We start from the raw sequence: 72089 nt of genomic DNA on the forward strand, positions 1-72089 counted from the left end.
AAGTGTAGGGGAATGCCAGGACAGGAGGACAGATGTGGGTGGTGGGAGATTGTATAGGGGGTTTCTGAAGGGGAGACCTGGAATGGGGAAACATTTGAAATATAAAGAAAGAAAATATCCAATAAATAAATAGGGGATTTGTCTTTCCATATTTTTCTCTCATTTGATGTTCAAAATAACCCTTAGAGTACTTTGAAATCACATAGCAAATTTGTACTAAAACTCATGAGCTAGAAGAATTTGCACTAAAGTGTAAAATTACTATGTACTGGATTGGGGACTAAGCCTGATATTCCAGAAAGTTCTCCAATGTATTGTGAGATTGTATTAGGCAGAGGTAGATAAAATTACATACTCTTTTTTATATTTCCTCCACAATCTTTGTAAATTTCTATAAACTTATACTTATTTTAAACTTATAATCATAAACAGAGTTCTAACTTCTTTAAGCCACATATCTGAGTATTTCTCCATGGTGTCTGTAACAATTTCAAGTTGTGATCTTGACTGCTGAGCACGTATTCATATTTTTATTTTTTATGACTTGAGGATTTCATACATGAATAGTTAAACTGTTTCTACACACAACCATATTCTCTACCCACTTCAACCTTTCAAAGCTAGGATCCATGGATAAGAAAGAATTTGTGGCATTTGGTTTTGGGGGGAATCTGGGTTGCTTACCCAGTATAATATTTCCAGTTTCCACCCATTACATAGAAATTTCATGTTTCTTACACTGGAAAGTAATTCCATTTTTTATATGTTTTCTAAACATTTCATTGCTTATTCAGTGGTTGATTGATATCTAGGAAGTTTTTATTCTATAACTATGTAAATAAAGTGGCAATGAGTGTAATTGAGCAAGTATTTCTGTAGTAGAATATTGAGTCCTTTGCATATATAACAAGGAGGGGTATGGGTGGGTCATAGTATACATTTTTAGCATTTAGGAGATTCTCAACATTAATCTGTAACATAATCACTTCAGTTTGCAATCCTACCAATAGAGAATAAAGGTTCCCTTTTCATACATACTCTTCAAGATTTGTTGTGAGTTATGTTTTTAAGCTTAGGCATTGTGACTGAAATAAGGTGAAAACTGTAAAGTTAATTTCATTTTTCTTACTGTCACTGCTTATATTTTCTTTTTTTTTATTATTCGATATAATTTATTTACATTTCCAATGATTTCCCCTTTTCTAGCCCCCCCACTCCCCGAAAGTCCCGCAAACCCCCTTCTCTTCCCCTGTCCTCCCACCCACCCCTTCCCACTTCCCCGTTCTGGTTTTGCTGAAAACTGTTTCACTGAGTCTTTCCAGAACCAGGGGCCACTCCTCCTTTCTTCTTGTACCTCATTTGATGTGTGGATTATGTTTTGGGTATTCCAGTTTTCTAGGTTAATATCCACTTATTAGTGAGTGCATACCATGATTCACCTTTTGAGTCTGAGTTACCTCACTTAGTATGATATTCTCTAGCTCCATCCATTTGCCTAAGAATTTCATGAATTCATTGTTTCTAATGGCTGAATAGTACTCCATTGTGTAGATATACCACATTTTTTGCATCCACTCTTCTGTTGAGGGATACCTGGGTTCTTTCCAGCATCTGGCAATTACAAATAGGGCTGCTATGAACATAGTAGAACATGTATCCTTATTACATGGTGGGGAGTCTTCTGGGTATATGCCCAGGAGTGGTATAGCAGGATCTTCTGGAAGTGAGGTGCCCAGTTTTCGGAGGAACCGCCAGACTGATTTCCAGAGTGGTTGTACCAATTTGCAACCCCACCAGCAGTGGAGGAGTGTTCCTCTTTCTCCACACCCTCTCCAACACCTGCTGTCTCCTGAATTTTTAATCTTAGCCATTCTGACTGGTGTAAGATGAAATCTCAGGGTTGTTTTGATTTGCATTTCCCTAATGACTAATGAAGTTGAGCATTTTTTAAGATGCTTCTCCGCCATCCGAAGTTCTTCAGGTGAGAATTCTTTGTTTAACTCTGTACCCCATTTTTTAATAGGGTTGTTTGGTTTTCTGGAGTCTAACTTCTTGAGTTCTTTATATATATTGGATATTAGCCCTCTATCTGATGTAGGATTGGTGAAGATCTTTTCCCAATTTGTTGGTTGCCGATTTGTCCTCTTGATGGTGTCCTTTGCCTTACAGAAACTCTGTAACCTTATGAGGTCCCATTTGTCAATTCTTGCTCTTAGAGCATACGCCATTGGTGTTCTGTTCAGAAACTTTCTCCCTGTACCGATGTCCTCAAGGGTCTTCCCCAGTTTCTTTTCTATTAGCTTCAGAGTGTCTGGCTTTATGTGGAGGTCCTTGATCCATTTGGATTTGAGCTTAGTACAAGGAGACAAGGATGGATCAATTCGCATTCTTCTGCATGCTGACCTCCAGTTGAACCAGCACCATTTGTTGAAAAGGCTATCTTTTTTCCATTGGATGTTTTCAGCCTCTTTGTCGAGGATCAAGTGGCCATAGGTGTGTGGGTTCATTTCTGGATCTTCAATCCTGTTCCATTGATCCTCCTGCCTGTCCCTGTACCAATACCATGCAGTTTTTAACACTATTGCTCTGTAGTATTGCTTGAGGTCAGGGATACTGATTCCCCCAGATTTCCTTTTGTTGCTGAGAATAGTTTTAGCTATCCTGGGTTTTTTGTTGTTCCAGATGAATTTGATAATTGCTCTTTCTAACTCTGTGAAGAATTGAGTTGGGATTTTTATGGGTATTGCATTGAATCTGTATAGTGCTTTAGGCAAAATGGCCATTTTAACTATATTGATTCTACTGATCCATGAGCATGGGAGGTTTTCCCATTTTTTGAGGTCTTCTTCCATTTCCTTCTTCAGAGTCTTGAAGTTCTTGTCATACAGATCTTTCACATGTTTGGTAAGAGTCGCCCCAAGATACTTTATACTGTTTGTGGCTATTGTGAAGGGGGTCATTTCCCTAATTTCTTTCTCAGCCTGCTTATCCTTTGAGTATAGGAAGGCCACTGATTTGCTGATGGCCCTTCAGCTGGAGCAGCCACTGCTGCCCGCTTATATTTTCATATCTCACTCATTTACATGTATTAGCTCATTAAAATATATTTGTAGTAAATGATTGTCTAGAGTCCTTGGCTAGGCTGCTCAGTAATCCTTTATTCTTACTTTCAAAGTGCTCAGAATCAAGAAACACTTGCAAACACTAAAGAGTTAGGACATTGTTAGAAGTAGCCACTGAGTGCTCTGGAAAGGAGGACAGAGTTGGCTCCTAGAAGAACAGGAGAACTCAGTCATTGTATGAAGAATAAGCAGGAAACAAGCAAATGAGATTAAAGAAAAATGATTAATGTCTACAAATACTATTTAAAACTGTTTGTAACCATAAAAAAAGAAGCGTAAATCTGAAAACCAATGCTCATTTAAATCTTCCTCAAATGAGAAAACTGTACACTGGTCTGAAGGTGGGTGGAACAGCACATCCAGGCATCCTAGAGAGGATACACACAGTAATGGAAAGTTTGAATCCCAAACTAAAGACTGAGTTTTCCTTAGGCTTTCAGGAAACAAATGGCAAGAAATACCACAATTGTACAGGGAGGAATGAGAACTTCATATCTCTTTTAGAGGGACAAATTCCCCACACAACCCCATGGGTATATTGAGAAGAAACAACTCATCAGGGAGAAGAAGGTTATTATCTTCATCCCCAAATAAAACATGTATGTAGCATCCCTCCTCCCAAGGTTCAGGGAGCATTGATTGGACAGAGGCAGTAAGACTGTAAGTGTCCCATGTGATGAATGAGAGAACTGTGAGGAAACAGTGTTTTCTGGATACAACAGAGTAGATGATCATATAAACACACAGTAACTATGATAGCACATGCAAGGTCTGCAGAAACACATGTCAGACAAAATCACAATATGTAAAGTATAGGCAAGCATGGAGTACTTCCCTATCTAAAGAGCTCTTGGTGACTGAAAGCTACTGGGAGAGAAGAGTCAAAGTTTTAAGGGTATACCTCCAGTGGAAGGCCATATACCCAGGAATATATGAGCAGCACAGTATACGGACTTTGGTCTTTCAAAAAACAGATATAGTGTTGGGTGGGTAGGGAGTGGGGAATAGATCTGAAAAGAGATCGTAGTATGGGCATGACAATGATCAAAATCCATTGTACAAAATTCCTAGAGAACTCTCAAAAATTGAGAGTCTAACATTGGAAGAGCATCATTGGGAATGACTATTGTGTTCAGAAACAACAAATCATTGTGTGTTCCACTGAGACACCATGAACACGATGGCATCCTAGATACCAAGACCATGATGGCATAGTCTGTACTTGATTGATAATATTCTAACATCAAGGCAAGGCACATGAAGATGTCATATCATGTCTTGAAGGGTGATGGGATACTTTCAAAAATAGATAACAAATAGCCTAAGTTTTAAATCAGCAATGGACTATTCAAAGGTGAGAGAAAGTAGGGAGAAGAGTCAACAAGGACAGAGACAGTGAAGGATGTGAACGCCTTTGGGAGAATTGAGCATGGTTTAAGAACAGAGGCAGTATATGGAAGAAAAGCTAGACAGTTTAGTGTCGGGAACATAAAAGCAGGCACAATTTGCCTTCTTACTTTCTTCTTATTGTACTATAACTGTCCTTTCTCAGCTTCTTTTCATTGTAACTTGATGCAGAAAACCATATACTGCATGAAACTCTGGCTTGATTTCTAGGAATACTTAAACTGGGCATGGAGGTACCAAATCTCAGAAGTCAGGTAGTAGAAGCAAGATCAGAATTTCAGGGATATGGAGAAAATTTCAGGCCAACCTGGTCTATATGAGACGCTGACTACAAACTATAAAACTAAATTAAAAACGAAAGGGGAGCTAAAAGAAGAAAAATCCATGCAGTGTAGCTTTCAGTCATTATGATCGCTTGGGGTGGCACACACCACACTGAAGAACAGCCAGCGGATGTGCAAGGTCAGAACATAACCTTCTGTCAACAGGCATCCCTACTCAGGGTTCCCAGCCCCCACAACATTAACAAGAAAATAAGAACGCCTGCCCAGCTGTCTTGCTGGCTGTCACTGGGTAAATTATCTTTTATTAAGGATCTGTAATTGTTCTCCACTGAGCTGTGACCTAAATTTAGTAGTTCTGAGGAGTGAGACCCAGCCAACAGGATTTCCCTGAGAACACGATGAAGTTCCTGTATCAATTCAATTCATTAGCTAGAAAAAGAACAAGCATCCAGTTCTTTTTTTTTTTCTCTTTCCCATTCTTCAGTGAGCCGTTTGTTTGTTTAGTTTGACCACATTTTTTTTTCTTCTTCTTGGATACATTCTGAACCTCTGTAAGGACAGCATAGCTCATTCAAACACTTCCTGTCACATTAACTCCCAAGGCAGAAACCAAGTAACACTATGTAAATCTTGCTGTTAAGACTTACTTTTTGGGGATTTTCAGCATAAGGAGAAGAAATGTCCTCATGTGGTCAGGATGACATGTGGTGACAGGAAGAAGAATAAACTCGGCTTACAAAAAGCACTAAAGCAGCAGAAGAATGGAGAGAGTAAAAGGAGGAAAGTCAACATTGGGTAAAAGCTCTCATGAAAACTTTTGTGTAGAAAAGGTCATGAGCGGCATAGCCTCTACTAGAGACATTACTTCCAAAACCTGTTTTTATCCTGACAATATAATGAAGACCAGAAAAAGAAAGTCACCCATTTTGGACCCAGTTTCTAAAGACTTGTGCAAAATTTAGAACCACATCTTCTTCCTCCAACCCTAGAGTTCCGTCACCTCATCATTAATTTTTTGCCCTGACAGTCTGGACTTCTGATCTGTCATGGATGTGCAGCCTGTAAAGTCTCACGTATGGATACCCACACAAGAAAGAAAAAGAAGATTCAATGTTAACAACACTCTTAATTATTTTTTTCTCAACAACTCTTTAACACAACCAATTTCCTTCTTCTCTCACCCTATCTGAAACTTCCTGGCGATCAATATGTTATCATAAAGATACACTTCTGCATGAATAGAGAAAAACACCCCAAGACATACTTAGAAAACTTAATTTTACTAGATATGTAACATAGTCTATAGAATTTTTGCATAACATGTATGAAGCCATGGGTTCCATACCTAACACCACATAAAATCAGACACACTAGTGTGCATCAATAATCCCAGCATTCAAGAAGTGGAGATAGAATGATCAGAAGTAGAGGCCATCCTCACCTGTGTAATGAGTTTGAAGCCAGCCTGAAAGACATGAGACCCTTTATTTAAAAAGGAATGAGATTTAGTGTTTATAGTTGTCTAATTAAGAGATTAAGATACACATACCCTGACAGTAACTTAGTGACATTGTGCTATCTCTGATTTCTCAGGAGTTTCATGGAAATGTAGTGAAGTAGGATGATCAGGTAACTTCATCTCTATTGTAAGAGTAAAGAAATTGAGACTTTAAGCTGGAATCAATGACAGAAGATTTTGTATATCCAGAGACTGTGGTTCATTCCATAGAGTCTAACTGAGTCTACTGTTATGATGTTCACATTTCCTTTTGAGATTCTGAAAGCCCCAAATCAAATTATGACTCAGGAGAGAACTTTAACATCTGTAGCTGAAACTACTTAGAACAAAACATCACAATGTCTTGGAAGAAAAATCTACCCAAGGTGATTAAGATTTAGAGTCTCATAGTAAGTCTGAAGATACATGGTTGGGCAACAGTAGATAAGTTATTAACTTTGATAAAAGTTTCCATTTTATAGAAAGCAATGGTCTGTGGCGAGTATACAGCCCACACTGTGTACCACCACTGGCAGCTTTTCTGAGCAGTTAATAAAGCATTATATGTAAATGCAATTTTGAAACATGTTTTACAAAAAACCAAGTATTTTACAAACTATCATCATTTGATTGTCAAGAGTTAAGAGTGGCCTTTTGCATTCAAGGTCACCAAACAACTTACCTTAACATGGCTAAGAGCAGCCATAGACAAGAGAGGCACTCTTTCAACCAAATACATAGACAAATTAGCTATAATGTTAATCCCTTTATTTGTGGTGTGTGTGTGTATGTGTGTGTGTGGTGTGTATATGTATGTATGTGTGTGCACACACACACATGCATGCTCATAGTTGTACGTGTTCCTGTGGACATATACAAAGACTAGGGAAGGTTGGTGAGTGTCCCATTATAGAATCACTCTTTGCCTTATCCATTGAGACAGATTGTGTCTTTGAATTCTGAGCTGAAACATATTTTTTAGCTAGAATAGCTGGCCAGTGAGCTCCAATGACCCTATCTCTGTGTCCTACCCTGAACTCTGGGATTCCAGAAATTTGTGACCATTTCTTGACAGTATGCGTGTTCTAGCACCTAAACTCAGGTCTTTACTCTTGCCCTCTTACCCAAGGGGCCATCACCCCACAACATCTACTCAATTAGTTTTCATAGAAGGAATTTTGAGCTTTGACATATTTGGGGATTTTTGCCCAAAGATAGTATAGAACAGCTTCACTATGGACTAAAAGCCAAGGTCATCTCACTACAAAGCAAGACTTACAAACTCACAAACCTTTCTATATGTTTTCAGGTGTTGAAGTAAGTGACTTAGATTAGGAGGAACACAAAGCCAACTGATTCACTGGGAGGAGGGAATAAAGTGGGATGAAACTAGATGCCAACTAAAGACAGCAAGGTTCAGTGATAAGAATGTCGCTTTGACTTGCCTTCAAGCAGCTGTTGCTTTGCAATGCCAGGTATAGATTTTCCCAGACCTCCTCAAAAATAAATGAAAATGTGATGCAATTCTATGCAAATTGCCACACTTTTAAAATGTTAGTAATGAATTGAAACATGTTTTACAAAAAACAAGTATTTAACAAACTATCATCATTTGATTGTCAAGAGTTAAGAGTGGCCTTTTGCATTCAAGGTCACCAAACAACTTACCTTAACATGGCTAACAGTAGCCATAGACAAGAGAGGCACTCTTTCAACCAAATACGTAGACAAATTAGCTATAATGTTAATCCCCATTCAAATTTTCTTCTGTTTTCTTTGCATCCTGCCTCTATTAGTAGTCTTCTTTGGCCACAATTTACTTCCTTGCCAGTTCAAACTGAATTAGAGTTACTTGCATATCCAAGTCCTATGGGACAAGAGTGGATCTGCAATAAAATGGGGGAAGGAGATGTGCCAATGGGTGAAGGTGAAAGAGACCAAGTTTGGATTCTAGTGCAGACAGTGTCTGATTCAATAACCTTGAGCTACTTGGTTGGCCATTATATACATTAGCTTCAGTATCTTTGAAATGGGAGCTTTTTGGGGGCCATGAATACAAAAGGGATTGGACCCATGTAAAATACCTACAGAAGCTCCAGACAATAACAGTTTCCCAAATATTTATGCTTGCTATAATGATTATCTTTCCACTCAGGTAGTAACTCAGTCACACTGACTCTCCAGTTAATGTTCTTGTTTATCTCGGTGCTTTTGCTTGGAGTACCCTGTGATTATTTGGTTCATCCTGACCTTGGGAAAGACAAAGCAGCTGGAAATTTTATCTCCCGGGACCTATAGTCTTAACCAGGAATGACCATCACTCAGCTTCCTCCAGACTGGAGCCAGCACCCCTATTCACAGATGTGCTGAAGAACTTCCTTCCTGGCTTGTGTCTCCTAAAAGGGGAAACTGCTGCAAGGTCTCCAAAAGGAAGGAAAGGGGACCTTTTTAATTAGCTTTCTCTTTTGAATGACGTCACCGCAGATCTGATTCATTTCCATGAATTGAAAAAAAAAGAGGCAGGGTAGGTGGTACACACTCCACAAGAAATGAATGAAAGCTGTCAGGAGACAGAACAGGTTAGAAGAAGGCTAAACTGGAGAAAACAGGCATTCAGTGCTGGCCACCCATTATACGCATGGACCAGTTTGAAGATTATATGGACATCTGAATTGAAATTAAAGGAGGGAAAGGGACTACTTCTAAGTTTGACTGCCAGAGAAGGATGATGTGTAATTCCTATCTTCAGTTGCTTTGAATGTTCTCACTAGTGTTCCTGGACATTTTTTATGAGCATGTCTCCTCACGGTTCTGCTTTAATTTGGATTGATTTTTATATATAGAGTGAAACCTGAAGTAGCCAAGGTGGCTTCAAAATCATGCGGTAGCAGAGGCTGGTCTTAGACTTCTGATTTTCCTGCCTCTTACTCCTAAGTGATCAGATTATAACCAGACCCATGTAGTTCTCCAAGTTATGTCTAACTCAGTTACTATGTAGAAAGATGGTATGGATGTCTGGTATGAGAGTTGGAGGTGTGCAACATGTGTGAATGACCTAAGAGGCCAGAAGATGTTATTAGGTCACTGAAGCTAGTGATTTACAAGTGATTTTAAAGCACTAGGCATGGATGCTGGGAATGAAACTTAGGTCCTCTATAAAAGCAACAAAGGCTGCTAAACTGCTAAACTAGCTGTACAGCCTCATTTCTGGTATCTTAAAAGCTTCTGCCCTTTCTTTGTCACATGATTCCTCCAAAAGAATTTTATGATTGACAAGCATTTTTGGTTTTATAGTCTCTAGATAAAAATGTCTACTTCCCAAATGGCTTCTTATCTACCAGGTCTTGCTTCTTTAATCCATCCTCACATCATGGCCAGGATGTTTTCCCACTGACATGTATTTGTCCTTGATCATGTTTTAGATGAAAGCTCACTTATCTTAGACCTTGTGTTTGCACTGTTGTGCAGAAGTCCAATCCTCCACCCTCTATCACACAAGCACAGGAGCTACAGGCTCGTGCCACCTGCACAGTCTATGTAGTTCTGGAGACAAGACTCACAGATTCGTACACATTCTCCAAGCACTCTAGCAAAATAAGTTTACCCTCAGCCCAAGTTTGTTCTTGAATACTTAATTGTTAATAAACAAAAATCTCAATAACCCCCCCATTGCCCCTAATATAAATATTCCTTAGAAATCTTCTTCTGGATATGTTACCAACCTACCAATCATTTACTAAACCCAGAATGCAGCTAGAAACAAAGATATGTAAAGTCTCACCTTTTTAAAAAAAATAAAACATTCACTTTGTTGAGTTTATACACATCTACTAGAAAATTTCTACTGACCTTTCAAAAGTTTATTAAAAGATCTAGTCTTTACTGAGAATATCATTGACATACCACTGTCTCTACCAATTCTCCAGTCAGAAACCATTGTATCTTCTCCCATGATACCCTAACAAACTCTTTATGGATTAGTTGAGTCAGTGAGTAAGCTAAACAACTCACAGAAATGACTCTGAACATTGATGGATTTTTCCAGATCTAGGCAACATTTTACTCATTACTAATACCCAGTCCAGTGCCTAAGTTTTAACTTGTATGTTAAAAAATCTTTGTGGTGTATGTTTGTGTGTATGTGTGTGCACGTGTGTACGTGTGTGCATGCGCACACGTGCAAGGAATGAAAGATGGCAAGAATAGAAGAAAAGAAGGGTAGGAGGCAGATTTCCATAATGATCCTATTTTCATAAGTAAAAGAAAATTAAGAGACATTACCTTGAAGGGATGAGTCACTGGATTTTGATCTGGAAAATTGGCTCTGATTCCAGGCTCAGTCACTGGATGACACCTCATAAAGGTCATTACTTTAATATGAGCCTCAGTTTCCCTAAACTTGTCAGAGTACATTGTTAGTTTCAAAATGTTGATTACATATTCTGCAGAGCTTTGCATTCATTGATTCTGGTGAGATTGATTTTATTCTAAAGTTAACCCAAGTCTGGCAGCAGGGAAACCAATTCACATGGGAGTAGATGATTTTTCCATATATTATTTGCTTTGTTGTCAGCTTTCTTCTTGCTGTTTTTAATCCATTTTTAAATTTTTATTCGATATATTTTTATTTTCATTTCAAATGATTTCTCCTTTTCTGGCCCCCCACTCCCCAAAAGTCACATAAGCCCCTTTCCTTCCCCCTGTTCTCCCATCCACCCCTTCCCACTTCCCCATTCTGGTTTTGTCCTATACTGCTACACTGAGTCTTTCCAGAACCAGGGGCCAATCCTCCATTCTTCTTGTACCTCATTTGATGTGTGGATTATGTTTTGGGTATTCCAATTTTCTAGGCTAATATCCACTTATTAGTGAGTGCATACTATGATTGATCTTTTGAGACTGGGTTACCTCACTTAGTATGATGTTCTCCAGCTCCATCCATTTGTCTAAGAATTTCATAAATTCATTGTTTCTAATGGCTGAATAATACTCCATTGTGTATATATACCACTTCTTTTGCATCCATTCTTCTGTTGAGGGATACCTGTTTTTAATCCTCATAGCTTCCTTCCTTCACTTGGAAGATGACTGTCCTCTCTGGGTCAATAGGTGTCACTGTTGAGCAATACAAATATGTCCCCATCGCCCCATATTTTTGGTACTAAAATCCTAGTGACTGGCAGGTCTGACCACTGGTTAGTCTTAATATCATCAAGTAGTCACTATACTACTTGCCTTAATATTCTTCCAATATCTATCTCCCATCTCTCTCCCTATTTTTCTCCCTCTCTCTTATACACATACACATACCTTTTCCTTAAACTTTTAAATATGAGACATAACATGAATCCAGATGGTGTATAAAAAGGAAGTAAATAGGAGGAAAAAATGATCACCTTTTCCATTTGCAGGAAATGTCCAGCAAAATTACAGGAAGACATTATTCAGAGAAACTCATTGTTTGAACAAAAAAAATGTAAGCGATGTGCCTGCACACCCACCAACCAGATGTTGCTATTAAAATTGACTCAAGATAGAGGTATTACCATAACAAATTGGAACAGAAATAAAAGATATTGTGGAGAATCAAAAAGATCTCAGTTCTCTCTTAGGCCACAGATGCCTGAGAACTTCCCAGTTATTCAAGAAGAATTGAATATTGGCATGTAGTCTATTGTTTATACTTTCTTATTTCTAAGTCAATATAGTCTGAAAGTCATGAATTGCCCAGGATAGGAGAGGATAGATGGAATGTGATTAGGCAGAATAGGCTGGGATGAATGGGAATGCATGGGATAGAATAGTATGGGATGGGATGGGATGGGGTGGGATGGGGTGGGATGGGATGGGATGGGTGAGGTTGGGATGGGTGAGGTTGAGATGGGATGTCTTAGATGGATAAGACATGGTGTGGAATATACTATAGGATGCAAAGAGAGTGAATGAAATGGAACTTACTTCAAGACACACAGATTGTTTGTAAAGATTGTGAAATTGAATATAAAGTTCAATAGAATCAAAAGAATTTTATTAAAAGTTTTGAGATGTAGAAGGCTGGTATGCTAAATTGGGAAGGAAGTAATTAGTAGACTTGGAAAATTGTCAGCATATTTCCAGCTTAGAGGATTGGGCATCTAAGGATATAAAAGGCTGGTGCCTTTCTTGAGTTATTCTTTAAATTTCAAATAGATAGTGTCTTGTCTTAGGATTGTAGTCTGCAAAAGAAATGCTGTTTTACCAACTGTTACCATTAATTTTCTCTGCTAAATATTTTTAAAGTATCATTTCTATAAACTACCACATATGTTGAATGTTGTGGTACCCTGATACCCATTTTTATATACATGAAAATAGAAGCAGCATGGTTTATCTGATTGTCTAAGATCACATAGTGGAGGCTGGAGATTAATGTCAAAATGTAAAAATAGAAAGTTTAGCTTGAATTCCTAGTCATGTAGTGCTTCTCACCATTCCAAGTGCTCCTAACATATTACACTTCAAGAAGAAATATTATGGTTTGTATAAATAAAAAGCCCTGTAACCAGACCCTGGTCTGAAGTAGATATAACAAAATATAGCAAGGTTCCCAAGGTTGTCAGCTCTTTTGTCATACTAAACAAAACCAAGTCCATTTACCGTCTTCTGCCAAAACTAAGTCTCCTTGCTTGAACCCATTAGTATCTCCTCACTCCTAATATTCATTTGCACAATAGGTATTGCTTAGAGGATTTCAGAAAATATAGAGAATACCACCATTCAAATATTATTAAGTATGCATTTTACTTGCCTAAGGTTTCTAAGTTAATAGATTCAGCTATTCCCCACAGACTCTCAACAACTGAGAGAAGAAGACAATTCAAGAAGGGATATCGAATACTGAGTAGAAAACAAGAAACACCTCTTTTGTTGACGATGTCCAGTGAGGATACTATGGTTACCCTTGTGATGGATGACTACTTAAGTGGCGGTCTAACTGAGAGGAAGTACTGCGTTCAAATCCTGACTCTACCATTCAATAGATTTGTCTCCTTGTGTGAACTTCTATAGTTTGTCAAACCTTAATTTACTCATTGACTAAATGGAGGTAAAAGGATCGTCTAAACATTCTAATATGTATGAAACACTTAGAACCCAGCTTAATACAGACTAAGAATTTAATAATGTAAGCAATATACAGATTCAATGCAATACCCATCAAAATCCCAACTCAATTCTTCACAGAGTTAGAAAGAGCAATTATCAAATTCATCTGGAACAACAAAAAACCCAGGATAGCTAAAACTATTCTCAGCAACAAAAGAAAGTCTGGGGGAATCAGTATCCCTGACCTCAAGCAATACTACAGAGCAATAGTGTTAAAAACTGCATGGTATTGGTACAGTGACAGGCAGGCAGATCAGTGGAACAGGATTGAAGATCCAGAAATGAACCCACACACCTATGGCCACTTGATCCTCGGCAAAGGGGCTGAAAACATCCAATGGAAAAAAGATAGCCTTTTCAACAAATGGTGCTGGTTCAACTGGAGGTCAGCATGCAGAAGAATGAGAATTGATCCATCCTTGTCTCCTTGTACTAAGATCAAATCCAAATGGATCAAGGACCTCCACATAAAGCCAGACACTCTCAAGCTAATAGAAAAGAAACTGGGGAAGACCCTTGAGGACATCGGTACAGGGAGAAAGTTTCTGAACAGAACACCAATAGCGTATGCTCTAAGATCAAGAATTGACAAATGGGACCTCATAAAATTACAAAGTTTCTGTAAGGCAAAGGACACCATCAAGAGGACAAATCGGCAACCAACAATTTGGGAAAAGATCTTCACCAATCCTACATCAAATAGAGGGCTAATATCGAATATATATAAAGAACTCAAGAAGTTAGACTCCAGAAAACCAAACAACCCTATTAAAAATGGGGTACAGAGTTAAACAAAGAATTCTCACCTGAAGAACTTCGGATGGTGGAGAAGCATCTTAAAAAATGCTCAACTTCATTAGTCATTAGGGAAATGCAAATCAAAACAACCCTGAGATTTCACCTTACACCAGTCAGAATGGCTAAGATTAAAAATTCAGGAGACAGCAGGTGTTGGAGAGGGTATGGAGAAAGAGGAACACTCCTCCGCTGCTGGTGGGGTTGCAAATTGGTACAACCACTCTGGAAATCAGTCTGGTTGTTCCTCCGAAAACTGGACACCTCACTTCCAGAAGATCCTGCTATACCACTCCTGGGCATATACCCAGAGGATTCCCCACCATGTAATAAGGATACATGCTCTACTATGTTCATAGCAGCCCTATTTATAATTGCCAGATGCTGGAAAGAACCCAGGTATCTCTCAACGGAAGAGTGGATGCAAAAAAATGTGGTATATCTACACAATGGAGTACTATTCAGCCATTAGAAACAATGAATTCATGAAATTCTTAGGCAAATGGATGGAGCTAGAGAACATCATACTAAGTGAGGTAACCCTGACTCAAAAGGTGAATCATGGTATGCACTCACTAATAAGTGGATATCAACCTAGAAAACTGGAATACCCAAAACATAATCCACACAGCAAATGAGGTACAAGAAGAAAGGAGGAGTTGCCCCTTGTTCTGGAAAGACTCAGTGAAGCAGTATAGGGCAAAACCAGAACAGTGGGTGGGAGGACAGGGGGAGAGAAGGGGGCTGATGGGACTTTCGGGGAGTGGGGGGCTAGAAAAGGGGAAATCATTTGAAATGTAAATAAAAAATATATCGAATTAAAAAAAAGAATATAATCCTCTCACGGGCAGTGGGGGGATCGTGCCTACTGCATTTTATTTCATAGCTGATCTGAACATGATTAAAAAAAAAAAAGAACATTTTAAAGTTAGAGAAAACTTTAGTGGAAGATTATACATATACATTTTTTTTCAAAAAGTCAGTGAGAAAACTGAAAACTTTTTAAATCCACTCAAGTCCATAACAGCACCTTATCAAAGAAGATACATATAGCAGCATATGACAAGGTGTTTATGTCACATGCTACAAGAAAAATACAAATAATGATATTTAGATATATCTTCTACCTATTATATTTGCCCAAATCTACAATCCTAATAACAAATGATGACATATGTGTGTGTGTGTTGCAAATGCCTAGAATTGTCCATTATCAACAACACTTACCAAAGCAATATATTTGTTAAAAGTGATAAAATTATATTGACATATCATTATCCTTTATAATTTTCACTATAGTTCATTCAGTATTATGTCTTCTGTGGGTATGAATAAATCTATGATTTATATCCACATTAATGTTATCAAAAATACTATTTACCCTAAAAATTCTCAGCCCTCAATCTATTCATGCCAGGCCTATTACCTGCTCCCCAGCCCTTGGAAAGTATTAATGTTTTCACTGTCTTCATAGTTTGATCAAAAGCCCTATAGTTTGAGTCATATGGAATATAAGGTTTTAGATTACCCCCTTTCACTTGGTAATAGAAATGCATTTTTTATGAAAATAGATTTGTACCTTATTCCTTTTTCAACACCAAGTAGAACTCTAATGTCTGACATATGATAGTTACATAATTACCTACCAAAGAATATCTTGCTTGCTTCCATATTTTGGCATTTATGGCCTAGGCTGGTTTGCACACCTGTGAGCAGATGCTTGCAATTACAAATTTCAACTTCCTAGAATAAACATCAAGAATCACATACACTGAGAGTATATTTATAACAGATTACTAAGAGTCTTTTATAGTAGCTGCATCATTTTGCAACCCCACTCACTAGCAGAGAATGAGGTTTCCAGTTGTTCCATATCTCTGCCATCATTTGGTACTAGCATGGTAGGTTTGGGCCAACATAATAGGTATACAATCCATCTAAATATTCTTATTCGTATTTTTCTTGTGGCATGTGGTATAAACAGCTTCTCATATGCTGCCCTATGTATTTTCTTTGATGAGGTTATGTTATGGACTTCAGTGGATTGATCATCCAGATTTCAGTTTGCTCACTGTTTGACTTTTTGAGTAATTGTCTCTTTGTAAGTGTTTCTTCTGTTAATATTTTCTCCCGGTCTATGGTTTGTTTTTCTCCTTCTCATGTCATTGCCTTTTCTATAGAAGTTCTTAGTGTTAAGGCATTCTTACTTATTAGCTGCTTCTTTCACAATTGTGCCTTTGGTGTTGTATTTTAAAAAACTATGATCATACCTAAGATCCTCTAGGTTTGCCTATGCGAACATCCTGCAACGTTTTGGCTTTGTATTCTAATTATGTGCTAAGATCGACTTAAGACATAAATCTTAGTGCAAGATTTATAGTATGGGTCTGGGTTATTTTATATTTGTTTGTATGTGACTGTCCAATCATTCCAGCCTTCTATTTTTGAGATCATGATCTGTGCTCTATTGGATATTTTTTCTTCACCAAGCATCTGTTGTCTGTCAAATTGTGGTCTTCTATCCTCATCCACTGACATAGTTGCAATTTAGTAATACATACTCTCTTGATTTATTATCATTTCTAGTAAGTTTTGAAGTGGAATATGTCTGTCTTCTAACTTCATTATCTTCAATATTGAGTTTAATCTGCTGTATCTTTGCTACTTTATATATGCAGCTATAAAACCATTAAAGTTGTTTGTTTTTATCCACAAAATGAATGGCTGATATTTTATTGTAATTGGGTTAAAACTATATATGTGGTTGAAAAGACATCTTGACGGCAGTACCGTTCTATTTAGGAACAAGATATATCCTCCCTTCCTTCCCCCATTCCTACCTCCCTATCCATCCTTCTTTCCTTCTTTCTTTTCCTTTGACATAAAGTCTTGTACATTCTACTAAGGTCCACCACAACTGAATTATATTCCCAGCTTTCCTTCATTTTTTTTTGAAGCAGGGTATCACTGAGGTCCTCACTAACTTGTTTGAAGTCATAAAAACATGACTTTGTTTTCTTCTTGTCTTAGCTTCCTGAGTAGCTAGGACATGGGCTAGTACCACTAAGGCCAGCTCCTATTCATTAAAAGATGAAGGAATCTTAATATCTTTTGTTGTAGTTTGTGATTGTACTCATATATATATTACACATCTTTTATAACTTCTATGCATATGCATTTATTTTCCTACGTACTAATGTAAATGATATTGGTTTTAATTTTAATGTCTACTTTTCCATCACAGGTATTTAAGTACTTGACTTTTGCATACTATCCCTGAATCATAAATGTCTATTATAATTATTTATTGGTCCAGGGTTCTTTTATTTATTGTTTATGCTATATTTTCTTCATAGACAATCATCACATTTGCAAAGATGCTTTGATTCCTTCTTTCCAAGTCAGTACATATTTTGCTCTGTTTTTCTGTGCTAGCCAAGACATTTAGGAGAACTTAACAAGAAAACCCTTGTCTTATCATCAGTAGTTCAAGAAGACTAGAGTGGTCTGGGGTCAGGGTTTTTTTTTATTTTTACTTTGTTTGTTTTACTCCAGGAGAGTTACATTCTAATAAAAGTCTATCAGGTTGAGCCCTAGTTAAATGTTTCCTCCTAAAAGCAGACCTTTCTCAGAACAAAAGTTCTGTAATTAAAAAGGATTCTTTTCCCCTTCCTCACCAGATGCATAGGGAAAGTTCCCTCTGAACTTCCTTATCAGACCTTGTTACAGCTACAGGAAACAGAACTCACAAAGTACATGTCTAACTTTTGACTCATCTACTAGCACATTTCCCTCAGACACTTCTACAGCCCAGCGTCTGTCACTTCATCAATTCTAAATTCAGCTTCTCCTATATTGCTGCTTTCTATGGATGTTGAAACTCAAAGTTCTCTTTCTGCCACTTGTGCCTTTCCACCAGTTGTCCCCAATATGAGAGGCCATAACACCACTATGGCTTCATCATGTGGATCTAGAAATATGTAACAATATTATTTTGTTCGTATCTTATGTAGGTGGGTTGAAGTGGTAATCTCTAAACTTTGTTCTAGAAACTACAAGTTCCCCAATGTTGCCTTCAAAATCCTAATAAAAGTTCATGAGGCAAGCACAACTTTCACAGGTATGAAAACTAGGATTCCAAGAAATGTAGTGATAGACACATAATTATTAAATACAGATCCCCAGCTCAAGTCAGTCTAACTTAAGGTGGCACTCTTGAACATTAGGAAAACTGACCCTCTTTTCACACTTTAGAAGTCCCATAAATAGGCCTAAAGTAAAGATTTTTAATTGGTTTTACTAGAAGGAAGTCTATGGAAAGGAATGCTTAGATAGAAGATTGTGAACTTCATAAAGAAAAAGTTAAAAACCACTACCGAGACATCAAAGAGATGTATGATCTCTTCCTGGAAATAGTTCATCATCTTATGAGGTCCCCACCCTAAAGACCACATTTAACTTCCTCCTGTACAGGCTTCTATACAAGCAATTTGCCACTTCTTCTTCTCCTGTAGGCCATGATGGAGTTCTTTTGGGGCCTGATCACTATAACCAAATAGGTTATTTCTTTGATCTTCAGAATTATTGCTTCCAAAATGCTCCTGCAATAACAGGCTTGTTCCATTTTCATGTCACTGTGGTTGGAGCCACCACCTTCTCACTCTTGACATCTGCAGACATTTCTAAGGTGGTTTTCCTCCATTAATTTTAGTCCTTTCCCAATCCAGGCTTCATCCTGTGGCCGAAGGGGAGCTTTCAAAACTGTGAAACTGTTCCACTCTTTTCATTACAGAATACCCTAGTTCTATTACTTTTATTGAAAATCCAAATATGTGAAAAGAAGAATTTTCAATGTCCCTATGATAAAAGAGAGTATGGTGAGTCATAAAGAATAAAACTGTAAGTAGAGGAGACCAGCAGAGGATTGAGAATTGACAGGCCCTATATGTGTTTATGTGTGTGGATGTATATACATCAAATGAATGACACTATTTGACTATATGTCAGTAAATGAGAGTCTAGTCATTCTCTTTATGGGCTACAAAAGTTCTACTCGTGCCTTCTACTGAAACTCACTGAAAGTCACCTAATAACTAAGTTTGCCTTGACCTTCTCAGCATTTTTGACTTTTTGATTTCTGAATAGCTTGATCAATATTACTGCCAGCAGCCTAGCCAAATGCATCTTCTTACTTGGAAAAGCATCATAGAGGACTACTCTATGTTGCTTCTCCATCATAACTTTTGTTTCCTGAATTCTGGTTCCCATAACCTAGGCAGAGTGAATCTATCTGAACTCACCTTTTCTTTTCATTCCAGTAAATTGACTTCCTTTTAGCTTCATTATTTATTAGATATATTCTTCATTTACATTTCAAATGTTGTCCCCTTCCTGGTCCTCCCCCTCCTCAAAAGTCTCATAACCCATCTCCCCTCCCCCTGTTCTCTAATCGACCCTCTCCAGCTTCCTTGTCCCAGCATTCCCCCACACTGCGGCATAGTCAAACACAATCTGACCTTTAGGTCTTCATCATTGTGATTTTTTTCTTAGAATGCTCTTCTTCCAGATGCCCACATATTTCTTTATAGTTTCATTTAGGCCTTGACTGAAATACCAAACATCCCTGATCATGTTATCAAATAGGTTAGCTCCTCACTATTCTTTTTCCAATTATTTTTCTCTAATTTTCCCCATAAACCCTTCCATTAGACACAGTTTACTTTAAAAGTATTTGATACTTTTAAGTAAATGTCTATCAACTCTTAACTATAGATTCAAAGACAAGTATTCTTCAACATTGTGTTCCTTCTGAATACTGGATTCTAATTTATGAAAGGTATAAGATACTCAAGAAAGATTTTAAATTACAGAATTACTAGAACAATGAATGAATGCAGGACTAGGTAGCACATTGACCACTGGATAGAGGTTTTAAATGGCACAGTGAAAAAAGTTCTGCAAATGTAAGGCAAGGTTATTTGCTACATAGGGCAGCAATCTTGGAAGAATAAATTACACCAGTTTTGAGTAGTCCAATTGTAGATTCGGTAGAGGAAGATCTGAAAGGGGCAAGAGACTTTTCCTGAGTTTAAAGAAGAGATGCAGATTGACCTTTAAGATGGGTCAGGTATAACTTATTCCAGAATGTTTAAGCTTCTGATTTTTATCCAGCCTCAGTTGAGAATCAGCTTTAGACAGACTTTAGTGCAGTCATGTAGCTCCATGTAGCTTCTGAAGATCAGTCTTGTTTGGAAACAGGCTCGTCCATTCCATACATGGATGTTTCCAAGCTGGGCTTGGTTTTATGAGATTTTATGGAAGTAGTCAATGTTTCTTTTGGTTCAGGGAGGAGCTGCATGAGTCTATTACAGAGTGTTTGTGTACCTCAGGATGACTTTGGTTCAACAGTGATGTCACATTTTGCTGATCCACCTGAGATGCAAATTGGAACAACTGCTTTACTCTGGATGCTGCTTCACCTCCAGTTCTGCAAAAAGTTGAGCCATAATGACATGAGTTAAGACATTAGGTTCCAAGAGACTGAATGTGAGACGGATTGATATTAAGCTGGAAAATAAATGGAGGATGGAGGGGATAGCATTCAAATGCCAGAGAATATAAAAAATGGTATCTGCTATATATGCAAAAAAAAAAAAAAAGATGAGAAGGAAAAAAAAGGGCCCTGTGGTTCCAGCCCAAGATCCAGCACTGATAGATTGTGGCATTTTTGAGGCGTCACTTAAGACTTCTGAGTCTTTTCTGTTCAAAAAGTATTACTAGATTCTATATTTTTCTTAAAATTCAACTAAGAGTTTAACAACAGAAATATCAGTACTTCATGAAGTACATTGCCAATACATTTGTTAATCCAGCCTGCTATTAATCCTATAGAAAGGAAAATATTATTCTGATTTGGTAAAGAAGGGAAACAGAAACTCTTATGTGCTGGAGCCTCTTCAGTTCACACACCTGGGGAAGTGTCTGTGGTATTGTGGTGACCTAACTACTCAACGTTCTCCTTTAGAGTTCTCTTACACAGGGGGCCATGCTCCAGGGAACATAATCTATGTGGAAAATAAGTCAACATTCTATAAATACCCAAAAGACACCAAAATATCTTTCAACGTGGGACTCTAGTAGGAAATGCAGATTGCAGAACTAACTCCTACTATAGTTATGTGGCTCCATATGAACATGGAGCAATAATTTAAAAGGAGAAAAAAAGTCTACATTTTCTTGAACTGTGTTACTGCTATTAAATCAGTAAAGTAGGTGAAGTCACAGGCCCTACCTAATAGAGTGGAAGGCTTCATCAATCCTGTTCCCAAGTTTTACCATCAAACCACAGAAGGTAAATGGAAAGAGTAGAGGAAATATTTACACACAAATACAGAAAGCTCAATTCTGTATGGATATGGGTGTTTACCAAAAAAAAAAAAAATGGAGTCTAGAGGGAAAAGATATGGGTTATTCCCTTCCAATGCTCAACCTGAATACTCAGCTGGGCAGGACCAAGGTAAGGGTCACTATGGTGAAAAATTCAAAGAATCATGGATCCTCAGATTCATGTAAAGACAGGATGACTCCTGTCCTCATTCTGGCAATTTAGTCCCTGTCCTAAATTCAAACAAATTAGTTCTGTAACAGGCAAGTTCTTCCTGTTACAGGTCCAGGCAGGAGAGAAGTGGGGACCTGCATCTCTCTTTAGTCCAAATGATGAATCTGCCTGTTGTCTTCTACAAATCATTTCTCTATACCCAGGCTTCTCAAACGTTTCTATGCATGTCAGAATGATCTTCAGATCTTGTTAAATGATATCCTGATGCAGTAGTCAAGAGACAGGCCTACAATTTAGAATTTCTAGCATGCTCTAGATGCTATTGATGTATGTGGATCCATTTATTACAATTAATAGTGGGACCTAGAAATAATGGTCCTCATGTCCAAATGATGTGGCATACTAATGAACTCAGTTCTGCAGTACATTAACCACATGTTAAGGGCAAGAAAAATTCTTCATAGAGCATAGTAGAGGTCATTGGAAATACAAACACAAAATCCTAAAGAAGAGAAACAACCACAATCCTCTGGGTTTTCATAGACATACTTGGAGGATCTAAGGCTCCAAAGCCCGAGGTAATGTCTTATTACAAGAAAGTTCCACTCCAAATTCTTTTTTTTTCTATCTCCAACCTTTCTATCCTTCAAAAGTTCCTTATCATCTCATAGTAGACTCAGGAAGCAAGACTAGTATTTGAGGGAACTCTGTGATGCAAGCATCACCTCTGCTTATGTATGTATGAGTTTCACTGAGTAATTTATGCAGACAAAATGAAAGTTGTGTACACAGGATGTACATAACCCAAATTGTAGTGAATTTATTTTTGATTTTTAGTTTGTCCCAGAATGTTTAGAATGATCTTTTTTAAAATCATGAAATTAGAAACGCAAATATTTATTATCTGATGACTCTGTTAAAGCTAGCTTAAAGTTTAAATGAAAATGTTATTTATCAATAAGAGTACCATCACCCAAGAGTTGGTTTCTGTTTGTGTAGGTTACTGAAGTTTTCTGAAACGTTTCTCAACTTTGCTCCAAGAGTGCATTTCCTTCATGTTCCTTTCATCATTTTTCCCATGTAGTTTCCTTTCTGTTGATGTGATAAAACATTCTGATTGAAATCAGCTTGGGGAAGGGAAGGTGCATTTACACTTACACATTATAGTTCATCATTGAAGGAAGTCTGGACAAGAACTCAAACAGAAACATGAAGCTGAAACCTTGAAGGAATTCTGCTTGGCAACCTGCTCAACAGATAGCTTCTTTTAACCCCAGTCCATCTGCCTAGGGAATAATGTTGTCCATAGTGGGCTAGGTCTTCCTACATTAATTAAAAAGCATGACAATCTCTCAAAGAAATGCCCACAGGTTACTCTTTTCAAGTAATCTCTCAAGTGAGACCCCTTTCTCAGGAACCTCAACACTGTGTAAAAATGACAGTTAAAGCTAATTAGTGGCTGAGGGAAGTGTATTCATAGGCAGCCACTAACAGAAATGTTGGTTAGAATTCTAATGAATCTCCATAGAGACTGAGAATATGTCTCATGCACTTTAGAGATGAGCTTTGTCCCCCACTTTCAAAAATACACTTACAGTCCGATGTATATCTGTACAATGCCTCCTCTGTTTTCAGTGATATTAACTGAAGATGGCAGAAATTTACTGAAATTCCTTTCCTCAACGTAGTGTCTACTTACAGAATAGACAAAAATGCCTTACCAATTATTTGTGTAAAGAATATGTTTTGAGAAGAATTCCTAAGGGTTTTTTGTTTTGGTTTGGTTTTGGTTGTTTTGTTTGTTTGTTTGTTTGTAGTAAAGTTATTGTGTCAAAGATTTAGGTGACACTGAGTTCAAACTCATTTTGGTAGAAGATGAACAATAATGTCACACCTAGATCATCATCTCACATTTAGCCCTGGAACAAGTTTCTGTCTTCTAACCTGCAGCAGTTGGTCCGGATGAATCAGTATAGAAAGGGGAAACACATAACTATGCTGTGGTCCCTTGCATTAGTCTTCATTGAAGAGTGAAAAATAGCTTATTCTTCATAAGAGTATCATTGACCAAAATCAAACCATTAGTTGGGTGTATATTAGCAAGTCTTTAATAGCAAATAACCATTACTACAATGTTTGTGGATCCTTCTGAATAAATTTTTCTAATATTTTGTTCAAAGTTCCCATAGTAGTACATAATGGTATTAGAAGAAAAAACTGACTACAGAAGAATATGAGTCCTTGATCCATTTGGAGTTGAGCTTAGTACAAGGAGACAAGGATAGATCAATTCCCATTCTTCTGCATGCTGACCTCCAGTTGAACCAGCACCATTTGTTGAAAAGGCTATCTTTTTTCCATTGGATGTTTTCCACCCCTTTGTGGAGGATCAAGTGGCCATAGGTGTGTGGGTTCATTTCTGGATCTTCAATCCTGTTCCATTGATCCGCCTGCCTGTCACTGTACCAATACCATGCAGTTTTTACCACTATTGCTCTATAGTATTGCTTGAGGTCAGGGATACTGATACCCCCAGAATTTCTTTTATTGTTGAGAATAGTTTTAGGGTTTTTTGTTATTCCAGATGAATTTGAGGATTGCTCTTTCTAACTCTGTGAAGAATTGAGTTGGGATTTTGATGGGTATTGCGTTGAATCAGTATATTGCTTTTGGCAAAATGGCCAATTTCTTTTTGGATTTTTTTTTTCAAGACAGGGTTTCTCTGTATAGCCCTGGCTGTCCTGGAGCTCACTCTGTAGACCAGGCTGGCCTCAAAGTTAGAAATCTGCCTGCCTCTGCCTCCCAGAGTGCTGGGATTACAGGCGTGCACCACCACAGTCTGGCTTCAAAATGGCCATTTTAACTATATTAATCTTGCCAATCCATGATCATTGGAGCTTTTACCATTTTTTGAAGTCTTCTTTCATTTCCTTCTTCATAGTCTTGAAGTTCTTGTCAGATCTTTCACCTGTTTGGTGAGAGTCACCCCAAGGTACTTTATACTGTTTGTGGCTATTGTGAAGGGGTCATTTCCCTAATTTCTTTCTCAGCCTGCTTATCCTTTGAGTATAGGAAGGCTGCTGATTTGCTTGAGTTGATTTTATAACCTGCCACTTTGCTGAAGTTGTTTATCAGCTGTAGGAGTTCCCTAGTGGAGTTTTTTGGGTCACTTAGGTAGACTATCATATCATCTGCAAATAATGATCGTTTGACTTCTTCCTTTCTAATTTGTATCCCTTTGACCTCCTTATGTTGTCTAATTGCCCGAGCTAATGGATCAAGGACCTCCACATAAAGCCAGACACTCTGAAGCTAATAGAAAAGAAACTGGGGAAGACCCTTGAGGACATCGGTACAGGGGGAAAGTTCCTGAACAGAATACCAATAGCTTATGCTCTAAGATCAAGAATTGACAAATGGGACCTCATAAAATTACAAAGTTTCTGTAAGGCAAAGGACACCATCAAAAGGACAAATCGGCAACCAACAAATTGGGAAAAGATATTCACCAACTCTATATCAGATAGAGGGCTAATATCCAATATATATGAAGAACTCAAGAAGTTAGACTCCAGAAAACCAAACAACCCTATTAAAAAATGGAGCACAGAGTTAAACAAAGAATTTTCACCTGAAGAACTTCGGATGGTGGAGAAGCATCTTAAAAATGCTCAACTTCATTAGTCATTAGGGAAATGCAAATCAAAACAACCCTGAGATTTCACCTTACACCAGTCAGAATGGCTAAGTTTAAAAATTCAGGAGACAGCAGATGTTGGCGAGGATGTGGAGAAACTCCTCCACTGCTGGTGGGGTTGCAAATTGGTACCACCACTCTGGAAATCAGTCTGGCAGTTCCTCTGAAAACTGGGCACCTCACTTCCAGAAGATCCTGCTATACCACTCCTGGGCATATACCCAGAGGATTCCCCACCATGTAATAAGGATACATGCTCTATTATCTTCATAGCAGCCCTATTTATAATTGCCAGATGCTGGAAAGAACCCAGGTATCCCTCAACAGAAGAGTGGATGCAAAAAATGTGGTATATCTACACAATGGAGTACTATTCAGACATTAGAAACAATGAATTCATGAAATTCTTAGGCAAATGGATGGAGCTAGAGAACATCATACTAAGTGAGGTAACCCTGACTCAAAAGGTGAATCATGGTATGCACTCACTAATAAGTGGATATTAACCTAGAAAACTGGAATACCCAAAACATATTCCACACATCAAATGAGGTACAAGAAGAAAGGAGGAGTGGCCCCTTGTTCTGGAAAGACTTGGTGAAGCAGTATAGGGCAAAACCAGAGCAGGGAAGTGCGAAGGGTTGGGTGGGAAAACAGGGGGAGGGAAGGGGGCTGATGGGACTTTCGGGGAGTGGGGGTATAGAAAAGGGGAAATCATTTGAAATGTAAATAAAAAATATATTAAATTAAAAAAAAGAAGAATATGAGTGAGTATTTTTTGATTAGACTGTGTCCAGTAATTATTTGGAGATAATAAGATATTAATTTTATCTTCACCTTAATTTCTTTTAATTCTTATTTCTGTAAAAATGGAGAATTTCACACACAGATATGGCATATGTGTACAACTACATACAAAATTTTTATATTATTGAAATATGAAAGTTCAGGTTTAAAATTTAAATTTCACATTTTAGAATTCAAAGTTAAAAAAAACATGTATTTGTCATTCACAGATATACATGAATGAATGAATGAATATGTGACTGCTCAAATTATCATCCATTGGTGTCAAGTACATGTGGGACCTTTATTGCCACCTGGTGGCAGTGTACCCTAATTGAAGATTTAGGTTTTGAGGGATACAAAGTGACCTATCTACACTTGAAAAATGGCCATTTTGCCAAAAGCAATATACAGATTCATCGCAATACCCATCAAAATCCCAACTCAGTTCTACATAGAGTTAGAAAAAGCAATTCTCAAATTCATCTGGAATAACAAAAAACCCAGGATAGCTAAAAACTATTCTCAACAACAAAAGAAATTCTGGGGGAATCAGTATCCCTGACCTCAAGCAATACTACTGAATAAAAGTGTTAAAAACTGCATGGTGTTGGTGCAGTGACAGGCAAGTGGACCAATGGAATAGGATCGAAGATCCAGAAATAAACCCACACACCTATGGCCACTTGATCCTCGACAAAGTAGCTGAAAACATCCATTGGAAAAAAGATAGCCTTTTCAACAAATGGTGCTGGTTCAACAGGAGGTCAGCATGCAGAAGAATGCAAATTGATCCATTCTTATCTCCTTGGATGGCTGAGAAGCATCTTAAAAAATGCTCAACTTCATTAGTCATTAGGGAAATGCAAATCAAACAACCCTGAGATTTCACCTTACACCAGTCAGAATAGCTAAGATTAAAAATTCAGGAGACAGTAGGTGTTGGTAAGAATGTGGAGAAAGAGGAACACTCCTCCACTGCTGGTGGGGTTGCAAATTGGTACAACCACTCTGAAAACCAGTCTGGCGGTTCCTCAGAAAACTGGGCATGTCACTTCCCGAGGATCCTGCTATACCACTCCTGGGCACATACCCAGAGGATTCTCCAGCAGGTAATAAGGATACGTGCTCTACTATGTTCATAGCAGCCCTATTTATAAATGCCAGATGCTGGAAAGAACCCAGGTATCCCTCAACAGAAGAGTGGATGCAAAAAATGTGGTATATCTACACAATGGAGTACTATTCAGCCATTAGAAACAATGAATTCATGAAATTCTTAGGCAAATGGATGGAGCTAGAGAACATCATACTAAGTGAGGTAACCCAGACCCAAAAGATGAATCATGTTATGCACTCACTAATAAGTGGATATTAACCTAGAAACCTGGATTACCCAAAACATAATCTATACATCAAATGAGGTACAAGAAGAAAGGAGGAGTGGCCCCTTGTTCGGGAAAGACTCAATGAAGCAGTATTCAGCAAAACCAGAACGGGGAAGTGGGAAGGGGTGGGTGGGAGGACAGGGGGAGAGAAGGGGGCTTGCGGGACTTTCTGGGAGTGGGGGTCTAGGAAAGGGGAAATCATTTGAAATGTAAATAAAAAATATATCGAATAAAAAAAAGAAAAAAGAAGATCTCTCAAGTGAACCAAGGCTTAAAAGAGAGAGAGAGAGAGAGAGAGAGAGAGAGAGAGAGAGAGAGAGAGAGAGAGAGAGAGAGAGAAAGGAAAGATATGTTAAAAAACTGAATAATTTCAATTAACTGTAGCAAGATCTGACTACTCAGTCTGTGTCAGAGTATTTGGTTCCAGCAAAAATTCTGCTAATTAAGCATCTTGCCATGTTTAATTATCAGTGTGTCACAATTAAAACAACTCTTCTTTCAAACAAAAAAATGTAAATAAAAAAAATATATCGAATTAAAAAAAGTTATAAAAAAAGAAGTCACAGGAGATAGTAAATGGTCTCAAACTCCTGTGATTTGAAGAAAACACTTGGATTTTTTTCACTGCCTCAATCAACCAAAGAAGAGAAGTACAACATTGTGCTTTATCATGAAGCCTAGTTCAAGACTTACTTCCTTCAGGGTGTATCTAAAAGTATCAAGTTAGTTTTTCCTAGAGTCATTTTGCTCCAAGGTAGTATAGCCATATGCAATTAGGAACTTGACTAAAAAGGTAAGAAAAAGTTCTGTGTTGTATCCTTTCTGTGCATATAGTATAGCAGAAGCAACAATGACTTCTGATGTACTCTAAGTTTGTTCTACGATTACTTTGTCTCCTAAAATTCTTTTATCTTCATTGATTCATGAAATATTTCATGAAATTTATCTCAGCAGCAGAACTACAACTCAGGTTAAATCCATCAGAATCTCTGGGGATGAATATCATTGATATTTTCGTTACAAGTTTCCCAGGGTCTACAGTGTGCAACCAATATTAAAAACCACTGAACTGGAGCAAAGAGAAAGTTAAAGCTTATGCAATGAAAAGAAAATACTTTTCCCATTTAAAATCAGTTACATCTACAGCAACTTGCCGTGGAAATTTCTATCATCCCTGAATATATGGAACAAAGAGATCAAGATGGTATCACCATATTTTCTCCAAAAATTTTTCAGTGCATTAGCTGTAACTGATTCCTGAACTTTTTTTTATTTAATCTATACTCATGTCCTAAGTGACTTTATTGTCTCTCTACTATTTAACGTTTCAGACACTTTGCCAAAAAACTGATTAGTGAACACCATATGAGTTATAAACAGCAGAGCATGATCTAAACCAACGTATGTTTGACTTCCAAACCTAGGGATATTTCTTTGACACAGCTTGAAATTCGAGTTTCAAAATAGAATGACTATCAGACATTCAGAGGTCTTTTGAAATTCATGAACAACTACTTTTGAGCCTTAAAAACCACTTCGCTAAAGATTTGTGTGCTCACCAGGTTGCAAGCCAGTGGGTATAAATGATTCGGTAACAAGGATGTTTTTACTAGGCATTTACAGGACTGCAGATGAAAGACAGTTCAAAGATTCATCTGCCGTTGCCTGTGTCTGCCTCCTCACTTGCCAGCTAGCCTATTCAAGGAACTCTACTTCAAGAGCCAAGACAGCAGAAGCTGTCAGCTGATTTACAATTAAATGTGTCAAAGACAGATTTTCAATGGAAAATTTTGGTAGGAAGAATGAGTTTTTCAACTATAAATAGACTCCATCAAAAGTTTCAAACTGAAGTGTGCTGTGCTTATCTGGTCCTCTGTACTCTACTTTTGGACTTCATGCCTATACCTGGGCTGTTTTTACTTTATTTGACTAGGATAATCTTGATCCAATCAAAGAAAACTGCAAAACAGAATTTGCTGAGTTTATGCCATGTGTGTGTGGGTTCCTGCACTGCATTGTATTGCATGCAAAACAGTGAGTTTGTTCAAATCAAAAGAATCTAGGCACACAGACAAGTTAAATCAAGTCACTTTCCAGCCTAATTTGCCTCCAATGTCTCTAACTTATTCAGATTAGAAATTAGAATCTCTCTTAACCATGACCATTATACTGCATCATCTTCTTTATGTCCCTTTATTCTAATGACTTCCTCGTTGTCAGTCTCAGCTCCAATATATCCCTTGGCCTATCAACAAATAGTTTTTCTGTAATAGATCACCAGTAAACTCTTTCAGTGAGAGTACTCATTATGTCCACCCTCTGTGGTCAGCAATATGAGTTGAAATCATCCACATGGGTCATTTTCATAGGGCCAGGGACCTGGCTCCTGGCCTGGAAATGCCAAAGTGACAATGGGCCTGCTCTTCATTGGTGTGGTCCCTCAACTGGTGGGACTTAGAGGATCATCTAGAACTGCCCTTTCAAGAGCACTGACCTCTCATCCTCTGGGAAGTTTGACTAGACTTCTTTGCTTGAAAGTAAAACTTTCTTTGAGAACTATAAAGGCCTATTCTGCTCAAGGAGAGCCTAGACTCAGTGAATAGAGAAACCAAATTCTTTCTTACTGTTTCAGCTGGTCATGTTTTATCTTCCATACCTAGCTGACTGTTAATCCTGCTCCTGATATTGGTTCTAATATTTACCTCTCACCACCACATTTGATCAGTTTTTACAACTTATCCTGTTTTATAAGGAAGTATTTGCTCATGTTGTTATGTCATTAAGTGTGGCTTCCCATGGGATATGGTGTTGCCCATCTCTAGTCTAATACCAGGAAAGTTCAAGCGAAAGGATCTCAAGTTCAAGACCATCCTGGGCTACACAATGAAATTCTAAGAAAGGGGAAAATGTCTTTCTTTTTGAACTATGATCTCCAAGAAGCAGGGACCTGGTCTATGGCTTTCTGTATTTGGTGATTATTATACAGCCTGGCCAAGGGCACCATTCAATGCACTGGGCACAAGAAAGTGATATCCAAAATGATTTAGAAATTGGACCTACCAGATCACTTTCTTGCTCTGAGACAGATAACAAGCTGTATCACCACTTTACCTACATCAAGTTTCCACATTAGAAAACATTGTGTATACATAATAGATGCCAATAAATGTTCTCCAAAGCAATATATACATTTCTTCCTCATACATTTTAGTGTGTGGAAAAAATAATTACATAAAAATAGAAAGGTTGAAGGGACTCCAACCAGCTTAAGCATGGCAAGCATGGCTCTGGAAGACCACCCTCTTGCCCCTCACTCCCTGGGTGTCATGGTTTGTATATGCTTGGCCCAGGGAGTGGCAGTATCAGAAGTTGTAGCATTATTGGAATAGGTATGTCACTGTGGGTATGGGCTTTAAGATCCTCATCCTAGCTGCCTAGAAGCTAGTCTTTCACTTGCAGTGCTCCCACCTTGATTATAATGGACTGAACCTCTGAACCTGTAAGCCAGCCTGAATTAAATATTGTCCTTTATAAGACTTGCCTTGGTCATGGTGTCTATTCATGGCAGTAAAACTCTAACTAAGACACTCTGCCTTAATAAATACTGTAAGATTACATTCCTAAAGCTAGCCACCAAGGCCTATTCACTTATTTGGCCACTTCTTCCTCGTGAGGCTAATTACCATGGTTAATCTTTCAAAGCATTGAGGTCTATCAAACAAAAGCCCCTCTATGGTTCTCTAATTTTGTTACCTGCCATTGAATTCCCTTCCCTGCCTGGTTGGGCCTCAGTGGGAGGGGCTTGATTTCCCAGGGCAGGATGGTGTCCAAGAGGAGCTTCCCATTCTCTAAGAAGTGGGGAGTAATGGGGGAAGGGATTTGTGAGGATTAGACTGGGAGGAGAGGAGGGAGGGGTGCTAAGATCAGGATGTAAAATGAATAAATAAATTAATGACAAAAGTCCCTTTGGCTAACCTAATTAGCATAACAATTAGATGCCTCACCTTAACGTGGCATTTCCCTTTGTACTTCTGTAAACTGATATTTTCCTGTGTGCCAAATCTGTCTCTTCTTTATCCAGAGGCAGTTCATTGTCCTCCCAGACAAATGTCCCATCTCCCTTGTTCCCTTCGTCTTTTTCCCCTCTATCTTCTGTCTTTGTCTTATTCCCTGCCCTCTGTCCCACTGCCATAAATAAAACTCCTTCTTGCTGAGAACTTGGTGGTTGGGGGGGGGGAGGCAGGGGTCATGAGCCAATAATTTTCCTTTCAAAGGTGTAACTCTACATTGATTAATATGAATACATTTAAAAACACTTCTATAATTGTTTGGCATTTATATTTCAATAAGAGGATGAGACCAGAAGAACCACTGGCAAAACCACTTTGTCAAAATGGTCTTTTTTACATTAGGTAGAGAGAGAATTTCCCAAGGCTAATTTTCTGTCTCTTCAAAGATACTCATGATTTATCAGTTAAGTCCCAGATATTTTTAGTACTGGAAAATTTTGTCAAAATGACCTTTTCGTCAATATGACCATAAAGGGCTTGTATTTCATAGACTATAAGAAACAAAACACGGGGGTAGACTGAAATGAAACAAAGCATTGACTAGACTCTTTTTGGTCAACGTCTCTGTTAAAAAAAGAATCAAACTAGTTTCTTGGGTTTTCATGACAATCTTCTGAGGCCCTCTTTACTTTGTACTCTTAGGGAGTCAAAAATATACCTACCCATTTCCTGCTGTTGTGTTTGACATACCATTTTTGACATATGTGAGGTATTTACTAGGCTAACCTTATAAGCAAAGTTTGCCTTCATAAATTCAAAATACTAGAAGTTTATAAATTCAGTGTTTTGTTACACATGTCTGAATATCATATATTCCCAATAGGAAAGGCATGAAAATCCCAAGACAAGAACTATTTATTTCTTCTCTTATGTTCTTTCTTTCTCTCTCTCTCTCTCTCTCTCTCTCTCTCTCTCTCTCTCTCTCTCTGTCTCTCTCTCTCTGTTTCCCCTGCCCCGGTCTCTCCCCTCTCATAATTACTTTAGCCAAAGTATGCCTGAAAGGACTTTTCAAAATACTGTGCATGGCCAAAAGATGCTTCAAAGAGTATGAATGTTATATCAAAGAGAAATATTCCACAATATAGATTTTAGAATAGCTCTGGTGTACATATTCTTAATTTCAGCATTTCTAGAGATAAACTACTTAAGGATAAAGTGGGATAATAAAGATGTTCAAATTTATGAATGGTCAACACAACAGTTTCATTTTATCACTATACATCATCCCAAGGAGACTAAGAATAATGTCTGTGTTGGACTAGAGGCATTTGCTGTATGGAAACTATGGCGTCTGAGCTGGTAATGGTGGCATCATCTGAAACATGTAGCTCCTATGCCATGTTAGGAATGGCATCAGTTACATAAAAGGGAAAAGGATGTAGAAAAGTCCATGTGGGAGTGGTCCAGCACAACCATCCCAGTTCATTAGTCCTGTCTCATGGCCATGATTACTAGAAAAAAAGAGCTGGGATATGTCATGTCTGAAGAAGGCAAGATGATATAGACAAAATGGAATGAAGAAGTTCCAAAACCAGGAGAAGAGCATAGTTTTCAATGAGATTGGATTACAGTCTATCATGTTTCCTAATTGGTCATGTGATGGACAGAACAATTTTCTTGACATTTTTGAATTGCTATATTCATCCTATAGTAAAGCAGTATAATAGTCAATGTGTAAACTCCTTATTAATCCAATCCTCATGTTCTATGAAGTAGATCTTAAGTAGCTCTAAAACCAAAGTTCTGGGTTGGACTTTTTGTTTTTGTAATTACTGATAATTTAAATGAAGAAAATTAAATGCCTTTCAGAAAAATTTTATTTATGCGATGAGAATACTAATGTCTAATACTAATTAGACAAATTATGAAATTAATTGCATATTATTTATGCAATGAGAATACTAATCATTGAGATGTGAAATTTAGTTCAGGTTGTATACATAAGTACTTAGATAACATTCAACTGGATTATCTTGTTTCTGAAAACTTAGCATCTATGACTGTATAAGAAGCATCTTTGTATAGCAACCAAAAATTGGGAAAAGATCTTTACCAATTCTACATCTGATAGAGGGCTAATATTCAATATATACAAAGAACTCAAGAAGTTAGTCTCCAGAGAGTAAAATAACCCTATTAAAAATGGGGTACATAGCTTAACAGGAAATTCTCAACTAAGGAAACTCGAATGGCTCTAAAAGCACCTAAAGAAATGTTCAAAACAACACTGAGATTCCACCTCACACCAGTCAGAATGGCTAAGATGAAAAATTCAGGGGACAGCAGATGCTGGAGAGGATGTGGGGAAAGAGGAACAATTCTCCATTGTTGGCAGGATTGCAAGCTGGTAAAACCACTCTGGAAATCAGTTTGGTGATTCCTCAGAAAATTAGACATAGTACTACCTGAGGACCCAGCTATACCACTCCTGGGCATATACCCAGAAGATGCTCCTACATGTAATAAGGACACATGCTCCACTATGTTCATAGCTGCCTTATTTATAATATCCAGAAGCTGGACAGAATCCAGATGTCCTTCAACAGAGGAATGGATACAGAAACTGTGGTATATATATATTCGTGAAATTCTTAGGCAAATGGATGGAACTAGAAAGTGTCATCCTGATCGAGGTAACCCAATTACAAAAGAACTCACATGGTATGCACTCACTAATAAGCGGATGTTAGCCCCAAAGCTCAAAATAAACAAGTTACAGTTCACAGAGCACAGGAAGCTCAAGAAGGATGACTTAAGTGAGGATGCTTTGGTTCCTCTGAAATAGGAAACAAAATACTCACAGGAGCAATAAAGGAGACAAGATGTGGAGCAGAGACTGAAGTAAAGACCACCCCGAGACTGCCCTACCTGGGGATTCATTCTATAAATAGTCACGAACCCCAAGATACTATTATGGATGACAAGAAGTGCGTACCAAAAGGAACATGCCATGGTTGTCTCCGTAGGGGCCCTGGCAGAGCCTTACAAATACGGAGGCAGATGCTAGCAGCCAACCATTGGTCTGGGCATGGAGTCCCCAATGGAGGAGTTGGAGGGGGGTCTGGAGGAGCTGAAGGGGTTCACTGCCCCATGGGAAGAACAATGATGTCAGCTACCCAGATGCCCCAGGACTCTCAGGGACTAAACCATCAACCAAGGGGTACAAAGGGTTCCAGCCAAAAATGTGGCAGAGGAATGCCTTGTTGGGCATCAGTGGGAGGAGTGGTCCTTGATCAGGTGAAGGCTCAATAGATGCCCCAACAAAGGGAAATCGAGGCGGGGGGGAGGAGGGAGTGGGTTGGATAGAGGGGCAAATACTTGGAGGCAGGGTGTGGGAGGAGGGGTTGGGGGTTTTCAGGTAGGGGGGAAACAAAAAATGGTTTTATCATTGGGAATGTAAATGAAGATTATATTCAATAATAATAATAATAATAATAAAAGATGCATCTTTGTTAAGCTCCACATAATACCAAAAACAATAGAAGCAGCCATAAGGGAAACAGCCATGTAAAAAGCAAGTCTTATGTGCCAGAACCTGTCTGTGTTTTCTTAAGCCATTAAAGTTGTTAAAAAGAAATGATAAGATGCAAGATGTGGGGAAGGTCATGTCTAAATTAACCTCTGTAGTTTCTTAGAATTTTCTATTTAGAAGTTTCTATTTAGAATTTTTTAGAAAAAAGTGACAATTCCCACTTGACAAAATTGTTATAAGAATTACATTAAAACATCACCTTAGACTAAATCATATGTTTGGTACCATGCCTGATACATTGAAGGTATTCAGTAAACATTTGCATAGTCATTTCTCTGGAATAGATCATTGTAGCTCCTTTCTCACTACCAGCTTGGATTTCTAGCAGTCAAAGCATACTTTTTATGAATGGTTACACATAATTATAAGACCCTTTAAAGCCAGTAACTGAAAAATTTGGGGATGGGGAAATGATTTTGTAGACTAATGCTCAACATGCCTGAACAGCTGAAGAAGGAAGCTTGTCTTATATCTCATGTCACACTTTGGATTTTATTGTCACTTGTCTAAGAAACCATTCCAAACTGCAGCAAATGCAGAAGGATTTGGTACATTAGTGGCAAAGGGAATTCGACTGAAATATGCAAACTCAGGAAAAATGTAAATTTGAGACAATAAGGGATTTGAGATTGTCATGAGATGTTCCAGAGCGTGCCCATGGGTAGCAATTTAAGAAGGTACACAGAAGTAAATGCACACAATGGTGGGTTTCTCAGGGCTACTCTTTCTATAGCTGGGAGAGAGATGCTAATGGTGAATGATGTAATAATCTCTTCTTTAAAACTTCAATAATGAACATTGTAAGGACTCCACTAATTCATAATTGACTTTGGGACTGGAATTATTGGAATTTGCTAATTTTGAAGGTATGGATATAATGGAGAAGTAAGGAGAATAAAATATAAATGATAGAAATAAAGTACAGAGAATTAAGTACTTTGACCAAGACCAGGAACAAAGCAGTTGTAATAGGCAAGACTCTAACTCTGGCACTCTGATCTAGGCCCAGCCTCATTTTCCAAAAAACAGATATAAAAAAAAAGCATTCTGAGGGAAACTTAAAAGTACAAACACTTAAGGCTCTTACAGTATATGCTGCTTCTTTCATATGCACTGTCTCCTGTTGTGGGATGAAGCTGAATCACTCCATTGTTGGAGAAACAGATGAGGACAACCCAAACATCTTGGCTAACATAAATCATGAGTGTGAGACTCAGAAGCCATGCCAGCCACTAAAGTAGGTGGCTACTGGATGTATGGGGATTGCTTCACCTACTAAACCTTTCTGAGCACATATCTTAGAAACACATACCTTAATCTACCAAACTTCAGAGCCTAACAGGAGTGGCTGCCTAATGTATGGTTAGACCATCAGATGAAGTTAGTGCATAAACATTTACCCCTTTGTGGCTCTAACACCTATCATTGCAAAATGTGTGTGTGTGTGTTTGTGTGTGTGCGTGTGTGTGTGTTCAATGCTGATCTTTCCTTTTTTTCCCCATTATTGGAAAGAAATCATAAATAATCTTGACCTAAATTTTGTCCGAAGCATATTACCTACTCATGTATGGTAAGAAAATGGTTTCTGCCCACTTTCTTCAGACATAGGCCCGTGTTACAAGGTCTATAATATTAGACTTTGCTAGACTTTAAAGGAAGGATAAAAGAAAGCCTCAGTTCAAACAGGAAACTGGGGAAGTTGAAAAGTGAAGTTTCACTTCATAAGCACTTTTCTTCTTCCTCAGAGATGAGTGCCAAGTGATTTGTGTGTGTGTTCACATTTGTCTGTGCAGTATTCAAAATTAAAATTCTTAGAAGGAATCATTGAAAAGCAATCACTCAAAGAGCTTTAAAAATGACACCTTGAAGAGCTCCTCCAAGCTAATTCATCAAAGGCTCTGCTGTGATTCTTCATTCAGATTTATTTCTCTCTCAACATTAAGAGCCACAAAGTTTTGCTGTATAGCAATGAGCAGAGAAGGCAGAGTACGCAAGTAGGAGGACCCTAAAATGAAACACCCAGCTTTCTTTGTAATCTATTTGTTTGTTTGTTTGTTTATTCCTCTCTCATACAATACATTCCCAACATAACCTCTCCTCTCTCCACTCCTTCCAACACCCCTTTACTACCAGCCCCCATCAACCACTCCTTCCAACACCCCTTTACTACCAGCCCCCATCAACTACTCCTCTAGTTCCCTTCAGAAAGCAACAGGCCTCCTAGGGACCTCAACCAAACATGACATAAGATGCAATACAACTAGTCGCAAACCTTTATATCAAGGCTGGATGAGGCAACCCGGTAGGAGGAAAAGGGTTTGCAGAGTAGGCAAAAAGTCATAAAAAGCCGCTACTCCCACTGTTAGGAGTTCCACAAAAACTCAAGCTAATTAACCACAACATATTATATGTGCAGGATGTAATGGTTATCCTTGCAGACTCCATGAGTGCCACTTCCGTCTCTGGGAGTCTGTATGAGCCCTGCTTAGTTGATTCTGTGCGTTGTCTCCTCCTCCTGCCCTCCAATGCTCTGAATGCTACAATCTTTGCTCCACTTCCACAGGACTTCCTGAGGTCCACTTACTGTTTGCCTGTGGATCTCTGCATCCCCTTGAATTAGTTGCTAGAGGACACGTCTCGGGTTGTGATTGAGCTAGGCATAGATCTATGAGTATAGCAGAATATCATTAGGAATCATTTCGTTGATGTTTTAAAAACAAAGGAACAAGCAAAAATCCCAGATCCACAGTTTTTCTATTTATAAGTATAAATTAATATGGTCCTCTGTCTAAAATGAGTAGTGCACTACACACACGTCACAATGGCTCTTCCTGTGTCACTCAGTTCTCTGCCCCCATTACCTCATCCACCCCTTCCACTGATGTTACTCTACTATTTTGTATATGTGGTACTCAACCGCAGAAATTTACTGAAAATAAGAAGCAATACCATCTTCCTTCTACACCTTTAACATCTCCAATTTTTAAATAAACTTTATTTACATAAAGCACATTTAAAATTAATTACAACAAAGTTAAATAGGAGATAAGACAAAAAGATTAATTACAGCTTACCTATAGAAAATAAATATTCTCATATGAAGTGTAAGGATTTACCATTAGACTCTTCTATTTACAAAATAAATAAAAGACTGTCTGCTCAACAATATATATTGGGCACATTCAGAAACCACACATTAGGCCAGAAAGGTAGATTATAAAGTCTACCTAATTATAGGGACAAAAATATAATGCATTAAAGTGGAAAATATGAATCTAATGATAAATAAATAATAGTGTATGGAAATTAGTCATGACTAATTTAGTTCAACATTTTCTAACATATAAGCTGCCTTCCTTGTGCTTCTGGATGTTAATGGCTACTTTATTTGTACAGGTTGAAAGAAGAGTGCTTTGTGGTAAAATGGAATTCTATGAAGGGAGAAGCAGCCCTTGTTTAGAAGCCACAGAATATAATAGTATATTCCAAGTCTAAAATCATTGCAAAATCTGTAAGTTTTATATTTTTGTGGATCTAGTCTCTTTCATATTTCATCATGGAAGTTTGTAGAGACTACCCTAAGATCAAGTTGTATGCAGCTATAATCTCAGCAATTTAGAACAGGGTAAGAGCAGCAGGATTGTAAATTTAAGGCCAGCCTAAGTCATGGAATGAGACACTGTCTCAAGAAAGAAACAAACAAAAAACATTAAAAAAAAAAAAAGGAATATTTGAGTTTGGGGTTAGTATCTTAGTAAAGAGTTGTTCTCAAACTTGAAGAAGCATAAATGTCGATGTAAGTTGCTAAAATACAGAATTTTTTGAGCTCTTCTCAGAAACTGAGTATCTTGGATACAATCTAAAAACTGCTACTTTAAACAAACTCCCAGCATATCTGGTGATTCAGGTTTAAAAACTATATTTGAGTAGTATCTCAAAAAAAATTAAATGTTCTTCTAGAATATTATACATTCTTCTAGAACTCAGGCTTTTTTTTATAGTGTTTATGAATGCTTGGAAATCATCTCACAATTACATACACATAGTTAAATTGATTCAGATAACAAGAAAGGAAATACATTCCAAGAGAGAAAAAGAAAAATGGAGGGAAAGTATGCTTTCAGAGAGACTATTGTAGATACACTTAGATTTATAGATACAAATAGATGTAGATCTATTTGAGTAACAAAAATATCTACTTGTTTGGCCCTAAGCATGTATTGGAATGTCTGCAAAATCCATTAAGAAATATCCTGTGTATGGAACAAGTTTTTATCATTATTATCAGCAGCAGCAGCAGCAGCAGCAGTATCACCGCCACTACCACCACCACCACCACCATCATCATCATTTTGCTAGAGATAAGGAGAGAAAATAATGTAAGTAAGGATGCTCTTTGCCTAAAGCAACAATGAGTAGGACAAACACAATGATAGAGGAGCTAAACTTAACTTTCCTAAAATGCCCAGAGGCACAGAGCAGTTCTGATTAGGCTTAAACTAGTGGCCCCAGCACCTCTGTTGCAAGAACTCCAGGTAGACATAGCATTGTCTATTTGTTAATCCTGTTATGCTTAATACCTGTGTACATCTGTGTATGTCAGAATTTAATTCATATGAAATGCAGCTGTTCTTTGAGATATGGTTTGTCTCATTGTAACTTTGGGTTTTCAGTTCATAGTCTGACTTTCCTCGGGAGTATAGAATGACTGCTATTAGTTTTGTATAACTAAACACTTTCCTTCTCACACCTGTGAGAGACTAGCTATATTTTCTCAAAAATACTTTTTTATTCCTCATTGCCACTGAGCACATCTATATTGCTAGTCTCTTACAACTAGGTAGCTGAGCACTGCATTATAGCTTTAGATGGGCACATTAGCGATATCCTGCATACCTGGCACATGAGGGCTTTCACACATCGCCTATGCTTTTCCCTTGAACTACTGGATGCCAGTGAATGCAGCATCCTTGGTAGCTAAAGCTTTCTATTAGCAGAGTAACTGTGTTTGCATTACTGTGAATGATGAGTTTTGTTGTCATTGTTTCTACTGAAGTGGCATCTTACTTTATCCTGTGTACTAAAAAGATAGCATTAGAAGTACAGAAATGGGAAGGGAGCTTATACATTAGAAAATGTTGTACCAAATTCATGCATAGCAGGCATTTTGACATTTGGTCCCTTTAGACTAGTATAGTTCATTCCAGAAAGCAGGGGAAGAAATGGCAGCTTCTGGCCTCCCATATTTGTCAAAAGTAAAGACTATATGTTGAAAGGTGAAGGCTTGACTTTTATGTCTCACTACAATTATGCTTCTCCTTGTGTTCAAAATTAAACACTGGAGTTTTATTGTAATAAAACAAGAATATGTGCTACAAAGTCTATAGCAAGTTTGGTGTTCTGCTTTCCTAAAATCACACAGGTATCCATGCAGAAACCAAGCACTGTTGTCAAGAAGGGGATAGATAGGTCTAGTACAGCAACATCCACTGCCGTTGGCAAGCTCCATGTCAGAAAGAGCAATGCATCGAGGAATTTGGATGATATGTCATAGGCAGTTGAAGGTTGTTGGCATAATTCAAGCAATAGAGTAATACTGTCATTTTTTTAACTATAAAATATTTGTACATAGAGAAAGTTGTAGGGAATAGTAAAGTAACAGACATGTGTTCCCTACTGTGCTTAATCTAATGTCATACTCCATTCAAATGTTCTTCAAAGTAAGGAAATGATATAGATATGGATGAAATATCCTATGTGCTCCACTTCTCACATACTCCTCTCATGCCAAATGTGGCCTTTCTCACATTGTACAATCATAATTTCCATGCATGCATGCTTTAATACTATTTCTGAATTTAGGTAAATATTAGTACCTTATGCACAATGATTCATGTTTTTAACCTTACATTAAATGATATCAAATAACTAATTTTTTTCTGCAGTTTGCTTTTATTGAGGTCAGTATTAAAGTTTTCTGATAATATTTATATCACTCATTTTATTTGAATGTTGATTTTTCTTTAATAAACATGACATAGTACATTGGAGTTCCACTATTGATGATATTTTGTGGTGCATTTATGTTTTTGCTATCACTAATAATACTAATTCTGAAACTCTAAATCATTGTGTGCCTCTAATATGTTCCGGGGTATATTGCCAGAACTAATGCCATGGAAGTCTGTAACTGCCTGTACATATCAAGTTAGATACATACATGTATGTGTACATGTATGACCAGTATGCATACATGTGTCATCATGCATGCTATAGAATCACATTCACATGAAACATATAGCACTATGAGTTGAGTTGACTGATATGTCATTCCTAAAGACCTTGCAAAAGAAGATCATGGTCACAGATACACAGACAAGAAGGAAAATCATAAGCGGAAGGGGTCTCACACATTTAATGAAAAGAAAAATCATAGGGCTAGAAAATTGACCACAAAAAAGTAAGCAAAGAATAGAAACCAAAATGACTGTAAATTTCCATCTGGAATACATGACAAGTCAGTGTATGCATAGTGTTTAAGGAGTACATAAGGAGAACAGAAGGTACTGAGGATATTTGAAAATTTTAGTCTAAGAATGGAAATAAAGATAGAACAAGAAATATAAATCATGCAGCTTTCTATATAGGCAATATATGAAGAACTGAAACAGGAAATATACTTATAATCAGAGGAGATATGTCTTGAAAAGATTTTCCTCTGAGATGTTAATAGTTAAAGAAATATAAGAGGAGTAGAAAATTGTGTGGGAAGACATGGAGTAAAAGGAAAGCCAAATTACAGGCTATTCTGCCTTACTGAAGACTAGAATTTCCAAGCAGAATTTTCAGTATTCAACAATCTTAATGTAACAAGAAGCCACGGGATAAAGGAAATTAAGCACTGGTGTCTCACTATGAGACTGTACTAAAAATGTATTCAATGGAACAGTACCATGATGAGTTAAGAAACACAAAGAAATCATAAATGCAGATAAGTATTTTTATATAGTTCAAAATTCTAAAAAAAGTGCCAAGATGTAACATGCTAATGTACTTCATAGAAATCAGCATGTAGAAGCAAAGAGAAGGAATGTAGAAAATGTGCCTCTAGAGTGTACAAATGTGTACACTAATATCTTGCCTCTATAACCTTAGGTAGAAAGTGAAGAGTTCACTCTGGATCACTAGAGTCTAATTGACCAAATCCATTCTATGATACTTGTCTCATTAGTTTATCCTGGAAACATTAATAAGGAACTGAGTTGTTAAGAGAATAAAGAACAAGCACTTATAAGAGTTTGAAGAAACTTGTGCCTGCAAATGCAGCCATGACAATGAACCTCTTGTAAGACCCATGGCACATGTACGAACTCCATTGAAGGGACTGAGATGAAGCTTGATTGGAGCCACACAGCCTCATTGTGGCATAAATCATATTTTCCATGGTGCTATCATTAAGTTTCCATAAAATTCCTCCTCACAAAGTCTTTGGCAAAGCCTCTGGCACTCAGAGGCAGGCATTATGGTAGTTCTGAGTCTCCTTCCTTATCAAGGATGCAGTGAGAGGAACAAGGGTACGAGGAGATGACTAAATGCTTCTGTGAATGAATGAGAATGTGGGAAAGATGTGTCCTAAAAGAATCTGTGGTGAACTTTTGGCCAACTCTCTGGGTTTTAGAATTGACAGCTGAACTCAAGCATCAACGACCATGACAGTTGCTAACTGGGCCCCCTAGGCGGAAGTTAACTATCTCCCACCACATCTAACAACACCTACTGCTTAGAGTCCTCCCCAACCTACTGCTTACAGCCCTCCCCGTTAACAATTCCATGCTTGGCTCTTCCATGTTCTGACTGAGAGTGAATGAATGGGCAACAACAGGAAATTATTTCCTGTCCTTCCCAAGGATGAAATCACCAAATATATTATACAAAGTCACACACTTTTTGCCTTGTATGTATTATGCAATGACATTATTCCCAAGAGACAGATGGGGACACAAGGGCTCAAGACTTACTCAAGACTTAATGTTTAGTAAGGCATAAGCCAGAAATCAAAATTATGTCAACTTGAGTCCACATCCCTGTTCTTTTGTAAGTAAATAATATGGATGGGAAAAAGCTGGCTCTTGGACAACCAATCATGGTTCTTTCTTTTATGTGCAGAGTTTTCTTTTTTTTTTTTCAGTTCATTTTTGGTTCTTTAGAAATTTGAAGCCTATGAGCAGATTTGGCCACTCAAGGACATGTTGCTTATTCCAGATGGTAAATACAAAGTTGTAGTGATGCATGATTTGTGAAGGATGGAGAATAAGGATTACTAAAACTCAGCAAGGAGGCCAGTTGAAACTTTCGGAGGACAGCTTTGGGTTCAAAGTATAAGAAATGTCTAGCACAAAGAAAAGTAGGAAAGTATACCACAGAAAAGAGAAAGTCTGAAAAAAGGCAAAGTGGAATAAATCAAGCTAGAATCATTGGAAAATTACAGACAATTGACAGGATTATTGAATAGTAAAACATTAATTTAGACAGTGCAGAAATGAAGCCAGTGAAATACAGAGGATTGGCTTAGTCAGAGTCCCAAATAAACTGATCCCAAACAGCATAGTAAAAACATAGGTAAGAAAATAGAAAATCTTTTACTTCTATAGATTTGGTACAACTATGAAGATGCTTAATGAAGTTTCTGGACTTGTTAGCAGTGTCTGATATTATATTGACCATAATAAAATATAACTAAATCACATATTGATACATTTGTGTAATGTATTTACCGAGTACCTATTATGTCTAAGAGTTCTCCTTCTTAGACATCAAGTATCTATCATTAAACAATGTACAAAACCCTCCCCTTGGGATTTTAATGAAGAAAATTAGTTCAGTATGCTATACTATGCAGCAATACACCACTTCAGTGGCATATGAAGTGACTGCAACATTCATTGTATATTCCCAATGATTTTGTTTAGAGTGAGATGCTTAAATAGACTGTTGAAGGAGAAATGGGAGTAGTTTAGCAGAAAAGCATTCCAGACTCAGGGACCAGTCTGTGCAAATCAGAGGCATATTTAAGAGTCAAAGAGACCAGTACAGCTGGACGAGAATCATTCAAGAAAGAGATGATAGTAAATAAGTTTATAAAACAGAAAAGTATGGGTGAATTTTAGGTCACTGGATACTTGGAGTTTACATAAAACATACAGAAGCCACTGGAAGGATCTGAGTAAATGTGTTATCCCTCTTGGAGTATAACTGGACTTTTTCATGGGAATAGTAGAGCAAGACACTAGCAGGGAGATGAGGAATTATCTTGACAAGTGAACAGTAGTAGCTTGGCGTCTTGGACTTAGTAGGTCTTGTCTGGAACAGTGACTAGTCTCAACACACAAGAAATCGTGAGTAAGAGGAAATTATGTTCAAGATGTCTCCCCTGGATTTGTGTCCTAGGCATTGGGAGAGAAAGCAATAGAATTCATCATGAAGGCACGTATTCTCTTTACAGGTTTGCTTGATGTCCTTTAAAAGTATTTGCAAGGACCTTTTAATTTGACTAACTTTCCACACATATTTTATAAATGGAACTTCATTATATTTTCACACAACAGTTAAGGAATAAGGTTTTCTTGATACTCTGTAATGGAGACGTCTCATTAGCACTTGTTGATTTTTAAATCTTTAATGTTTCCTTCCATTTTAAACAGTAAGTCTATTATTGAGGTCTCAGTCAGGCTTCTGAAACTCTCCCAGCCCTCATCACCATTGATGCAGTACTTGATGCATAACACTGTCCAGCCTGGCTTTTACTGAATCTATGGGCTTAAGGATTTAAAAAACAAAACAAAAACCAAGGCCATACATTTTTAAATAACATAGCTTGAGTTCTAAAACTCATACCAATCATTTAATTTAATATTTATAACCCTGGAACAAAGGCAGTGTTATGCCTACACATAGTGAGGAGGAAACTGGAACACAGAAATGCTAAGCTAGGTGGCCTTGGATCACATAGCTCTGTAAAAAGTTGGTTAAGCTTTAAAACCAGAAGGAGAATGCACTCCTATTCATTATTCTACTCTCTTTGTGGAATCTGGTGATTTTTGAAACACCAGACACATTTAAAGGTTTTGGGCAGCACTTGCCCATCTCAGTGTCTGTAGAACACCACTGTCATCAAGGAGAGGTCAGGAAGAATATGAAACTATATCAAAATGAGAAACTAGCCTGCTTAAAAGGCTGAAGGTAGGCCACCTCTATAGTTTTATTTGCCATTTATTTTCTTATTTTCACCTTTGGAGGGAAGGATTTAGTGATGAAAAAATGATGTGTGAGGTATTTGGGAGTTCTTTGGAGCTTGTCATTCTACATCTCTGTCTCTGGTCTTTGTTTCCTGAATTTCTACTGGCCAGAGCAGGTTGTAAGAAACAAATCTCATTACTTTAGAGATGGGGAAACACTCGATGTCCTGATGTCTTGCAGGAAGTGGCAAAAACTATGTGCTTAATATGCAAAAACAGTAAGTAAAACATTTCGGAGTGTTTCTAAATGAACATCTGATACAAAGTCAAAGAACAAGAGGAGAAAGTTCCAGGGACAGGGTAGAAATCTCAGAAACACTTCTTACAGGCTGTGAGGCTTGAGATCACGCAGTAGTGAATGGTACATTATGAGCCCAGTGCATGGTCAAGTCAGCCTATCTGGAGACTCCATTGTGTTTCCTCCCTGAACTAGAAGTAGGAAAAGACTACTTTCAATTCTGATTTGATCATCTGCATGTCACGGAAGTGTATCTGATTACATCCTTCTCTACGTTTCAGCAATTCCATCTCTGGATACAGGAGGCTTAGACACTGAAGCTCCATTTGCTTCCTCCACTCATTGGCATCATAAGCATTTGCTATATAAATCATTTACTCTCTTCTATGGAAACAAACTCTCTCGTACTTAAGTTGTACTGAATCTACTGCTTATAGCAGTCTGGGCTACTTTACATCATCTGCCAGATGTATCAAGAAGGTTCTAGCCACTGTCTTCTACTATCAGAAGAATTTCAGTATCCACTGGGCATCTGAAGCCATGGACCCATTTGTCTTACTATGCCAATTGCATTTGGGTCTAGATAAAGTATAACTTTAATGATCTGGAACAAAAGAAAGAAACATTATTAAAAATGCTGACATCTCAAACTTAGTAGACAAATGGATGGAACTAAAAAATATCACCCTAAGAGAGGTAACCTAGACCCGAAAGCACAAACATGGTATGTACTCACTGATAAGTGGCTATTAGTCTGAAAGCTCAGAATACCCATGATACAACTCAAAGATCATATGAATCATAACAGGAAGGAAGGCCAAAGTTTGGTAATGTGTGGATGCTTCAAACTCACTTAGAAGGGGAAACAAAATAATCATAGGAGGCAGAAGGAGGGATGGACCTGGGTGGGAGAGGAGGAGAAAAAAGTGTGTGCTGTGGGAGTGCAAGGTCAGGTATGGGAAAAGACAGGAGAGAAGTCCAGAGGGCCAGGACAATGAATAGAAATAAGTAGCAGTTGGGGGTGGGGAACTTGGGAAACTACCAGAAAGTCCCAGATGCCAGGGATGTGAGAGGCTCCCAAGACCCAATGGGAGGACTGAAATATCCAACAGTAGGGAGATAGAATCTGAAGAGATCACCTTCAGTAGACAGACATGGCCCCCAGTGAAGGAATGGGGCTACTCACCCATCTCAAATTTTTCAATGCAAAATTGTCTCTGTCTAAAGGAAATGAAGGGACAAAAATGGAGCAGAGGCTGAAAGAAAGAGACGACACCACTGTGTGATCCATTCTATTCACAGACATAAAACCCTGATGCTATTGCTGATGCCAAGATGCACTTGCAGACAGGAGTCTGGTATAGCTGCCCTCTGAGAGACTGTGCCATCACCTGACTAAGACAGATGCAGACACAACCAACCATAGGACTGAACCTGGGGTCCCCAATGGCTGAGTTAGGGGAAGGGCTGAAGGAGCTGAAGGGGATTGCAACCCCATAGGAAGAATGACAGTATCAATTAATGGGATCCCTCAGAGCTCCCAGGGACTAAAGCACCAACCATAGAGTATACTTGGGCCAGTTCATGGCTCCTGCTACATATGTAGCAGAGGACTGCCTCATCTGGCATCACTGGAGAAGAGGTGCTTGGTCCTGTGGAGGCTTGATGCTCCAGAGAAGGGGGATGCAAAAGGTGTAAGGTAGCAGTAGGTGAGTGGAGAAGCACCCTCTTAGAGGCAACGGGGAGGGACAGGGGTGGGGGTAGGAAGTTCCTGGAGGGAAGACTGGGAAGGGGGATAACATTTGAAATGGAAACAAAAAAAATGATTAATAAAAAAATAAACTTTTTGCTCAATTAGCCAGAGTTCCAGTCTGAAGTTAGCCACATATTGTTTGTATAACACTGCCAACCAACCCCAGGCCTTTCTCACTGGGGCCTGCCACAGGTCCCAGATCACTGAGTTTTCATGCACAATAACATTTATGATTAATTAGTATATAATAGATAATTAACATGTACATTGAATGTGAATATTAAATGACAGATGTTTGAATATGAAATCACTTACTTTAAAAAAAAATCTTAATCTTAGATATCCATACCTTGAAGGAGACAAAAGGATAGGATAAATTATGTCAAAAAAGGAAAATGATGTCAGAATGCTCTTTAAATAACAAGACACCACTGCAAAGTTAGCATGCCTACAATCTGAAATGAGCTAGTATAAAGAGTACATTTCTAGCCCATACAGGGCCATTTCCTGCCTTTGAAACTGGTGTTAGAAAAGAGAAGGGAGGAAGTCTAAAGCTAGCTGGGCATCTGAGGTATTCCACTATCTAAGTGTGTCGGAATGATACACATTGATGAACGTCTGATTAGAAGCCTAAGTTTCCAGATGAGAGAACTAAGATCCTGAGAAGAGCAAAGTTTATTTTTGCCAACTTTTCTTATGTGTTTTGTCCTTTTCTCCCCTGTGCCGGAACACACATGGGTCATTGCTGTTAGACAGGCAAAGTTACTGATGCTTATGAATACTCAGAGCTGGAAGATGCCCTCATCCACTCCAAGGCTGACTTCACTGCTCTTGAAGTACTCTCAGTAGATGATACCCACAAAGTTGAGAATATGAATTTGTAGATTGCCATACACAGATACACTTCTAGGGGAGGTGGCAAATACTGCTGATGTGAGTCCCTTAGGGAGGCAGTACTCCTTTGCAGACTAGACATGTATTCTTTATTAGCAGTTAGAGCATTGCTAAGGGACATTCTAAAAGAGTAGTTAGGTTCTTCAGATGGTATCCAGAATTAGTCAGATCCCAATGTTGCTTCAGACCAATTGCATGCTCCATAAGGTCCAGTGTTCTCACAAGCCAAAGGGTCACCACATATACATTTTCCTTTGTTGAATAAGCTGTCAGCAAATACCTGCTAAATCGATCATGAGCTAGTCAAGACAAAAAAATATGGGAGTACAAAATTTGATTGCTATGAATTCATACTATCAAATAATCAGTGTTTTGAAAGAGAAAATTGTGTGGTAATTAATAAATTTAGCAAAAAGTAAAGAATGCATACATTCATGCATATATATATATAACATGCATAGTGACCTCAGAGAAAAGGTGATATGCTGTGTGTCCTTGGGAGGGGAGTGGAAATATTGAAGTGGAATTTAAGTTTGTGTTGGAATTTATTACACAAAATAGGCATAAGGTTGTACTCCATGCACATAGAATATTCTAAGTCTGAGAGTCTTATAACTACATGGTCCAATTCCTATTATGAATGGATAAACTTTTCAGGAGGATCTAAAGGAATAATTTCTGTATTAGAAGAGAGAAATATGGACTAAAATGATATTGTCCTTACTTCCTTAAAAATGCTTTGAGAGAGGAGACTTACAACTTGTAACTACAGCAACATTGTTAAGAAGAAAAGCAGTCAATAACCTGAGGGTGATTAGCAAGAAACACAGAAAAACTTAGGTCTTCAAGGACATTTTTCTGCTGCCATAATGCTTAGATTAAATATCTTCAAGCTTCTACTTAAGTAAAAAAACATGCGAATTTAAAAAATTATGTATACACATGAGTGTGTATATGTAAGTATGTCCGGAGGAGAACAGGGGCCCTCAAAGCCCAGAGGCTTCTGATTGCTATGGAGGTGCAGTTACAGGAGGTTGTGAGCCTCTGGGTATGAGTGCTGCAGAATGAATTCTGGTCCTCCAGAATACTATCATGCACAGTCTATTTAACTAAGTGAACAAGAGCTGATGGAATTGTGTTACTTGGAGAAAAGTATAAGAAAAATGTACTTTATGGTCTGATTATGGAGTCCCAGGGCACTGGGAAAAACCTTCAAGAGAATAACTAACTCAGCCCAAGGTTAGGAAAGGCTTGTGAATGCAACCACAGAATCTAAAAACAAAGCAAAAGCCTTTCCCAGAGAAAGATTCCTTTCTCTTTAGCTCAATTATAAAATCAAAGAAAGTGGGTTTAATCCCTTCCCTTTCTAGATTTGACTTATATTTACCTTTCATAAAAGCTCTAGTTTTTCTTATCATTTGTAAAGAGTTTTATACAAATTCTGGCTAATACAATAGGTTAAGCAAAATAAAAGGTACATACTTTTAAAGCAGTAAAACTCTCTTTTAAATATTGCCATATTTAAAAAAACAAAGAAATTATAAAGTATCAGAACACACAGGTGAATTTAACAAACTCATTGCATGTAGAGTTATTAAAAAATAATAGACAATATAATCCTTAATTCAGAATAAACATATTGTTACAAGAATAGAGAAACAATCTTACAGACTGAAGAATCCAGAAAAAAACACATTTACAAGGTCATTTTATTCACTACAATAATATCAAAGTAGTTCAGAAGGGAATATTAATCTTCTACTTGCTTGCTGCTATTGGTTAGCTGAATGAAAAAAACACTAAGCGTTATCATACACTATATAAAAAATAAGCACAGGTGAATATATAGCAAATGTGTATACATAAAAAAATTAACTTCTAGGAAAAATAACAATACCATATCCATTCATTGAGATATGGTGTTCCTTTCCGTTTTGTTTAAAATCTATTTTTGTTTTGATAATGATTGGGGGGTTAGTCTGATAATGTAAGTGGAGGTTCCAGTGAAGCCAGAGGTGAGAGATTCCCCCTGTGTTTACAAGCAATTATGAGCTGCATGATGTCTGTGCTCAGAATCAAACTCAGGTTTTTTTCCTAAGAGTAAACCATGCTTTTAACTACTGAGCTGTCTCTCCTACCTGGAGATACAAACAGGACACAAACAATAAAAAGGCAGGTCGTGGCTCTAGAGGAGGCTTTTGCAATCCTGTGTGTACTTGTTAGATAAAAGATTCATACCAAGAATGCATTAAGAATTCTTACAGGTTAATATCAAAAGGATAAACAACCATTTTAAATATGGCATCCAAAGTTGACATTATATGTAGATCACTGGTCACGAAATAGGTTATAAAACTACAGTGTTTGCTGGGTGGGGTAGCTTACTCTTACAATCCCAGCACTCAGGAGGCTGAAGCTTTAGGATTGCTTCAAGGTGAATGCCAGCCAAGAGTTTAGAGTGAAGTCTTGCCTCAAAAATTAAATCAAAATAATGCCTAGTGTCAGAAATACCCAAAGCTAGTGAAGTCATGAATCTTAGAGGAGAACATACAATCATCACTTTATTAAATGAGTATACTCTCTAAGTCCAGTCTAAACATTAGTCCTTATATGTGTAGTCCTTCCTGCATGTCAAGGAAATTTTCTTTGCAACAGACTGAGATGACAACAATACGTGGTTTCAATAGACACATTGATAATGCAATTCTTACGTCCAAGTCTTGTATCAAGGCACAGTAAACAGTTCAGAAGAGAAGGTAGGAGGATTAATAGATCCAGAAAACCATGGTGTTTATTATAAGGCTTTTATCCCCAGTACTGTCAGGGGTGACATCCATAAAGTCCCACCAACACGATTATGTAATCATAAGTTGAACAATAGACATGCCTCAGTGGACAAGAGAAGGAAGGACCATGAGGTTTTGACTCTACACAAAGAACAAAGGCAAATGTTGAGAGTGCTCCTCCCCAGAGAAGAGTATTCTAGATATTGTCTAATAGCAAATGGTCAGAAAATGGTACCCTGAAAATGTACATACAAGTAACAATATACAGACTGAGAAGGTTATACTCATGTATTTATACAAAAAATATTATATGTGACAACAGTTAATGAAAAATAGGCCACTAGTTTTGAAAAGAGCAAGGAGGAGTATATAGTAGGGTTTGGAGGGGAAGTGGAAAGGAGCAAATGATGCAATTATATTATAGTTTCTAAATGTAAAAGAAATAGTTTTCTTTTTATTACACATTTATTAGACTGGCTAAAATTTTTAAATAGTTGGTAAAACAAGTATGGGTAAAGATGAGTGTAGCTAGGACTTATAACTTATTCTGCAATGTGTATGAATTACTTTCATTCCTTTAAAAACACCTACAAAGGCCTATTGAAATTAAATATTTGCCTATGTTATGACTTTGAAACTCCATTTCTAGGCATATACTGATAATAAATGTATCTGAAGTCGTGAACAAAATATTCATGACTAGCTTTATTTTTTTTAAAGAGTCTTAACTGAAAGCCATTCAAATATTTATAAACTTGAAAAGGACAAATACTTCTAGCCTATTTAAACAGATTGTCTTGCTGGTTTGGGTTTGAGTATGAGAGGAAGCTGTAGCAGAAAAGAACTTGCCAGCAGTGATGGCCTGGGATCATCCCGGCTACAGTCATGGTTCTGTTCTGCGTAGTCCAGACTCTAGGCTGAGCCTTTGGCTCTGAGGATCTCTGAGACTTGACAGAGACAAAAAATGCCCAGGGGTAGTTCTTATAGATACCTTGACCTCTTCTAATGCCATCCAATGAGTCTTCATTCATTCTTGCGTGTAGATCATACCTTCTGGAGACCACATATGCAATACTACCAAGTACAGGGATGTAAGCATGTTTCTATATTACCACTCACTTGGTATAGGAAGCATATCTATACCCCAGTAATAGAAGGAGATAAAAGAAGCTATGACAGCTACAGTCAGCAAGACTTCCTGCTTGTTTTTAAAAAGGAAAAAAAAATCTCCTGATGAATATATGGATGTCTGGGTATTTTGAATCTATTTCTCCATCCATAAGAGAGAGTCATGCCAGTATGTGAAGAGATTTACATAGGTGTCTATTTGATTTTATGCATGTATGAGTTTCTGGATGTTTAGCATGTAAGGCTGCAGATATGTATATGTGTTTATATATGAGGGTGTCTTGGGCTTTACCTTACTCTAAAAGCTAAGTGCTATCAAAGGATGAGTCAGAAAGGAGAAGGGTTAACCACTTCATGAATAAAGAATTCATTCAAAAGACTGGTTTATGACTGGTAAGAGGAAGTTTTGAACAATTTCTCGTAAAGTTACAATAGCCCAACCTGCAAAGGAAACCCCTCCTAGCTCTAAAATTCCAGAGTGTTTCCTAGAGTTTGAAAGCTGGCCAAAAAAATGACCAAGCATTAAAAAGAGAATGAGGGTGGGGGTAGAGTCAAAGGCATGAATCCATCTGCTTTTCTCCTCCTCTGATCCTTTCTCTCCCTATCAAAGTTCGAGATGCTCACTGCTCTTTCAAGGAAGCTAATGGATTTCTACTGTGTTTCGTTCTCTGACCACGTTACTCTTATTTTTCTTGTGCCCTCTCCTTTAGTGTGGCTCAGTGCTTAGTTGACTAGAAAGTAGGAACTTTTAATCCTAGCCCTTGCCCATTTCTCCTCATTAAGTCAGTTGCCTCCCCTGTCAAATGGGTATAGTGACTGCTCTCCTAAAGCAGCTACTATGAGCATCCAATGGCCATGAATTGATAGGGCATGGAAATGTTCTGAATTGTGTGGAAATACCAAAGACACCTTAATTGTGGGTCTTCCTTTATCTGACACAGCATGCTTGCTGCCCAAAATATTGTTTAGTGAACAAACATATAAAAAGGAGGAAACTTCAAAGTAAATATTTTAAATGGTAATATAAACTATTTGGTGATAAAAGGGAAATAGATCAGGAGGGATTTCTTTCATGTGTGTTCCATACAGATTCCGAGGAAGGGAGAAGAAAAGCCACCGGATGGAGTGGGTGGGAGTTGGAGGCCAGAAGCAAGACAGAGAGAGAACAATTGTAGAGGACAACTACCCCTCCACCTTTTCTGCATCTCAGCCCCACCCTATCTCCACTTTTATGATCTATGGCAAACAGTAGTCCCTTCAGTAACCAACAGGGGATGCTCCTCCTATCACCTTGTTGACATTGTTGTGCTTGGCCCTACACAGTTAGAGAAAAACAGGCTACTAGTGAGGCAAAGTAGTCTTATCTTTTTACCCCAGATTTGGTAGCCATGAAACCTCAACTGCTAAACATGTGATGACTACAGAACTGTTTATTACAGTTGTTTTGAAATAGGATCTCAGAATTGTAAGCCTCAGACTCTACATATCTGAGGGCAACCATCCCCCAAGTACTAGGATAACAGGCATGAGCATCTTGCTCTGCTTGTTTGGTTCTTTGTAATACTAAAGATAGCTGCAGTCTTCACATATGTTTTTAATTTCAAACCAGCTACTAACATTAAAGTAAACCTCCAAATGCCTCAATAAGCTTCCATCAGATTGGTGCCCCCAGAGTGACTCAGAGAGTTTCCCTGTAAGGCCTTATAACTACAGTCAGTCTGGTGTATTTTCAGGCAGAGCATCAGCGTTGGCCAGAACTCCTGTGATCTCAGTGGACTCAGGGAAGTAGAAATGTAAGGAAGCAAGGACAGGAACATACAGATAACCTTTGCTAGGCTCCTGACACTTCGCAGGAAGTGCAGTCATCTTCACCGGCTTGTCAGAACCTGTGGAGTGGAGATGTAGATAACATCTTGTTTTGTTTTTGCTGTTTTATTTTTGTGGGTTTTAAAACAAGGTCAACCTCTGGTGTCCTGGAACTCTCTTGGTATCCCAAGATGGCTTTGAATTCTGGGTGATTATCTGGCCTCGGCCCCTCAAGTGCTTGATATCACAAGGGTCCACTACTTAGATCCTCCTATGGAAAAGTCTTTGGGTTTCAGGTCTCAAAGGATCTTAAGAAGCAAGTTATGGATACCAAAACTGTCTATCAAAACATGTTTGAAGAAAAAATGCAGTCATTTGAGATGTGAGTCAATTTGAGATTACTTTCATTTTCATTTTCTCTATGAAGGTTATATAGCTTCAGCTTTTTCGCCTGTCACATTATGTTCTTCCAGAGAAATGGCTTGTCCCATGACATGGAAAAACAATGTTAGTCATAAAAAGGATGCTAGCTGGAAAATTATTACATGAAAAGATCTGTAGGTGTCCCTACTTTTGTTGTCTCAGAATGTTCAACTCTTGGGGTTCAATGTTTCCCACCATGAAATCCCCACTGAAAACAGAAACTAGAAAATGACCTAAAAGGAAAAATATCTATTTGAATTGTTCTTCTGGTGAACTGATGTTTTTTTTTTAGCTATTTTCAGACTTTTTCTTGGTAGGTGAAGCATAGCAGACAGATTTGTGTTTCTTTCCCATAGAGACCAAATGTCTTTGAACAACACATGAAATGGTGCATGTTACAGGGCATGTATTGCAAAACATTAAAGTCAGAGAACAAGAGGTGCAGGGATGGGAGAGGCAGAGGTTGCATCTCTATTGGAGATAGAGTTCTCATAGGCTACCAGGTGGCCTATGAAGCCCATGAAGGAGAGAGGAGCCCTCTTCTCTGTGGCTTGTAACATCTAGAAGTGGGTTTAGAAAAAACACGGGTAACAGTGAACTGCAGGGCTGATTTTATGAGAACCATGATTTTCCAGGCAGTGAGGAACTGAGCAAGGTTCCCCATGCATGAGCTATCAGATTACAGAATAGGGAGCTGGAATGGATGTCGGAAGGATGTATAAGATAGCCCTGACTTGGAAGCTATGGTTCAAAAAGGCAATGTGTCCTCTCAGCATTCAAAAGTTATCTCTAGTGGTAGACTTCAGATCACTGCCTATGGAAATGAGTCTTTTTTCCATTGTCTCACATGCCCCTTTCACTCTTGTGTATGGGATGTGTCATGCGTACTTTAGCCAAGCCTCCGTAGACTGTGGAAAACACAGGGATTCCCCACCTACACACCCACTTTTCGAAGGGCCTGCTACAAACCTGCAGCAGATCATTACCCCTGGGACTTCGCTTTGGGACTTCCTAATTCAGAGAAACGCAAGCAAAAATGACTCGCTTTGCATAGATGAACCTAGAACAGAGTGAAACGAAAATGTTGCACCCATTTTCATCTGTAGCCAGATATTTTTAAATCTTCCTTTTTGACCCACCACAAAAATAAAACATAGATATGAAAAAAATAAATGATAAAGATCACATTTTAAAATTATGATTCTACAATTACAAAAGTTATCATCAGTATTTTGCCATTACAGCCAGGTCAGCAGATTTTCTTTTTCTCTAATAAGCCAGATGACAAATTTCTTAGTTTCTGAGACCTGCTATCTTCCATATATTTCAATCCTGTTATTCCAGCATGAAAGGCTCCATTACTGGTACATGAGACTAAGACTCTCCTGCTTTTATAATCAGATGATAAAGGTAGAGTTGGCTTGTGGGCCACTATTTGCCATTCCCCTATAGAAAGAATTAAAGTTATTTTTATATGTGTAATATCAGATTACCATAGCACATTATGCCTTTTTTTAACCTTCATTTATATCATATCTTTTCTTTACCAGTTTATTCCTGGCTCCCATATGGGAAAACATTCCTTTTTCTATCCAGACAAGGACACTGAATTGCCTCCACTTTGATCTACAGGGCTATCTTGATAAGGACCAGGATGTTTTACGTGTTGGGCAGCTGAGAACAGGATGCCCAAGGCTCCGAGCCCTCTTATCCTTCCCTTACTCAGGCCAGATGGCCCTCCTCACCATTCCCAGCTCAGGCCCTGCTCCAAGCAGAAGGCAGGAGTGGAATCCATTATCTCTCCCACTGCCTGTTCTCACTTCCTGTGCTCCTCTCATCTGGATGGAATGTGGATCCTCTGACTTCCTGTTTCTCTGTTTACAAAAGCTCCTAAATGTCACTTTCAGCTTGACCCTCTTTTTGTTTTTTGTTTTTTTCTTTCCCCTTAGTTTTATTTCCAACCTTTGACTGATAACATTTTATTAGGTAAACATGAGTTTTAATGAGCTCTGCTTACTTCAGACTTTCCATCCTATGGCTCTTTGTCAAATTACCTGGTAGAAGTTTGCAGGAACAAGTAAAGAAGCCAGGAGCTTTGTGGGCAATAAAGAGCAGTGGGGGCTGTGATGCAGACAGCCAAATACACAGATTTCTAACAACTTACTAGTCAAAGAAGACTAGTAATAGGTTCGCATGGATTAAGCCAACTTAGTATCTTTCCATTGCAATATTGCATTTAGCTAATTTTTTTTAACTCCAGACCAGTGTGTTCTTTTATATTTTTCCAAGATATCATATCAGACAGATTAGGCCCAACTTGTAGCTGTGTACCTGATTAAGTGTAAGACCTTGGAAAGTCATTGTCCTCTATAAACCTCCATCTCATCTGCAAAATGGAACTAATCGTATGTTTTTTTATGGATCTGAGAAGTAAATAGGACTCTGAATGCTATTTCTAAATGCCACATTTCTCTCTTCTCCTGTCAATGCTACAAACTTTGCTCTGATTGAAATTATTTTATTGCAAGTCTATTGGTGTTGATCCCCACTGACAGATACCCCAGAACTTCACAGCATGCCTTTCAACTCCCCTCCCATGTCTTCTAATTTGGTTTCCAACACATGCATCCCAAACACCTCTACTTCTTACACAAGGTCTTTGGATTTTTCTCAGCTGTTCTTTTCTCTACTATATTTCTAATCACAAGGGGCTCAGAGTCATCTCTGCAATATTGCCTCTCTACTAATATCATTCTAACACTGTTCAGTGAATACACATTTCTCTGTCACTCCCTTGAGGTACATCAGTCCTTGGAACAGTTTAGATCCCAAGAATCTGCCAAACACTTGATGGACAGTGCATGCACTAATGAGATGACATCACCTTTGGGAGAAGGGGTCTAATAGAAAAATACAGATCATTGAGGCAGTCCTCCAGGGAGATATTGTATTCATATCCCTTTGCCTCTGTTTTTCACTTCTTAGTAAAAACCAAAAGAGCAGCTTTCCTTCAAGCCATGCTTTGATCACCATGATGCATTGTTCCACTTTGAGCATCCAGGCCAAATAACCATGAACAGAACCCTCTGAGACTGTGAGCTGAAATACACTGTTCCTTTTTGCAAACTGATTTTCTTCGATATGTTTCACATCCAAAGAAAGATAACTGGCTTAACTACTTGGTAAACGATTTGTTGGTTGACTTACTTGAATTAGACTCTTTTGAATTAGAGAACAACCTGGGGCAAACAAAACCTGCCATTCTTCTCAAGCAACTTGAATAACACCATGAATGAGGAATATTCTTGTCTATTTTCTGAAAGAGCTGAGGTCACAAGTCACTAAAATTGGCTTTTTAACCACAATTAATAATAACCACCAATCCAGACAGCCTATTCACAAATTTATTACCTGTTCGGTAAGGAAGCTCAAGTGAAGAGAGTGAACACCTCTAAACCTAAGTTTCTTTTCCAGTAGAATGGAGAAGAATGTACACACTTAGTGTACTATTATTAATTAAGTGGGGTAAAGTATATGTTAGTACCAAGACCTTAGTACGTAATTAGCTATGAAAAAGGTGACACGTTTTCTTGTTCCATAATTATCCTAAGAATCTTGTGTGATGACAATAACTTTCTTCTTTAATTACAGTGCCTATTTTTCTTCCAGTTAAAATAGTTTCTTTTTAGATTGATAGTTTCTTATTTCAAGAGTGGCATGCCAATTGGATTGCCTAAAATTCTGAGTGCTCTATGTGCAATCTGCTATAATAATGAGTAACTGGGAGATGATACTTGAGGATGTTAACTGCACCTAGGTAAGACTTTTTTGCCCTGACCAATATTTATGTAGACTGGCCACATACCAATGTTATATCAGAGAAGGGATATGTTAGGAATCAAGTCACTGATTTTGTAAAATTGGAATTCTACTGAAGAGATAAGCAAGTACTACATGAGTAGACATAAGGGTGGTAGAGGGACATAGTAGAGAAACAGTAGGCAGACTATGTGATCATAGGCAGGACTATTATTTGAGTGAGACAATGAAAAAATTATAATTTGTTGGCCTGAGACAGAGTGGATAGCCCAGGCTCTCCTGGACTACAGCATCTATTTGCTTCTGACTCCACTGCTGACATTAAGGTGTATGCCACAAAAAAAAAAAACAAAACAAAACAAAAAAAAAAAACAAAAACAAAAAAACAAAACAAAAAAAACATATGGTCTTTTGTTCATTATATTTCATCTATTTAGTCTTTGAAATTTTTCATAGGTGTACATAATGTATTCTCTTATTATTTGAGAATTTCATAGCTGGATATCATGTGCTTTGATGAGAGCTGCTCCATACCCCTTCCAATACCCTCCCATCCCTCACTTCATGACTTTCTGGATTGTTTTCTAGACCCACTAAATCTGTTTAGTGAACTGCAGTAAGCCAAAGGTACAGGATCAAGCTTTTGAGTTGACCACCACAGAGAACTCAGCAAAACAAGATTCCTTTTCAGTATCGAAACCCTGTGATTCAACAGAAGTCTTATACCCTGGAGACCAGTCCTGATCTTGAACAAGTTATTTAACATTTGTCTGCCTCAGTTTTCAAGTGGAAAGGAACTCAGAAATGCTTTTAAAAGAGTATTTTGGTATGTAGCCTTAGATGGGTAACCTGGTACTCTTACATGTCAAGGGTATCTTCTAATATGTATCTCAGCCTCCTGAGTGCTGGGTTATAGGCCTGTCTGAATACTGAAGTGTATGATTAGAATGAGATATCTCTCTATGTCTTAGTTTCTCTTTTGGACAGTACAGAAAGCCAGTTATTTATTTATTTACGTATTTATATATTTATGTATTTATGTGTTTATTTATTTACACCCAAATACCTTGAATCAAGAGATTGTGATCTAGATCACAGGGAGCCCTGAAATGTTTGCTCAAGTGCTAAGAACCTTCTGAAATTTAATAAAGACAGCATTGAATGTATGCCCCTTAATGTGTTTAGAGCTGAATTCCTCCTCTGAGAAGAGACCCTGTAGCATTTATTGTAATGCAGTTCATCACTGTTCATAAGGGTTAAGAGCCATTGACTTTAAATGGGGCTAGAAACATAAATTATTTATAAAGGAGCAATAATATTAACTTATATATTACAAGTCTCTTACTATTTGTGATATGCCCATAATTCATCTCATTTGAGCTCAAGACAAGCAGCTACATTAGGCATAGTATAGCCCAGAGTAGCAACTAACACTGTGCTCCTGGCCCTTACTATTGGAGGGCATTGCCGTTTACCACCTCCACTTGAACTGCACAAAGCAAGGGCGAGGACCACAGTATGACCTTAAACTATTCAACTCCACTTAATTACCCATTGTAGTAGGAGCACATAAATACAGGATGTCCCTTTGCTTTGCCATTCTGCTTTGCATCATTATCAGAAAGACAAATGCAATTCATGTCCAATTACTCACTCACCGCAAGGTCAGAATATTTATTTTTATCGTACTGGTGATTTTTTGGATTAGTGGTATCAGTATTTATTCATGGCTAACCCAAACCAAACATCCTGTTGATATCTATGAATTGCCATATAGTTATTGTCACAGGTATGCTGAGTCACAGAGCAAATAAGAAGTTTATGAGTTGACAGAGAAAGGCTGCAATGAGGTAAAGATAAGGTTCCCTCTGTAATCATGGGTGTCTTGTGAAATAGAAGCATTGTTTATTTATATTGTCCATTTATTGAGCAGTGGGTACTTGGGAAACTGAAACTAGCCCAAACAGTGAGGATTAGACAAAATTCACACCATTACCTTTAAAATGTACTGCTGGCACATATTGGTTCAGTTTAAGAACAGCTCATTTTAACAATCAGCTTTTTTTCTGGCTTGTAGAGGAGAGCATTGTCTAGCTCTCAGATGTAGGCAGAAGTAGGAAAGGTGGAAAACGAAAGAAAATTATTCTGGGTAGGTTTCATTTGCTCAAGATCAAGAGATCTGGAGTAGCGTTAACTGGTATCCTACCAGAACTCTTGTAGTCAGTTCCTGAGATTACAGTGCCAGTCTAGAGAGGAAGAACTCCAGCCCTCAGCTGTAGTTCATTTCTTTCCATAGTTATATTCAGCTAAGCAAATACATTTTATTATCTTTAGTCACTGTCATCAAGACAGACACAATTGCCTGAAGATGTCACTAATTCTGGGTCTTTATAGATGCCATTGTTATAAGTTGTGCCTGCGATTCAAGTCATTTCCTTTCTCTAGATACCTATAATAACAGACTTAATAGATGTGTGTGTGTGTGTTTGTGTGCGTGCACACACGCACACGTGCATGTGCATGTGTGTGTTTCCTAAGCTGTATCCTTGTTCCTTTCCTAGTAGTCTGGAAAACAGGTTTCTAATTGTGGTTCCTGGTAAGACGGTAGCTATTATAATTAGACAAATACCTTTTATCTGAGTTTCTGTTTTTGCACTTATGAAAAGAAGACATACAACAACTAATTTCTGTGGATCCTTCCTATTCACTAGCTATTTCCCAAATACTCTACCTAGCTTCTATAAGGTATGCTGTCCTAACTAATATCCAAGAGAACTCCCCTGTCAATATAATAAGCCTAAATTAGGGGCAATGTGTGTAATGCTTTGTGAATCTTCAGTTGGGAGATGAAAGAAGAATCATTGAATGCATAATATTATATCAGGTTTTAGAATGGGAAACCTCTTCTCTCAAAAAACAAAAGTCATTAAGGAGCTAGGGAATTGGTTCTTAAGATAAAGTGCTGGATATACAAGCATGAGGACATGAGCTTGGTTACCCTGCACTCACAGGAAGCTGGTCATAGAAGCATGCATCTCTAAACTGTCTATGGGGCTTGGTAGAGATGGAGACAAGAGGACTCCAAGGGCTTACTGGCCAGCCAGTCTAAACAAAGCAGATTCAGCGAGAGGTCATATCTTGGAAAATAAAGTGAATACTTGCTGAGAAGAAGACACATACCTGTGGTTGACCTCTACTCTCCACAGGCAAACACATACATATACATGTACATTCACAATACAAGTACAGAGGAGGGAGAGAGGGATGATGGAGGAGGGAGGGATGCAGAGAGAGAGAAGAGAGAGAGGAAAGAGAGAGGGGGGAAGAATTAAATAAAGGCAATTTAATGTCCGTCATTGAAAGAGAGGTAGAATAGGCCACTCTGTTTTGCTATGCTCAACTCTGTTCGGCTCATATTTTCAATAAATTGTTCAATCCCTATCTGAAAAAAGAAAGGAGTAAAAACATGTTCTCACACATGTTTTTGGTATGTGTACACTCATTAGGTGTACACATACCAAAGTAGGAAATGGTTTATGGCTAAGAGAAAAAGTAAAGGAAATCCTTACCTTGGAAATGATGAATGTCTTTGATATTTAAACAGTATGTGACAAAGATAAAATACTCTGTATATGTTTAGTTCAAAGCAATAATGGTGATGAGAGTCGGAAAAAATTCCAGAATTGGGAATTCTCAACTCTATGTATGAACAGCCCTTATAGCCAGTACTGTAGAAAGTTTGAATGGGCCTGACCAGCTGGTGAGACATGCCCTTGGCAGGATGCTTGTCTACAAGCTGACAAGTAACTCAAGCAGCACAACGTGGTGGGTGTCATCCTGGGGTTTGTGTTACCCAGAGGACATCTGGTAATGTCTGCAAGTATTTTTAGTTTTCACAGTTCTTGGAGGCCAGAGAGCTAAGAACTGATATGACACATAAGACAGTTTTTCACGAACAAAATACTATTCAGGACAAAATATGTCAAAGTTGAGAAACTCTGAAGACTTTGATAAAAATTTTTAATTCCTCACATATACAAAGTGATGGGGAGAATTTGAAATTGATCTAGTCAGATAAGGATTGAGTACACAATTGTATTTCAAGTAACAGTTTCAAAGAAAAGTATCAGCAATAGGATTGCGGGTCAGGGAAGAGAAAGGGGGGATAAAAAAACCTAATGTTAGCTATGCATGGAAATGCCAAAATAAAATTCATCATCTTGTATGTCAACCTAAAAATTTTTTAAATAAAATAAAATTATTATTGACGGCTTGTAGAAATATAAATTTAAAGCCATATAGTACTAAATGAGAATGAAAAAGAATACATATACAAATTGGAATTGCATGATATATAAGAGTAGTTAGAAGGTCAGTGCATTTACTCTTATTTTGGTTTGCTTTATGTATTTTTTTTCTTTATTTGCCCAGCAATTTCAGTGTACACACAGCACTTTTAAATTCAGAAGCCAAAAATGAATCTAAGTTGAATTTTTAAAACCTGGTGCTCTGAGGATTGAAGGGCGCATGGCAGTAGCGTAAACTTCAGTTTAGCTGGCAAGCATAAGGGGGGACAGACCTTCTCACTCACTCCCAGGCAGAATGTAAATTGTTATGACCCCTTTGGAAGACAATTTGGCAGTACAACAACAGAGCCTTAAAAATATTCATAGCCTAGGACCTAGTCATTCCAACTCTGGGCAGCTAGCCTAAGGAAATAATAGTAATAATAATAAAAAAAAAAACAGGCATAGAGATGTTCATTTAAACTTGATTTACAATGGTCAAAATTGGGTTATAATGACTATGAATAGAAATCATTTTCAATGACTAGGAATGGCTGAATGCTATATAAAACCATACTAATTCCATATGATCCAATATGAGGTCACTGAAGATAATATTTATAGTGACTATTATGAGATATGAAACTTATGATACACAGCTTTATGCAAAGGTGTAAATGCATGGACTAATATACAATGGCCATAAAATATAAACTTCTGAAACAATCTAGAAGCTTAGAAAGACATATGATAAGATTTTTAATAGAATGTAAACATCTTTCAGATATAAAATATAAGTCATTTTTATCCTTTCTTTACATTATGCCATTAGGGATTTATGATAAATAAAAGCATAATTCTTATAATCAGACAAAAGGATTGGGAAGACATATCAATTCCAAATGTCATTCTGATATACTTATCCACTTAGCAAACACCATCTCTTTTAACACAGCAATCATTTTGAAGACAGGAACCATCATGACCATTTATAAAGAATGAAAAAATCTTAGTACTGATATCCCATTCCAGTTTGCTTTAGATGTCATCTCTGACCCCCCTAATGTTGCTTTCTCTGAGTTCCCAACACTTTTTATGCATAAGGTATAGCTACCTGTGCCACAAAATATTTGTATGGTAAATAAATGGATAAATAAATGAATAATTTACCCAAAAGGAGAAGTAGAGTCAGCCTGGTAGGTTTACCTTCAAAGTCAGTGACTGCTCCAGATAAATTGTGAACAAGGCCAAAGTCCATCTCTCAGCACTTTGCTCAGTGCAGGGCTTATTGTTGGGACAGGGTGGTGTCTAGCCTTAGAGTTATACATTTATCCAGGTACAAAGGCATCAATGCCTTCAAAGTACAGCAAAGGGTGTTCTCTGTGAACGGTGCTTAACAGAGCAGCTAGTAATGATTATGACTCCTGTTTTTTCCTTTTAAATTTCCTACTTGTTTACTTAACAGGACATTGCTAATCTGGCAGGGGGCAGATTAGGAGCTCCATTTGTAAAACAGAGAGTAGGCCTTACAAAGAATCTGGGGTATGTGTGTCTGTGATATTTCTTCTACAAGGTTCTTCTCAGTTGAGATGATTTAAAAGCAAGCATTGGCTGGCTGGTCATAAAAGGGGCCAGATTATAGAGGGGATTTACACGGCTATTACCATAGTCTTAGCCAGTGGGTTACAATACTTTAGTGGTCCCTAGATATTTAAGATTAATGGCTGAATCAGCAGTGTTATTGTTACAAGATATCTAGGTGATGGGAGCCATTTGATGAAGGAATTTTAGCCCCTATAAAAATGTAAAACTGTTTACCAGACCACAGATTGAAGTTGCTCTCAAAATAGGCTAAGCATCATGTTGAATAGGTTTTTCTCTTGGCAGCTAGAATGTATAGATCAGTTTAGATATTCTTTTGCTCATCCAGGTAACATGAACAAAATGGGGGTCTGTTTTTCACTTATTCAGAGATGAGGAACTAAAATCACCATCCTAAAAGAAAACAAATAATTACAGAGACTCTATGTAAGAGATTCCTTCTGCAACCAAGGCTTCAGTTAAGGAATTACATATGTACGACAAAAACACTTTTACAGTTTATTTCTTCCTTGGTATTTCTATTGCAGTGGGTGATAGATTTAAAAAGCAAGAGATTCAGCTTTAAGTCTTTACTAAATTCATTTGTCTATCTCCAGGGACCACCACATAAGGAAAGCATGAGGAAAACAACCTGAGTTCTCTAGTAAGAATATTCTTCCGGCCAGAATATCTGCCCAAATATTTAATGATAAATACATAGGAACCCGAGATTCTCCTTTAAGGAATCAGTCAAGATAAAGATTATTAATCAACCAATGCTGAAAACAAAACCATCCAGTCAATAGGATTGGTGCCCTAATCCTTCCTCCTTGAAACCTGAAAGATGAAATCACGGTGCCATCTTATCATAGACTATTTGAGAATCCTGTTTATAGAGGTAGTTCTCTCAAATATCCCGAAGGACCACATAGGCCATTAAGGAATTCATTTTAAAAAGAATTCACTCTTGAGGATTATTGAGATTCGGAGGCTGTTCTAGGCAGCTGGATACTCAGAGAGGAACATGCAACACCTTCCTGTCATGTGCCAGAGAATAAAGGAAATCCTGTACATCATCTCAATTCTTTTTTTCTTATTTCCAACATAATTTTATTTTAAAAGCCACAATAGGCTTCATTATCCTACAATCATAATAATCTTATACATTTTACATAATGTTTAGAAATATAAGATATGACAACTCTCTGTTGAATTAACAGCCATTAACTTAACCTGTATAACTAACCAAATTTAGCCAAGTGTAAAGTAACTACTGAAAAGACTCAAAGTACACACACACATACAGACGCAAGATATTTGCCTAAATGGCAAAATTTTAATAACTATAACAAATGATAGAAGATTACACTGATTTGAAACAAATCTTTCTTTTCTAGTATGGTTTCTGTAACTGTTATTGAAGGCATAGTAATCTCTAAAGAAAAACTTGAATTAAGTATAAGGAATCAGATTGTAGGTCTAGATTAGTTTCTTAATGTATAAGTGTTAGAAAATTATACAAAAAGTTGCTTTTAGTGATAGCTAAGTTGATCATAAAGATATTTTCTTTCATAAAATTCTCTTTAATGAAGTTGTATAATGCTCAGACCCCTTTTAAACCTTCACTTTTTCTCTATCTTTCCTTCTTTCCAACCAAGGAAAAGCCAAACATTGTGCTTGAAGACAAAAGTCATACACTATTCAACATTTCTTCCTTTAACAGCATATTTTAAATAAAAAATCTATCTCTATACTGTTAATTTTCCTCATAAAATCTCATTATTTTCACATTGGCTTTTACCTGTCCCATGCCTTTTGTTTATTAGATATTTTCTTTATTTAAATGTTATCTCTTTTCATTTACATGAAATGTACATTCAGTTACATTTTAAATGTTATCTCTTTTCTTGGTTTCCCCTCTGAAAACCCCCCTATCCCATCCACCCTCCCCCTGCTTCTAACAACACACCCAATCCTGCTTCCCTGTCCTGGCATTCCCCTACACTGGGGCATTGAGTCTCCTCAGGACCAAGAGATCCTCCTCTCATTGATGTCTGACAAGGCCATCCTCTGCTATATATGCAGAGTACATATCCCTCTATGTGTACTCTTTGTTTAGATGTTTAATCCCTGGGAGCTCTGGGGATACTGGTTGGTTCATATTGTTGTTCCTCCTATTGGGCTGCAAACCTCTTCAGCTCCCAGAAAATGTTCCAACATGTAATAAGGACACATGCTCCACTATATTCATAGCAGCCTTATTTATAATACCCAGAAGCTGGAAACAGTCCAGGTGTCCCTCACCAGAAGAATGGATACAGAAAATGTGGTACATTTACACATGGAGTATTACTCAGCTATTAAAAACAATGAATTCATGAAATTCTTAGGCAAATGGATGGAACTAGAAAATATCATCCTGAGTGAGGTAACCCAATCACAAAAGAACACACACGGTATGTACTCACTGATAAGTGGATGTTAGCCCAGAATCTCAGAATACCCAAGATACAATTCACAGATCACATGAAGCTCAAGAAGAAGGAAGATCAAAGTGTGGATGCTTCAGTCCTCCTTAGGGTAAACAAAATACCAATGGGAGGAGATACAGAGACAAAATATGGAACAGAGACTGAAGGAAAGACCATCCAGAGACTGGGCACCTAGGCATCCATCCTATATACAGTTACCAAACCCAAACTCTATTGTGGATGGCAACAAGTGTTTAGTGACAGGAGCTTGATGTTGCTGACTCCTAAGAGGCTCTGTCAGTGCCTGACAAATACAGAGGGGGAAGTTCTGAGGCAACCACTGGATTGAGCACAGGATCCCCAATGGAGGAGTGCCATCTCTATTCTTAACATCAAGCTCTCTGTTAGAACTCCAGCAAAACAGATATGACTACAACATGAAATGCCTTTCATTCCCCCAAGAGACGATTGCTCTTAAAGGCCAGAAGGCAATATCAGAAAAAGAGGGTATAAAATTCTTTGGAGCTGAATTACAGATAGGATAAGCTATGAGACAAGGTTGTTAGAAATTCAGGTACTCTAAAAGAGCAGCAATCTTTCTTTACAGCTGAGCCTCTATCTGACCATAATTCTTTCCATTTTGAAGGTAACGTACACATTTATCCAGAAAGAATTAACTAAAACCCCCATGGCACCACTTCTCTGTAACCAAGTAACATCCTGAAATCTAAATGCCTAAGTCAATTTTTCTCCCCATTGAAAATTAGCAAACCAAAAGAATAAAATGTGTGGATTGCAATTTGGGTAACAGGCCAACATCACAAATCCAGAAAGACAAACTAAAGATATATATATATCTTTATATGTGTGTGTGTGTGTGTGTGTGTGTGTATAGATACCTGATGAAAACTTCATTATTGACTCATCATATAGATATTTGTCAATCATCACAGACAATATTGGGTTTCATATTTAGTGAAGATCAGAAAGATATCTATAGTCTCAGCAGATTGCAAGGTAGTAACTCCATAGGAATGATATAAACATTATTCCCAAATCTTAAGTACGAGTGCATAAACATAAAGCATAATAGATCACAGAGTTTCTTTAGCATTTATAAATAAAAGAACTTTGCTTATGATAGCTTTTGGTACAAAAATATAATCATAGTCAAAAAGTTAGTTTATAGTTTCTGCAGACATTGAAATATTCGGAAATTTTCACAGACAAAAAATTACAACCTGACATACACATGTTGGCATATACACATAACAAATGCATTAACAATTTCTCTGCTATGTGTATGAGGAAGTGTGAAAATCAAGCATGTGAGATTGGGCATTAGGTAGTCATACTTCCAATCTCATATTTGCTTAGGAGATAGTTGGCTTTAAAAATCATTTTTACCATTACAGGGGAAAGTCAGGTGTGATGCAAAGCTAGAGTAGAAACATGTAGAGAGTGTGCTTTCCATAAAAGGCTTGGTATACATAGCTAATAAATAATATTTCTCTCTGTAGGCTTTTACAGATGACCCATTCTGGTGTTTATGTTTAGGACAGACAAAATAGAAAAAGGAAGAAGAGGGGGAAGGAGGAAAGAAAAGGAGAACAAAGGAGGGAAACTAAATTTGCAGATAGATTTGGTTCAAACTTCTTTAACATAGGGAAAGGTCCTTACACTTGACTTTCAAACCTCTCCTGACACATGAACAAGGTTGCTCATACCGAGTCATTAATTTAACATTGCCAGGAAAAGAGATCATAAGTAGGTAGAGGAAAAAGCATTCATCATCAAGCACAAAATACTCACTTGTTAGTTTATCTGTAAGACTGTGTAATATTTTGCTAGGTGAAAAAATTAGAATTTTTGCAAGTATCTAGGGCTCTCTTATGTCTTAGAATACTGATTTAGAATGCCACTGGGTCTTCCAGATTTTGTGGTACATGCCTGTAGTTCCAGCACTTGACCAGTTGAAGTTAAGGCAGGAAGATTGCAAGTTTGAGGTCAGGTCTTTAAATTAAGAACCATATCACAAAGTAGGAGTACTTCAATTTTACTTGCTTAAGGATTCTCCTCTCTCTCTCTCTCTCTCTCTCTCTCTCTCTCTCTCTCTCTCTCTCTCTCTCTCTCTCTCATGTGTGTATGTGTTTATGTATGTATATATGTGTATGCATATCTTTCATATGTTGTATACTTTTTGATATTAGGTAATTAGCCCCACCTTAGAAACAAGAACATCAAACCTTGAACAGTAACATTCTACAACCTGAATGTAGTGCTACTGAATCTGAACTCAGCTGACCAAAGGCTATCCTGTTATGGTGTTACTGAACCATCCTACCTTCTCATGTTTGTCACATTCTACCTGGGAAAAATATGTTCCCTGCTCTTTCTTCACTGACACACCACTTGGTAGCAGCCTTTGGTCACAAATGAAACTGGACATTGACCTTCATTGATGAATATCTACAGTCCTTGCTGAGATTACACAAGAGGAAATGAGGCATTTTTCTGAATGTTGAAACTCGTCTCTTTGTCCATGAACACAGGCACCAACAGAAAGAATGCTTTGAAGAAATTCCTCAAAGGTAAAAGGCAAGCTTTCTTCTCCTGAAGTTCTGATGAAGTCCAAAAAGGAAATAGACCCTTGCATAATTCAGGCCCAAGTGACTCTTCCTCCAGTCTTAACTGCAAATCTGGGCCACATTTTTTTCTTTAGTATTGGTTAAATACTTACATTCCTGAGTCACTAGGCTGTCTACCAGTCAGTGCATGTTCTAGCTCTTCCACCCTGCAGTGGAACTCGTAAGAAATTAGGCGCCCCAAAGATCCCACATTCATGTAGTAAAAATGATCCAACAGTGAAATCAATCATCATAGACAAGGGTGAACAAGTGGGAACTTTAGGAACTACTAATGCTTAGTCAGGGCCTTCCTATAAGCTGCCAACCTACAGAAGAGGGTAGAAATTCATGCGTTCAACTCTAACTGTAACCATTCGTCTTCCAGAAGCCCAGATCTCACCTTGCTCTGATTCTGTGTATTTTGTTGCATGGTGGAGAACAGCTGTTTTTAGCCTGCTCTTTGGGAGTGCAGCCAAATTACTCTAGGCACTGATGGAGTCAAAGGCAAAGGCAGTTATAGTCTTCTCTAGGTGACTAATGAAGAAAACAGACACTGCCAAAGCCTTATGGACACCGAGAATCAAACACCCACTCCTGGAGGCAAGCCAGGACTCTGGCTATATAAGGGTACTCAGAAGGTGAGAACATTGCAATCTCTAGAATAGCATTGTCATCAGTATAGACTAGTTCTCTACACACAGTACTCAGTACCATGCTTAGCTCCAAGCTCACTGGATAACTGTCATGTAAATCTCAGAATAAAAGCTACATCTGCTTTTCACTAGTTTAGATGATTTATTGATAGATGTTTGAAATCATGTTTTTTAGAAACAAAAAAAAATATGAAAGCCAAGAAGACAAATGTGAACAAAGGCAGCAAATGAATAAACAGATAAACAGCTACAGTCACTTGTAACAGACCCTTCATCCCATAGAATAACGGGGAAATTGTTGAAGGGGCTTGCCAAGAAATAAGCACAAGCCTAAATGTCCCCATTATACAGTGCATTCTAAACCTCTTTTCAGGGACACAATGTAGGCAGCTGTCCGGGCCTTGGCAGTTCTTACCATATTTGTAGAAAACTGACACCTTGCTCAGGGGTGATGAAGAAAGAATGTATGTGCTGGTTAGAAATTATTCTGATGGCATTTCCTTAAACTTTGCTTTCATTTCTCAGTGAAAAGTTGATGTTATTTGATTTTCTTTGTTTCCCCCATCTTTTATTTCTGTTTCCAGACTGTGGACATCATGTGAGCTCATATCCCTGCTGCCACACCTTCCCTGCCATGATGGACTATACACTCAAAGGTAAGTCAAAATATCTTCCTCCCTCATGTTCATTGTTTTTTATTCTTTTTTTTTAGGTATATTCTTTATTTACATTTCAAATGGTGTCCCCCTTCCTGGTTCCCCCCCTCCTAGTGCATGACAAATACAGAGGGGGGCACACTCAGGCAGCCAATGAACTGAGCACAAGTTCCCTAATGGGGGAGCTAGAGAAAGGACCCAAGGAGCTGAAGGGGTTTCCAGTTGCACAGGAAGAACAACTATATGAATCACCCAGTACTCCCAGAGCTCCCAGGGACAAAACCATCAACCAAAGAGTACACATGGAGTTACCCATGGCTCCAGACACATCAGCAGCAGAGGATGGTATTGTTAGACACAAAAGGGAGGAGAGGCCTTGGTCCTGGAAAGACTTGATGCTGTAGTGTAGAGGAATACCAGGACAAGGAAGCAGGGGTGGCTTGATTGTGCAAGGAGAGATGGCTTATGGTGTTTGGGTTTCTTAATATGGCTTTTCAGTAATATCCCATGGTTATAGCACAGTTTCTAGAAACCTTTGACAATAGGAACATATAGTGAATATTGGTATGCAAATGTCAAATGTTCACTATGGGACTTTAGGAGAGTTCCTTACAAGTCCTAGATATCGACTTTCTCTCATGTGAAATGAAGGTCTATTATCGCATATGTCCTGGGTCCCCCAGCATACAAAGGTGTCTGTATCCTTTTGTATTTTTCTCTGAGACCATTTCTTACATATTTCTTGTGTGCTTAGACTTGAAGATACAGTGATATAATAACCAGCTAAAAACCCAGTGTTTTAGTAACAAGAAACCAATGATCCAGACCAGTGAGATCACAAACTTGTCATTGTTCTCAACATCACGGAGCTCCAGTATCTAGTAGAGAACACAGACTCCCATTGGGCAATACATTTACAAATGTTACCAACCATGATGGATGTACTGTAAACATCAGAGCATAGGAAGTAAATAAGAAATACAATAACACAACACAAAAAATATAGGGAATGCAGTGTCTCATCTTAGAAGAGTGTTCTGGATGTCTTAAGATGATGTTTCTAAGCTGAGAAGAAAAGGATTTAAAAAATATGCAGCCATTTAAAAGATAACTGTTGTAGTTACTCAGTCTTATATTCTCAGCATTTGGATCAATGAGGAAAAGAGTACTTGAGTGTTCAAGTTCAGAGATGATTTAAGAGAGAATTGAAGCAGTCAGGAGATGATGGTGGCAGTCAGGTTGAGAAGGAAACAGGGAGAGGGGCTCTGTGAAGAGGGGTTGGTAGGATATTTCCACACACAGATACATGAGTAGGCTCTTGAGGGCAAGCCTCTATGTTAGCTGCATGGAGGAGCAAACATAGATGACTGAAGAGGGTAAGATCCTGCACCAA

This window comes from Apodemus sylvaticus, chromosome 17, assembly GCF_947179515.1.
Source record: "Apodemus sylvaticus chromosome 17, mApoSyl1.1, whole genome shotgun sequence".
Classification (NCBI taxonomy): domain Eukaryota; kingdom Metazoa; phylum Chordata; class Mammalia; order Rodentia; family Muridae; genus Apodemus; species Apodemus sylvaticus.